The 72089-nt window shown below is 43.4% G+C and overlaps 1 protein-coding gene across 2 annotated transcripts; it reads left to right on the top strand.

Moving 5' to 3' along the window:
* The first annotated feature begins 314 nt into the window (after positions 1 to 314).
* ube2e3 (ubiquitin-conjugating enzyme E2E 3 (UBC4/5 homolog, yeast)) lies at positions 315 to 37700 on the top strand. 2 transcript variants are annotated; one of them, XM_014173635.3, is made up of 6 exons: positions 315 to 581; positions 1594 to 1801; positions 3510 to 3560; positions 20816 to 20948; positions 27757 to 27904; positions 37122 to 37700. In XM_014173635.3, the coding sequence occupies exons 2-6, from the start codon at positions 1605 to 1607 to the stop codon at positions 37217 to 37219; spliced, it is 627 nt and encodes a 208-aa protein (XP_014029110.1). In that variant the 5' UTR covers positions 315 to 581; positions 1594 to 1604; the 3' UTR covers positions 37220 to 37700. The 2 variants fall into 2 exon arrangements, with proteins under 2 accessions (XP_014029110.1, NP_001133070.1); NM_001139598.1 differs by having other exon boundaries at positions 367 to 384.
* Positions 37701 to 72089: the final 34389 nt, after the last annotated feature.

The raw sequence follows: 72089 nt of genomic DNA on the forward strand, positions 1-72089 counted from the left end.
TGTATTCTGTATTCCCCTCCGCTGTTTTGAAGCCCCCAAAACAACAAAATAATAGTCCTACATATGCTCCTTCACTTGAATGAATATCAGAGGACTGCAAGTAGTGACAGCCAGTACATTTCCCGCTGTTTGCTCTATGACCATCGTTTGGAAGTGAGAGTGAAACAGATCCCCTTGTCTCAATCTCAATGGACCCAAAGCAACGATTGACTCACTCGCTACCCAGCGCCACCTGTCTCTTCTAAGCCAGTAATGCAGCGCCTCCTCTCCTTCCGATTCTCCAATGTTCACAGCTTGGCCGGAGCTCGTCGTCTTCCCGGCTACAATTCCACCGGATTTTTAACACTCCTACCCGGCCTAAATCAGGACGAGACCACGCTAAAGGTAAAGAACAAGCTCCAAGGATCCGGGAGAGTCTAGGTTAGGCGGAGAAAGATCGTCCTTTCTTGTTTTTTTCAGCGCTGTCGTGTTAGAGGGAGCTTGCTCGGAACTGACTTCATGCATCAGTTGACTTGGTACACCATGCTGATACTGGAGTCTCCTACCATAACAAACCTTGCCGATCTACAAAGGACTCTAAGGTCGGATTCGAAACATGTACTGTTCCTTAGAATGCGTCAATTGAATTATAGTCGATACGCTCCTATTCGTCGGGTATAGACGTATAATAATCCTCTCCTAAAGTGAGAGAAACATGCTATGTTTTATTTAGCTCGCCTGCCTGTCTTGCGAGCCCCCTTGCTGCAAATAGGTGCAATTATGCTTTCCTTGCAGCTCTTCATTCGTATTCTCCAAACCAATATTTGTGTGATGGTGGCTATGCTGTAGGCTAGCTAGAAGTGTTTTGTATCATTGTTTTCTATTGCTTGGCGTTTGACAGCTAAATCATTCGGGAACTCACCCCAAAACGAGGGTACAGTACCCTAGTCATTAGTCACAAGGTTTGAATCCGAGCCTTCTTTTATTACCGACCACAAGGCTTCAAATAAACTGCGATAATGTAACAATATTTGCACGCGTGTTATGGGTCTATACGGGGATTATTAAAAGCCAATTGAATCGAGCTAATGGAATGATTTGGTGACCCTTATCTAACCATATAGCTTGATATAGGCGTGTGGTGTGACCATTATGGATTATGGAATCATCAAGAACATCGTTTGTCCATCAAAATGACAGTGATTTAAATAAAGTACTCTAATGGATATTATGTTTAAATAGTTTGTAGCTTTTGCTTATAAATAACTTTTGATGAATACTCAGTAATGCTCAACATCCAACCATCAAATTGACAGACAGGACATAGGCCTGAATAGGCCTATTCATGTAGGTTACAAACCACAGACCAGCCCACAAAGGGGTCTACCAGTCCAGTGAATTATGTAAAGTTGAGGAGGTAACCAAATATCTGATGATGAGCAACACCTATCTCTCTCGGCTGGATATCAATAATCACAGCTGCAATAACATCATGCGTAGATTCAATGCAGTTATCGATTAGCTGTAGCCTATGACCATGTTATTATCCAAAGTTATGATGTAGGTATCAGAGTTATTGAAACAGTGCATAACTTTTCTGTTCTTTCTTCATAGGGGGAATCAAAATGTCCAGTGAAAGACAAGGGCGGTCAGATGATGAGAGTCCAAGCACCAGCAGTGGTAGTTCTGATGCGGACCAGCGAGACCCGGCGGTGCCGGAGCCCGAGAGAAAACAGCAGCCCGCCACACCCCCTCAGCAACAGAAGAAACCTACCAAATTATCCAGCAAGACTACCGCCAAGTTGTCCACTAGTGCTAAAAGGTAATGTCTTCATTATCACTGTCTTCTTCCAATTTGGAATAATTCATAATTACTGTAGCCTACATCCTTCTGCTAAACTGAGTAGCCTAATGTAAGAATTATGATTAATTTATAATGCTTTAATCCTTTGAGTCACAAATCCTATTATGATAGGAGCCATTTTTTAAAATCTATTATTCATGTGCCAAATAAGATTATTAAAAACTACAGCCATTGTACTACATTATCATATGTAGTAAAGGCTTTATTATTAAGTTGTTTGATCAAGGTTTTGTGAAGTATTGATAGTGACCTATTCTCCTTATCATGTCACAATATTTAATGATATGTGAGAGGATGATAGTCACTTTAACATACATAAATGTTTAGCAGTTTTCAATCTTATCTGAACTTCAAAAATAAACAGAATGATCTACACAATAGCCCTTAAAGTGTCAATCAGCAGTTGAAACGGCGGCAGGTTGCCTAGTGGTTAGAGCGTTGGACTAGTAACCGAAAGGATCCCCGAGCTGACAAGGTAGAAATCTGTCGTTCAGCCCCTGAACAAGGCAGTTAACCCACTGTTCCTAGGCCGTCATTGAAAATAAGAATTTGTTCTTAACTGACTTGCCTAGTTAAATAAAGGTCAAATAAAAAAATAAAAACACAATAACCAAGCCTTAACCCCGCCCCTGTTTCATTCAAAAGCTGAGGAATGGGGCTGGAGAAATGCAATCACTTTCAAATTCATGGACAGCACTATGGATGCACACGGACTGACCATCCATGATATTGAAATTATAGTTTCAACCATGTTTTAAGGCTATATAGTGTTTGTTTACATTTAAGTTGTTTACAAACAATGGAGTTGTATTCTTCAAGAATCAGTGGGTAAATATCATTAATTTATAAGTCCTAAAATGTATCTAGCAACTGCTGATTTCCCCTTTAATATATGTATCAAATACTAACAGTAGACCAGAATAGAAATGTATTTAAAGGCAAGTATGTCAAAATCCTCCCCTTTTTCTCCCTTACGAACTGTTAATAATGCTTTAGTAACAGCCCCCTACGCAGCTCTTTCTGGTTTAAAGCCCTTGTCATATATACCAGAGGTCCTCCCCCCTCCCTCTCCCTCTTTGCCTCATTTGCATATAAGCTTTAAAAGAAAATCTTTTGTGCTTAATGTGACTGGAATGGGTGGATGAGTGGCGGGGTTGGAGGTTAGGGGAGCTAGCTTTGTGCTGGGGGTGAGAGTGTTGTTTTGGGGTGAACGGATGGGAAGAAACGAAGGAGAGAAAGTTTTGCTGTTTTGGGCTTCGGGTTCTGCCTGGGAGAACAAAGAGGAAGCAGCCATGTTAGCTGTGCTGAGCAGAGAGAGAGAGAGAGAGAGGGAGAGAGAGAGGGAGAGATATAGAGAGAGAGAGAGAGCCGTGCAGTTAGAGCTACATTGGTAGAGGGCAGTGTAAGTCCCTAGTCTACATGGCTACTCTAGTTTAGTGCTGTAAAATCTCTTCTCTTTTCCCCTCTCATTTCTTTCTCTCTCTCTCTGACAGCGAGGTCCACAATAGAAACAAGTCTGTTGACTTTGCTGTGTTTTTATCCTTGATGATTTTTTATGTGTGTATTGTTCATCCCTACAGGGCTGCTCTAGTCTAGTGCTGTTGAGTCTCTTCTCTCACAGCCCTGTTCTCATAGCTTCAACGACTGTTTCATTTATTTCCCACAGAATCCAGAAGGAGCTTGCTGAGATCACTCTGGATCCACCACCTAACTGCAGGTATTGCAAAGATTTCATATTCATTTTTATTCTGTTTGTGCTCTTTTTTGGATGAGACTGAAGGCTGTCAGTTATGTGTTCTGCTGTCACACAAAACTGTTGCAGATATTTATTTGAACATGTTGTATTACTTGTCATATTAAAGTGTTCTAATAGGACATTCATATTATTCCAATGCCTGGCTTCAAAGCAGAGACGAAGAGGATGGTCTGGTTTGATGGTTTTTGATGTGTTAAATCATTGATGTTTAGCTATGGTTTTTGCACTGTCATGTTTTCAATAATGCAACAGATGCTGCATTTATGCGGACTGTCTTTGATTCCATCCTACATGCTGTTGATCTCTGTCCATTTAGATTCCATCTGTTGTAACGAGGTTGACATAGATATGTGTTTATAATGGAGTTGACATAGATATGTGTTTATAATGGAGTTGACATAGATATGTGTTTATAATGGAGTTGACATAGATATGTGTTTATAATGGAGTTGACATAGATATGTGTTTATAATGGAGTTAACATAGATATGTGTTTATAATGGAGTTGACATAGATATGTGTTTATAATGGAGTTGACATAGATATGTGTTTATAATGGAGTTGACATAGATATGTGTTTATAATGGAGTTGACATAGATATGTGTTTATAATGGAGTTAACATAGATATGTGTTTATAATGAAGTTGACATAGATATGTGTTTATAATGGAGTTGACATAGATATGTGTTTATAATGGAGTTGACATAGATATGCCTTTATAACGGAGTTGACACAAATACGCGTTTATGACAGAGTTGACAGTTATGTGTTTATAACAGAGTTGGCATAGATACCGTATGTGTTTATAATAGAGTTGACATAGATACAGTATGTGTTTATAATAGAGTTGGCATAGATATGTGTCTATAACAGAGTTGACCTGGATATGTTTTTATAAAGCAGATGGGATGCTGCAGATTCAGTTTAATTAGAAAATGTATGATTTTATGTTTTTGGATGACCGCTGAAGAATTTTGCATCATACTTTTTAGCTGTTAAACAAGTCTTACTGTTTGCTGTTAAACAACTGTTTGCTGTTAAACAAGTCTTTTGGAGAGAGAAAAAATTGTCTGTTTAGATTCTTGAATGCCCTTTTGTCATCCTTGAGTCTTCTGAAATTCAATTGCAGTCATGCGATTTGATAAACTTACAATACTTTGCTTACTGGGGTGTGCAAATGTTCTTTATCCAAACCACTATTGCACAGATACCGACAGTTGTATTTTCATCATTCTTTTGTTGTTGCATTTTAAATGTCTTCAACCAAGGAGAAATTACAGACAGAGTTTGAGTTATGCCTCTGAAATTGGGTTTCATTCTGTCATTAAGTGTATTAGCTCTAATGACTTTGACCCCAGCCTAGGAATGTCCTTCTAGAACATATTCATGAAGCAGCACTATGACATATGGTCTTTGTTTTGCTCTCTAGACCCAGGACTTAAAGGGGGGTTCTGGCATTCTTCAGACTAGCCCCTTCACCCCTCTATTGGGCTGCAACCATGAATTATTTCCTGTTAAACAAACCTCACCGTGCCCACTGCCTCTTTGAAAGCCCCTCTCTTATATAGAGATGATTCACATTACACCAATATTTCACTGTCATGGATTTTATGTTTAAGTGGACCCCAGTAAGAGTAGCTGCTGCATGTGTGACAGCAAATGTGGATCCTAATAAACTAAACTTAACACTAACCTCCGACATGAATTCCTTTGACTCCAGGTTTGTTGTTTTAGAATAGAATAAGTTACTGTGGTGTCATAGGGGTTGATATAGAGCCCGCTACCTTTAGAGACATTTATAAGAAACGTCTTTGGACAAACATTCCGGGGTGTAATTAGTCCAAAACATTTCGCAATGGAAACGGTTTACTCCAAACGTAAAAAGTTTTGCAACCGAAACAAGAGTTTCTATTGGAAAACTTCAGGTAGGTGCCTCCCTATATCGTTCCGTTTGCTTCTGTTTGCTTCTGTTTGGTTCCAAGTGAATACACCCCTGTTTTCTAAAATGCTGATGTTGCATGTATGCATAGGTTAAGTTAAGACTGCCTCACTGAGATGTAGATTGGATCACTGTGTCCCTGTGAACATGTGGTCGTGGATCATGGACCACAGATCAGCATGATGTGGGTGAATGTGTGGTCCTCCTCTGCCTGTTGTGTTGATGCGGTAGTGGTGAGCTCCAGCCCACACCGTGTGTCTTCTGGATTGAAACGGGGATCGATATCCTGCCCTGGCACAACTAGGGCATTCCCGAGACAACCTTTGATAATGGTAATTGACAGTGCAGGGCCTTTCTCGGTCTAATCCTTCACTCTGTGCTGTGCACTTTGAGTAGGAGTGCTGATATAGGATCAGTTTTTCCTTTTAGATTATAACAAATATGATTAAATGGACAAGGGGGACCTGATCCTAGATCAGCACTGCTGTCATGGTGTGTGCGTGCGTGGCTCATGAATCCCCTTTCAGTCAATTGGACAGTCAGTCTCTGGTTGTGTTCCAAATAGCATGCTGTTCCCTATACAGTGCACACATTTACCTGGAGGCTGCCTGGGACACACATCCCCAGTGGCCAGTGCATTTACCTGGAGGCTGCCTGGGACATTACAGTGGTTTGATGGTAATGTGTCACATTTAGGCTCACTGTGTTGATAGTGCCTTGGCCCACAACTTGGCTCTAATTTCAGTTGGTTTAGATAGCCTAGTTCATTGTTGTTGGTTTTGGTTACAGTATCAACTATCAAATATTTTCCTTGTTCTTTCACCTTAGGCCCTCCTGTACTCCAAATTGACACAATAACACACACACCACACACACACACACACACACACACACACACACACACACACACACACACACACACACACACACACACACACACACACACACACACACACACACACACACACACACACACACACACACACACACACACACTACTTACTACACTAAACCAAGGGCAAGCTCTCCTGCAATTTGATGCTAAGAATTACAGACTTAATGCCATTACTGAATGCCATTCTTAAACAGATGAATTAAAACATTGCCTCTGTGTTGCTGGTCCACATTGGCCAGCGACCCAGTGTACTGATGTTCCCTCTAGGAACCTATTCTAGTCTATTCATATTCAGTAACCTGATCGATGATGGCTTTAATGTTTATGCCGATGCTATTGGATAGTAATGCAGAGAAGCACTGCTATTGATGAAACACCAACGCCACCATGTAGACCTGTCTGACCACACATAAACACACATGTTTATGAGCAAAGGACATATATGGGGATGTATTCTCCTTTAGAAAAGGAAAAACATCTAAATGACTACATGACTGAATGAAATAAAGCTACTATAAAGCACATCAACTGTATAGTCTAGTCTGCTCCGTTTGTAATGTACCTTGACATGCGATCCTTCCCGCGCCTGTCTTCCTGGTATTGGTTTACAACGTGCGCTCTGCTCACTTCTTCTTCGAAAGGACAAAGTGCTAATAGCCATGGAATTTCTAGTGCGAGTGAACACATTGTAGCAAACAACCATCAACAGCACTGGAAAATGGATTGAAGCTTCTGCATCTGCACAGCATATCCAGTCAATCTCAATGTGACTTCCCTTGTTAAATAAAGGATACATAATCATTGAAAATAGTTAGATACAAGATATAATTGTGTATACATTGGAGCTGTTCTTCTTGTTAGCTTGCATTGTGTATTGCTAGTTTATTCTGCATGGCAGGTTAAATTTCACCGTCTGGCCACCCCTACCTCTACTCTTGTTAGAAGACAGTGGGTGGAATTCATCTTTTTCATCATCTGGTTTCTAGAGGGATACTGTTGAATAATCATTTAGACAAATTATGAAAAGGCCTTCTCCATCTTATTTGTCCATGTTCCATTAATTTATTCAAACAATCTCATTTGTATATAATTGGTAGATTAGTTCAGTAATTGGTGATTCTTTTCTGCGTACAGTCTAGTTCAGAAACAGATCAGGAAAGAAGCAATGTTAGTGTGTATCACTATAGAACAGGCTCATCCAGAGAAACTCTACACACACTGTACCCCACAGCTGTATTCTATGTATCTTGTCATGATTACACCTAAAGCAAGCAGTGCATGTAGAATGGGCTATGAAGAAATATAATGCTGATTTCTCTGCCCTGTTCATCCAAGCTGATCTACCTTGAATAAACGTTTAAAGAAAGCTCTACACTCTTAGAAGAAAAGGTGCTATCTTCGGCTGTCCCCATAGGAGAACCCTTAGAAGCACCCTTTTTGGTTCCAGGTAGAACCCTTTTGGGATCCATGTAGAACCTTTTCCAAAGAGGGTTCTACTTGGAACCCAAAATGGTTCTACCTGAAACCAAGAAGGGTTCTCCTTTGGGGACAGCTGAAGAACCCTTTTGGAACCCTTTAGGCTGGAATGTGTCATTAAGGTTTGATGCACAGATTTGATATGAATCAGAGTTAGTTGGTAGTCGCCTGCTGCTGGCAGTCTGTCAGTTACTGCCTGGTCTGTCAGCTGTGGTAGGCGTCTTGGACATTCTACCCTGCATTACTGTGGGGTCACACAGTGGAAGACTGTCCCCACTGCCACGTACACATAGGCCAAAGAGTCACCCCCTCTATCCCCCTTCTCACCCCTTCAATCCCCCCTCCCCGCTTCCCTCCCCCCTGTCTCCCTCACCCCCTCACCCCCAGGACAGTGAAAAGGTTGTTCTATCCTGTCATAGCACGCAGGTTAGCATTTTTCTTGTTCTGGAAGCAACTCTGCAGAGTGATCACTAGTCGGCACAGACAAATTCCTCAAATCTGATTTTAAACCTAACCCTAACCTTAACCACACTGCTAACCCTAATGCCTGACCCAAACTTCAATTTACACCAAAAAGCTCATTTTAGTTTTCATGTATTTTTACAATATAGCCAATTTTGACTTTGCAGATGGCCTATCTAAGAGTTCTGCCCCCAGGACAAGACTCATGACAATAAACGTCAACCTGCTCTCTATACCTGTCATGCTTTGTGTGGCTTTATGTGTTCAATCCCCTCAGGGATCGTATACTCATATTTCAATAGAAGCGGTGTCATGTGTTGTTAGTTTATTATTATCTGTCTGTACCACCAGTCCCTTCTTAAGGTAAAACTGCTGTCCACTCCGTTCTTAAGGTCAAACTGCTGTCCACTCCGTTCTTAAGGTCAAACTGTCCACTCCGTTCTTAAGGTCAAACTGCTGTCCACTCCAGTCCCTTCTTAAGGTCAAACTGCTGTCCACTCCAGTCCCTTCCTAAGGTAAAACTGCTGTCCACTCCAGTCCCTTTGTAATGTAAAACTGCTGTCCACTCCCTTCTTAAGGTAAAACTGCTGTCCACTCCCTTCTTAAGGTAAAACTGCTGTCCACTCCGTTCTTAAGGTCAAACTGCTGTCCACTCCCTTCCTAAGGTACACCTGCTGTCCACTCCCTTCTTAAGGTAAAACTGCTGTCCACTCCGTTCTTAAGGTCAAACTGCTGTCCACTCCCTTCCTAAGGTACACCTGCTGTCCACTCCCTTCTTAAGGTAAAACTGCTGTCCACTCCGTTCTTCAGGTCAAACTGCTGTCCACTCCAGTCCCTTCCTAAGGTAAAACTGCTGTCCACTTCCTTCTTAAGGTAAAACTGCTGTCCACTTCCTTCCTAAGGTAAAACTGCTGTCCAGTTCCTTCCTAAGGTAAAACTGCTGTCCACTTCAGTCCCTTTGTAATGTAAAACTGCTGTCCACTCCAGTCCCTTCCTAAGGTAAAACTGCTGTCCACTCCAGTCCCTTCCTAAGGTAAAACTGCTGTCCACTCCAGTCCCTTCCTAAGGTAAAACTGCTGTCCACTCCAGTCCCTTCTTAAGGTAAAACTGCTGTCCACTCCAGTCCCTTCCTAAGGTAAAACTGCTGTCCACTCCAGTCCCTTCCTAAGGTAAAACTGCTGTCCACTCCAAAATCAAATCAAATGTATTTATATAGCCCTTCGTACATCAGCTGATATCTCAAAGTCCTGTACAGAAACCCAGCCTAAAACCCCAAACAGCAAGCAGAGCATGTGAAAGAAGCACGGTGGCTAGGAAAAACTCCCTAGGAAAAACTCCCTAGAAAGGCCAAAAACCTAGGAAGAAACCTAGAGAGGAACCAGGCTATGAGGGGTGGCCAGTCCTCTTCTGGCTGTGCAGGGTGGATATTATAACAGAACATGGTCAAGATGTTAAAATGTTCATAAATGACCAGCATGGTCAAATAATAATAATCATAGTAGTTGTCGAGGGTGCAACAAGCACGTCCGGTGAACAGATCAGGGTTCCATAGCCGCAGGCAGAACAGTTGAAGCTGGAGCAGCAGCACGGCCAGGTGGACTGGGGACAGCAAGGAGTCATCATACCAGGTAGTCCTGAGGCATGGTCCTAGGGCTCAGGTCCTCCGAGAGAAAGACAGAAAGAGAGAAAGAGAGAATTAGAGAGAGCATATTTAAATGCACACAGGACACCGGATAAGACAAGAGAAATACTCCAGATGTAACAGACTGACCCTAGCCCCCCGACACATAAACTACTGCAGCATAAATACTGGAGGCTGAGACAGGAGGGATCAGAAGACACTGTGGCCCCATCCGATGATACCCCCGGACAGGGCCAAACAGGCAGGATATAACCCCACCCACTTTGCCAAAGCACAGCCCCCACACCACTAGAGGGATGTCTCCAACCACCAACTTACCATCCTAAGACAAGGCCGAGTATAGCCCACAACGATCTCCGCCATGGCACAACCCAAGGGGGGGCGCCAACCCAGACAGGAAGACCACGTCAGTGACTCAACCCACTCAAGTGACGCACCCCTCCCATGGACGGCATGGAAGAACACCAGTAAGCCAGTGACTCAGCCCCTGTAAAAGGGTTAGAGGCAGAGAATCCCAGTGGAAAGAGGGGAACCGGCAAGGCAGAGACAGCAAGGGCGGTTCGTTGCTCCAGCCTTTCCGTTCACCTTCACACTCCTGGGCCAGACTATACTTAATTATAGGACCTACTGAAGAGATAAGTCTTCAGTAAAGACTTAAAGGTTGAGACTGAGTCTGCGTCTCTCACATTGGTAGGCAGACCATTCCATAAAAATGGAGCTCTATAGGAGAAAGCCCTACCTCCAGCCGTTTGCTTAGAAATTCTAGGGACAATTAGGAGGCCTGCGTCTTGTGACCGTAGCGTACGTGTAGGTATGTACGGCAGGACCAAATCGGAAAGATAGGTAGGAGCGAGCCCATGTAATGCTTTGTAGGTTAGCAGTAAAACCTTGAAATCAGCCCTTGCCTTAACAGGAATCCAGTGTAGGGAGGCTAGCACTGGAGTAATATGATCACATTTTTTGGTTCTAGTCAGGATTCTAGCAGCCGTATTTAGCACTAACTGAAGTTTGTTTAGTGCTTTATCCGGGTAGCCGGAAAGTAGAGCATTGCCGTAGTCCAGCCTAGAAGTAACAAAAGCAAGGTAAAACTGCTGTCCCCTCCAGTCCCTTCCTAAGGTAAAACTGCTGTCCACTCCCTTCTTAAGGTAAAACTGCTGTCCACTTCAGTCCCTTTGTAATGTAAAACTGCTGTCCACTCCAGTCCCTTCCTAAGGTAAAACTGCTGTCCACTCCAGTCCCTTCCTAAGGTAAAACTGCTGTCCTCTTCAGTCCCTTCCTAAGGTAAAACTGCTGTCCACTCCAGTCCCTTCCTAAGGTAAAACTGCTGTCCTCTTCAGTCCCTTTATAATGTAAAATTGCTGTCCTCTCCAGTCCCTTCCTAAGGTAAAACTGCTGTCCTCTTCAGTCCCTTTATAATGTAAAATTGCTGTCCTCTCCAGTCCCTTCCTAAGGTAATGCTAGTAAAATGAAATGCATGCTCTTCAACAGATCGCTGCCTGCACCCGCCCGCGCGACTAGCTTCACTACTCTGGACGGTTCTGACTTAGAATATGTGGACAACTATAAATACCTAGGTGTCTGGCTAGACTGTAAACGCTCCTTCCAGACTCACATTAAGCATCTCTAATCCAAAGTTAAATCTAGAATCGGCTTCCTATTTCACAACGAAGCCAACTTCACTGCTGCCAAACATACCCTCGTAAAACTGGCTATCCTACCGATCCTTGACTTTGGTGATATCATTTACAAAATAGCCTCCAATACCCTACTCAGCAAATTGGATGCAGTCTATCACAGTGCATCCGTTTTGTCACCAAAGCCCCATATACTACCCACCACTGCGACCTGTATGCTCTCGTTGGCTGGTCCTCGCTACATATTAGTCGCCAAACCCACTGGCTCCAGGTCATCTATAAGTCTTTGTTAGGTATAGCTCCGCCTTATCTCTGCTCACTGGTCACCATAGCAACACCCACCCGTAGCACGCGCTCCAGCAGGTATATTTCACTGGTCACCCCCAAAGCCAACACCTCCTTTGGGCACCTTTCCTTGCAGTTCTGTGCTGCCAATGACTGGAACGAATTGCAAAAATCACTGAAGTTGGAGACTTATATCTCCCTCACTAACTTTAAACGTCAGCTGTCAGAGCAACTTACCGATCGCTGCAACTGTACACAGCCCATCTGTAAATAGCTCATCCAACCAACTACCTACCTCATCCTCATATTTGTTTTTGTTTTTCTGCTCTTTTGCATACCAGTATTTCTACTTGCACATCATCATCTGCACATATATCACTCCAGTGTAAATTGCTAAATTGTAATTACTTTGCCACTATTGGCCTATTTATTGCCAGTCCCTTCCTAAGGTAAAACTCCTGTCCACTCCAGTCCCTTCCTAAGGTAAAACTCCTGTCCACTCCAGTCCCTTCCTAAGGTAAAACTGCTGTCCACTCCAGTCCCTTCCTAAGGTAAAACTGCTGTCCACTCCAGTCCCTTCCTAAGGTAAAACTGCTGTCCACTCCGTTCTTAAGGTCAAACTGCTGTCCACTCCCTTCTTAAGGTAAAACTGCTGGCCACTCCGTTCTTAAGGTCAAACTGCTGTCCACTCCAGTCCTTTTGTAATGCAAAACTGCTGTCCACTCCAGTCCCTTCCTAAGGTAAAACTGCTGTCCACTCCAGTCCCTTCTTAAGGTCAAACTGCTGTCCACTCCAGTCCTTTTGTAATGTAAAACTGCTGTCCACTCCAGTCCCTTCCTAAGGTAAAACTGCTGTCCACTCCAGTCCCTTCCTAAGGTAAAACTGCTGTCCACTCCAGTCCCTTCCTAAGGTAAAACTGCTGTCCACTCCAGTCCCTTCTTAAGGTAAAACTGCTGTCCACTCCAGTCCCTTCCTAAGGTAAAACTGCTGTCCACTCCAGTCCCTTCCTAAGGTAAAACTGCTGTCCACTCCAGTCCCTTCCTAAGGTAAAACTGCTGTCCACTCCAGTCCCTTCCTAAGGTAAAACTGCTGTCCAGTCCCTTCCTAAGGTAAAACTGCTGTCCACTCCAGTCCCGGCTCTTCCTTCCTCTCTGTAGTCTTTCTACATGCTCTGTGCTGGCTGCCTTTCAAACACACATTTACTCCTGAGATGAAGTAATACTATTTATCTGGCTGGACCTGCCCTGGCTGGCTGCTATCAGAGTCCCACTGGGGTTTGCTGTGGAACAAGATTACCCAGCAGAAACACACACACACACCTTGTCTGCCCCTGTGCCCCATCAAACTGCCCTCTGGCCTTCCCACACCTCTCTATAGGACGTTTCTCCACCTCCCCCCATTCATTATCACACACTTGATGTGTTATTGAAGTGTGTTATGTTGTGTTTGTTGCCTCTGTTCTGAGTGATTCATTCAGCGTATTAGCGTCACCTGTGTGAGGCCTTGCTTTGCCTGTAATTCATTATTTGTGAATTAATTACCCTTAGCTTGTCCCACAGGGGGACAAGGGTGTTTTAGATTACAGTCTGACCTTCTGGCGAATGTCCTGTAGTCTGGGCCTGACTGTGAATGGACACTGGACGGGACTACAAGCTGGATCCCTATTATCCACACCTTCTGAAGTGGGCACCTACACACTTCCTCTCATTGACTTACAAATGGTGGAAACTCCTTCCAGCCAATACTTACACCAATCCTATGCTTTTAAATCGATGATGGGGAGGGAGTGTGCAACTGCACACTTCAGGGGAAGGGTGTAGTATGAGGACCTAGCCTGGGTCAGTCACTTGCAGTAGCTCACCAACCTCTATCTCTCTTGTTCGTGTTACTGGATGACATCATCCTGTTTTAAAGGCTTACAAAAAGAGACTATCTAACCTGCATAATATAAATGAGTGAATCCTGATTGCTGTTTGGGGAATGTAATATGAAAGCCGGGGTTTTTCTTAAAGATAGATTCTTACTACTGCCTTGGATGGTATGTGAAGCCGGTCCTGCTTTAGTTCCCCCAGACATGGTAAATATAGATAATGATTCTTTATCTCTATCATGCTTGTGCTCCCCCGCCCTTTAATCCCAATGGAGTATATCCCTAATGTCATTTGCTAGGCTGCTGGCCCCTTGCTCTGTCTGAATCCAGTGTCTCAGGAGTAGGCTTTCGGCTGGCTGTTCCTGGCTGCTCCTCTCCCCCCTCCCTTCCCACCCCCTCTACAGGGTCTCCTGAGTGAGCTGGCTGTCCCAGTATGATTCCCTCCCCCCCTCCTCTGCTCAGAGCCCATTACTCTGATAAAACACGGAATAGAAGCCTTGTCATGCTACGGCCGTTTGGCCTAGACCTCACACACACACACACACACACACACACACACACCACACACACACACACACACACACACACACACACACACACACACACACACACACACACACACACACACACACACACACACACACACACACCACAGCGCCCCTTCATGTCACAATGCTACTATGTGAGGGATAGGAAGGATAAAATGCTCATCAGTTTGATCACAGCTGTTTTCTCCCACCTTCACCTACTTGTGGCGTGTCTCATTTTCATTTAAAGGGACTATTAAGGCAAAACATTGTGTTCCTTTTATAATCACTCTCCACCCTCTCGGCTGCTAACCTTGTTAGCCTATTAGTTTGGGTTTAGAGGTCAGGCCACACAGCACTTGGTAATGTTCTGTTGTTGATTTGTGGTAAAATGTTTCACTCACTGGTATTTTTCTTCTGTAATCAGGGTCCGTATTCACACAGCATATCAGAGTAGGAGGGCTGATTAGTTTTGTCTTTCAGATCATAATAAATATGATTAAATAAACATGGAGGACCTGATCCTAGATCAGCATTCATACTCTGAGACGCTTTATGAATATGGGCTCAGATCTGCTTTATACTTCTACTGACTGTGTTGCTGTGCTCTGATAAGGCTCAGGCTGTCAGAGAGTGCACGCTATGTCTGCCTGACGAATCCACCTGTTTTGAGTCCCAAATGGCTCCCTATTTCCTATATAATGCACTACTTTTTACAAGGCCCCACAGTGCTTTGATTGAAAGTAGTGCACTATATAGGGAATAGAAAAGTAGTGCACTACATAGGGAATAGGGTGCCATTTGGGATACAGCCCTGGTGTCCGGTCACTAGCTCCTCACTGTAACATAGAGCACAAATCCACACCACTCACTTTCACGCTAGTATTGGAGAGAATAGGAAGCCAAGGGTTCTAGAGGGAGTCTCGTCTCACTACATCGCCAGAACATAAGACACCAGACCCTACAGACCCTTAAGCCACCTGCCCTTCTACTACACACACACACACACACACACACACACACACACACACACACACACACACACACACACACACACACACACACAAAGGGAAGACCAGCAACACAACGCGCCAATCCAATTTGGTTAACTGTTTTTTTTACTGCCTCGGTCCCTTTGAACCAGACAAAAGAGTCCTCATCCTGTCATCAAAGTGGCCTGTCAACAAGCTACTCTCCACATCAGGCACTTGTTTTTGTCAGAAAAGCCTGTCCGTTTCCTAGATTTGCATTTCTCTTCTGAATGCGTCCCAAATAGCACCCTATTCCCCATGTAGTGCACAACTTTTGACCTGGGCCCATTTGGGACGCAGCCTCCTCCCTCTCTGCCCCTGGCCCAGGAGATGCTGAGCTAGCTGACTCTAATCACAGACCCCCAGTAGGGATGCAGGCCTGTGGGCCGCGTCTGTCTCATCACAGTGTACCCGTCAATAGACCTGGGATGTGGTGGTGTTGTGTGTATTTTAATCAGCAGTGGTTTGTCTTGTATGACATGCGCTCTGTGCTGTGCCCAACAGACAGAGCTTCTGTTTATCTGTCATTCCTGTTGTTTGCAAACACTGGTTTGGATACTCACCCCCTCCTTGTGTTCATGAGCTGTATCTTCTCTGTGCTGTTTTCCTGTTTAGAGTGCATGAGACATGTTATTCTAGCAATAGCTCATGAGTCAGCAATGACCTTGTCTTACAGAAAAGCATCTCATTCACAACAGATACAGTATTCTGTGTAAAGTTTTCTGTTCATGTTATTGTGTCTATTTTGGATGAAGAGCAGGGCCAGGTTTGAAAAAGGACTTGGCATCTGTCAGAAACGAAATGTCACAGCCTGCTTACTGATTTTAAAATGTTTTCATGCGAGTTGTAACAAGTAGAAATTACGTTTTCCTCCTGAAATAAATCTTCATAGATGGTGGAGAGGAGAGAAGAGCTGTTACAGGATACATTGTGGGTTGTCCTCCACCTTCTTTGTTGAAATCAGAGTTTAATTAGGACTTTATAAACACAACACCACAAGAAGCGTTTCATTTGTGTAAACATCCATGTCAGGCCTCAAACAGAACAGTGTTTTGAAGTGCTGCGTCTCTCCACTTTGTAGTATCATTGTCTTTCTCTCTCTCTCGTTGTATCATAGACAGAGGAGATGAATAGGGCTGCTCTCTTTCATGACTGTCTGCCTTGTCATAATCCACAATTAAATGTCTTGGCAGATCCCTTAGCAACAGGTCTTACCAGAGAGAGAGAGAGAGAAAGAGCAGCTTTGTAGCCCAGCTGCACACATGCATGCACACACACACAAACACACACACAAAGGCAATAACTCGTCAGGGATGATTCATCTCTCAGTTGGTCTCCTCCGCTCCTCCGCAGAGCCCACCTTCTCAGTCCTCTCCTGGGACATATATTATAGAAGCACTTCTATCCTAGTCTTCAATGTCCTGGTTGCCTAGTGGTTAAAAGCGTTGGGCCAGTAACCAAAAGGTTGCTGGTTTGAATCCTGGAGCCGGCTAGGCAAAAATCTGCCGGTGTGCCCTTGAGCAAGGCACTTAACCTTAATTGCTCCTGTAAGTCACTCTGGATAAGTGCGTTAGCTAAAATGTAAATGTTATGGTGTGATTTGATTGTGTGTTGGTTTATCTTGTAGTAGTGGTTGTATGACAAATCCTAATCATGAATGTATTACTCTCCCAGGGCTTTTTAAAAAGGGTTCATGTTTGCTTAAAAGCATGAAACTGTGTTGTGCTTGTTGACTAGTGTGTGATTGTACTGTATTGTGTTGTTCTGGGCTGGCATGATGCTCTCAGCATAACTTAAAGCTCTACTATAATACACCACAGACAATGCTTATTTCTCTCTCTCTGCACTAAATACTCTGTCACTGCAGAGAGACAGCCACCTCAGAAACCACTTCCTGCTTTGTGTTTCAGAATAGCACTAGACAGTGTTGCTCATTCACCATGTTTGTAACTGGAAGGATCTGGGTTGTAGAGCAAAGTGTTAAGAGGTAATAACAGAGATTTTGCACCATGTTTTGTAAGAATGACTATGCTTGAAGAATTCCCCTATGACCCAATTCAGAATTTACACCTTTCCTACGCACTTCTCAGTAGTTAGTACTCAGACTTACCTTATGATGGTGCATAACAGACTTTGCAGGCTGAATACATTTATTTCAACCGCATAAAACCCTCCAACGTGCTGGCCAACAGATTTTCAATAGAGTTTTCAGTACATGTAACTTTAATTAGATCCCCGCAGGTTCAGAATATAGGGTTCACTGAAAGAAAGCCATCTCTGTTTCAGTACCAACTGGTAGATTTAAAATATTCTCTCATTTTGTAGATTATTTAGGCACATTTTAGGGTTAGGAAAGTATGTATGAATCATAAAAAAACAGGCTTGGAGAGCCTTTACGTATGAAATATATTGATGTATCAATAATCATGACCAGTCCAGTCGTTATGAAGCATGCGCCAGGCGAGAGAGAGAGAGAGAGAGAGAGAGAGAGAGAGAGAGAGAGAGAGAGAGAGAGAGAGAGAGAGAGAGAGAGAGAGAGAGAGAGAGAGAGAGAGAGAGAGAGAGAGAGAGAGAGAGAGAGAGAGAGAGAGAGAGAGATACCTACACCTACCTCGGCCTAAACTTCAACACCACAGGTTGTGTCCTTTATGGTTGTGAGGTCTGGGGTCCACTCACCAACCAAGAATTCACAAAATGGGACAAACACCAAATAACGCACGCAGAGCAGAATTAGGCAGATTCTCGCTAATTATCAAAATCCAGAAAAGATGTCTGTCGTAGGTCAGTTAGGATCACCACTTTATTTTAAGATTGTGAAATATCAGAATAATAGTAGAGAGAATGATTTATTTCAGCTTTTATTTCTTTCATCACATTCCCAGTGGGTCAGAAGTTTACATACACTCAATTAGTATTTGGAAGCATTGCCTTTAAATTGTTTAACTTGGGTCCAGTGTTTCGGGTAGCCTTCCACAAGCTTCCCACAATAAGTTGGGTGAATTTTGGCCCATTCCTGCTGACAGAGCTGATGTAACTGAGTCAGGTTTGTAGGCCTGACTTGACTTGTGTCATGTTCAAAGTAGATGTCCTAACCGACTTGCCAAAACTACAGTTTGTTAACAAAAAATGTGTGGAGTGGTTGAAAAACGAGTTTTAATGACTCCAACCTAAGTGTATGTAAACTTTCGACTTCGATTGTATATCTATATATCTCAAGGCTACTGTCAGACATGTTGGTGGAGTGTGTGTGTGCATGTGTACGTGAGAGCGTGCTCGTGTGTGATGTCTTTTTATCACATGGTAATGGAGCTGAGGGTGAGGAGTGAGGACAGTGTAGATAAGTGTCTGTCAGCTCAAGGCAGCATCCACTAGGGCTGTGGTGGTCATGAAATTTTGTCAGCCGGTGATTGTCAAGCAAATAACTCACAGTCTCACGGTAATTGCCTGTTAATTAACACAAACACATTTAGCATCTCCTGGCTTCCACACACAGCCTACAAGCCACTGATGCAGACCTTTGGAGCATCTACATTTTAAAAAGTATAATAAATCCATGTAATATAGCCTACACCTTCACAATAAATCCATTATTTATTTTCGACAGGTCTGAAGAAACATGATATGAAGAAAATGTGTTGAGCTATTTCAGAAGGACAGAATAGTTGTCCTTATGTTAAGCCCTGTTCTGGCAATGCCATATGGTTGTGGGCTACACTAGTTCATTTAGCAGACAAGATTTGCTTAGAATTCTGTGGCATTATTTTATATTATGAAGAATACAATTGAATATAGCTGAATAAAATAGAAAGGATATTTTCTCCAAACGATTTGAGGGAGTGCGGACATGCTGTTATTCTGTGTTGAGCGATTAACAGAGAAACAGGTCCTCCTATAGAGCTAGTTATGCAACTTTAGTTGTGATACAAATGTCGGGCTATTTGTTTTGATTTTTCATACATTCTAAGGCTTCTTGTCGAATTCCGAGGCGCATATTGAAGACGTTGCCACATATTGAAGAACTGTCCAGATTTACTTTTCATCAGCCAACAAGATGAGCAGGCCTAATGAACAGCAAAAGCACTAGCCTATGTCCATCTACTATTCCCCATGGTAAAAAAGTTGGCCCATTCTATTCTGTGCGAGGAACACATATTTCAAACATAGTCTGGGATAGTTGTGGGATGCGATAGATCCCAAATCAATACATCCACTAGAGTCCTTTTTTTTTTAAAGCAATGAGGCTGACGCAACAGATCAGAACGTTTAGCTTAAAATGTTGATAAACTATTATGCTATTTCTTCACATTATAACCGCAGCAATGCGCACATGGTAGTAGCCTATAAGCGCAAATGTTCCAAAATGCAATCAATTAGCGGGAAACACCATCATCAAAAGTGACCGCAAATGCAGTTATGCATGTAATGCTTTTATTATAAAGGTGCATTTTTATGGTGAAAATTATCTTCCCCAAACTTGAAACTCACACGCTGCTTATGTATGCCAGTTAGGCTCTACACCCCTTGTAAAGCACATTAATGTGCTTAATCTTAAGAAGTTATTTGGCCACTTTAGTTGTGATACAAACCTTATCAAAACGTATAGGCCTATGGACTAGGCAACATGAGGTGTGCGACAATGATTTGAAAAAGTCGCAAAAGAAGCCATGCGCTGTTTCTTGCCTTACTGCACACAAGCTGGGCATCATTCACAAGTGATAATATATACATCACAAGTGATAGGCTAATATTGTCACCCATCAGACTATTCTTGATTTAATCTTGTCTTTACATATACAAAATCTGTATATGTGAAATTAGTTTTGATTTAGAATTGACAATTATCATGCACCTGTCTCGAAACGGGCTGGGGAAAAAATTACATGTCATCTACTGTATGCACTTAAATAGAGAATGGAGGACGTTTGTCCCATGGTTCATTTTTATGCCAGCCAGGTAGGCTGTACTCCTGTTGGAAATATAAGCAATGTGCTTAATATTAGGAACTTTGAGAAATAAATATAGCAGGCCTAGCCTATAGAAAACTGATGGGATCCTCCTCTTTTTAATAGACTGCCTTCGTGACTCTTGAACGCCAGTGTGGTGGTAATACAGTCACCGTAACAGCCCTGGACTCCACCCCCTCATTCACCTGGGTGCTACATTAACACATAGCGATCTCTCCTGCTTCTACAGCCTATTCAGGAAGAGCCTTGAACCTCTTACTCTCCCCTTTATATGTATTTAAAATGGCCTGGAGGAGGGATGGGGTCTCTAACTGAGGAACTGAGGTGTAATAGGTAGCAACAGGGTACATAAAGTCAAGTTATGAAAAAAAGGTACCTGCACACTATTGAATGATTCCAAAGTTTTATTGAGTGCAACGTTTATACCCGAAAGTCAAAAATAATAAAGTGTTTCACTCACTCTGTGCTGTTGACTTTGTGTGTCTGCAGCGCGGGACCCAAGGGAGACAACATCTATGAATGGAGATCCACCATCCTGGGACCACCAGGCTCGGTGTACGAGGGAGGGGTCTTCTTCCTAGATATCACCTTCTCATCCGACTACCCCTTCAAGCCACCAAAGGTACTGTATGCTTTAATCACTTGCTTTATAGGTTTAGAGGCCGGAGTATTAACGGTTAACAGCTCAGTAACATGGCCCACATGGCTCTTTTCAAAAGTAGTGCACTAAGTAGGGAATAGGGTGTAATTTGGTATGCAGACTCTGTCTGCAGCTAGTCCTCTATCGTTCTTCATGGAGGTAGAGCAGTTTGCTGAGGTCATCAGTTGAAACCTTGAGGCTGATAAACATGATGTCTTGTCTTGTGTTTGTTGACTAACTGTGGCGGCGCCCGGCCATCATCTCCTTGAGGCTATTATGCACTACACAGTAGCAGTAACACTACAGCACTCTGCTCTACTGTCATATGACTGTGGAGACCAGGGGACCAGAATAACCCTGAACCATTTAACACAATGCTGTTATTGAGAGAGAGACAGGCAGCAGTGGTGGTTTCAGTCTCGGTCAGACGTGGCTTTGTGGCTGTGTGATACTGGGCACTAAGGGAGAAGGCCAGCAAAGTTTGAATGGGTCCCCCAAATGGAACCCTATTTTCTACATAGTACACTACTTTTGACCAGAGCCCATAGGGCTCAGGTCAAAAGTAGTGTACTATTTAGGGAATAGGGTGCCGTTTGGGATGTAGACTCTGTGTTATAGGCACTGCAGGGGCTCCTCTTTTTTAGAGCCATTTACTGAGTTTACAGCATATATTCTCATTAACCTTTTCACATGTGAGTTATTTTATGCGTGTAATGTCAGAATGCACTCAATGTTCCAAAATGTGATTGTTACGCAACAGGACAGTTAACCCGCGCTGCCCTCAAACCAAGGCATGTTGCCTGCTAATTATCTATAGGCTATGTTTCAATTTGTCAATTTCTAATTATTTTCTAACAAGTTTTATTTTCTAATAACAGTTTGAATTAAGATGTGTTCTGCCTCCTCATTAATTCCTATAAAATGTAGCCCATTTCACTGTTGTGGACAATTTATGTTTGAGGCTCTACTGAGCCAGACAAACTTCCTTCTTTGACAAGAGCCCAAGCACTACCCCAGATCATGTATGAAGACATTGCGCATCTCTAGTCAGAACAGGCCTTGCGCAAACCCTTCCCCCCCTGGCCTTCATTGATGTTTTCCTTACAAATAATAACTTTGGACATGTGTGCGCTCCTATCAAAGTAAGTGCCTTATTTTCTGTATATAGTGTTGTTTCTACTGTAGCACACCATATATGGAGCATAATGTATTTACTGTTTTATTCGCATGTTTTCAAGTACTGGTGACAAACCATGTATTCCTATTCTTGCATATATTGTAATGGACACATATGATATGTGTAAAATACCTTTTTGAAGGTTGTACTGATTATGATGAGAAAATACTAGGCTATTTGCCAGCTATGTGTAGCGCCATGTTTGTTGACATCATACAATGCATTCTGGTTGTCTAGTAAGCGTCTGTCAGACCTAGGATGTTATAACAAAGGGAGGTGAAGGGATACCCGACTGACTCACATGCTGACCAGACCGCATACGCGCGCGCCATCGCGTGCATGTAGATTTTGTCCACCCATCAAAATAAACTCTGAACCAACTGTATTCATTTGAGGACAGCTCAAAATGCATTAAACATTCATGGAAATTTAGCTAGCTAGCTTTCTGTTGCTAGCTAATTTGTCCTGGTATATAAACATTGGGATGCTAGTTCACCTGAAATGCACAAGGTCCTCTACTCTGACAATTAATCCACAGATAAAACGGTAAACCAAGTTAGATCCTAGTAATCTCTCCTCCTTCAGGCTTCTTCTTTGGACTTTATATAGTGGTAGGCAACAAACTTTAAGCTGCATTACCACTACCAATTGGACTGGAGTGTGGACCTCAGTTCATCTTTCAATCACCCACGTGGGTATATGCTCCTAAAAACCAATAAGGAGATGGAAGAGGCAGGACTTGTAGCTCGTCAAGTGTCACAAATAGAACCAAGTTCTATTTTAGCGCCTGACTACACAGACGCTTGCGAGCAGTGTGGGTGCAGGGATTGAATAACATATATGTGTACATTTATTTTGCAATGCTTGCGAACGTGACGCGAGCATGCTTTCAAGACAACTGGGAACTCTGAAAAATACGAGGTCAAATCATGACGTCAGTGATCTTTAGGTCGGAAATTCGGAGCTCTAGAAAGAGGCCCAAGTTCCCGAGTTGGAGGATGTTTTTCAGTCTAAGCTCGTTTTTTTCGGAGTTCTCAGTTGTCTTGAACGCACTGAAGTCGGAAGTTGGAGATGTTAGGTTGCTAACATATGTTTTGTTTTTTGTCAGCGCAACCTGTTTTTTAGACTGGTTTATGGAATGAGTTGTTGCTACTTGTTGCTACTGTTCCAATCAAATATTTGCGATGGCTCGCTGCAGGTTCCACATACATGTCAAGGGTTAATACAGACTTCTAACAGAAGGCTATACTGTCTATTATGTTTCTGAACAAACTTTACAGGAGCTGGATTTAATCTGGATCATAATTGCTTTCTGGGAGTGGAGGGGAACTAGCTACTATGGTTATTTCTACCCCATTTCACATAAAAACAAACAGACAAAAACATTTAGGAGAAATTATCCACGGAACTTAATGTTTTACCACTCTACACTGGTCATGATATGTTTGCTCTGTCCAGCAGTTATAGTACTAAACACAAATCCCCAGTGATGGGATTAGCCTTTACAGTGGTTATGGGAATAAAATACATTCTCTATTAACATGTCATATAGATGGCACAAACAGTTTAGAGAGAGAGAGAGAGAGAGAGAGAGAGAGAGAGAGAGAGAGAGAGAGAGAGAGAGAGAGAGAGAGAGAGAGAGAGAGAGAGAGAGAGAGAGAGAGAGAGAGAGAGAGAGAGAGAGAGAGAGAGAGAGAGAGAGAGAGAGAGAGAGAGAGAGAGAGAGAGAGACTGATTACCCTTAGTGGTGTGTCTGACTCCCTCCTCTCTACCTCTGTCTTTCAATTCAATTTAAGGGGCTTTATTGGCATGGGAAAGATATGTTTACCTTGCCAAAGCAAGTGAAATAGATAATAAATAAAAGTGAAATAAACAATACAAAATTCACAGTAAACGTGGCACTCACAAAGTTCCAAAAGAATGAAGACATTCGATTTGTTTTCAAATTCTTTGTGGGTCTGTGTAATCTCAGGGAAATATGTGTCTCTAATATCATCATACATTTGGCAGGAGGTTAGGAAGTGCAGCTCAGTTTCCACCTCATTTTGTGGGCCGTGTGCACATAGCCTGTCTTCTCTTGAGAGCCAGGTCTGCCTTCAGCGGCCTTTCTCAATAGCAAGGCTATGCTCACTGAGTCTGTACATAGTCAAAGATTTCCTTAATTTTGGGTCAGTCACAGTAGTCAGGTATTCTGCCACAGTGTACTTTCTGTTTAGGGCCAAATAGCGTTCTAGGTTTTTTGTAAATTATTTTCAATGTGTCAAGTAATTATCTTTTTGTTTTCTCATGATTTGGTTGGGTCTCAGAGCCCCAGGACCAGCTTGCTTAGGGTGCTCTTCTCCAGGTTAATTTTTCTGTAGGCTGATGGCTTTGTTATGGAAGGTTTGGGAATCGCTTCCTTTTAGGGTGGTTGTAGAATTTAACGGCTCTTTTCTAGAATTTGCAGGTATCGGCCTAATTTGCTCTGCATGCATTATTTGGTGTTTTACGTTATACACTGAGGATATTTTTTCAGAATTCTGCATGCAGAGTCTCAATTTGTTGTTTGTCCCATTTTGTGAATTCTTGGTTGGTGAGCGAACCCCAGACCTCGCAACCTTTGAAGGGCAATGGGTTCTATCACTCAAGTATTTTTAGCCAGATCCTAATTGGTATGTCAAATTTTATGCCCCTTTTGATGGCATAGAATGCCCTTCTTGCCTGGTCTCCCAGATCGTTGATAGCTTTGTGGAATTTACCTGTGGCGCTGATGTTTAGGCCGAGGTATGTATGTTTTTTTTGTGTGCTCTAGGGCAACGGTGTGTAGATGGAATTTGTATTCGTGGTCCTGGCAACTGGACCTTTTTTGGAACACCATTATTTTTGTCTTACTGAGATTTATTGTCAGGGCCCAGGTCTGACAGAATCTGTGCAGAATATCTAGGTGCTACTGTAGGCCCTCCTTGGTTGGGAACAGAAGCACCAGATCCTCAGCAAACAGTAGACATTTAACTTCAGATTTTAGGAGGGTGAGGCCGGGTGCTGCAGACTGTTGTAGTGCCCTCGACAATTTGTTGATTATGTTGAAGAGGGTGGGGCTTAAGCTGCATCCCTGTCTCACCCCCCAGCCCTGTGGAAAGAGATTGGTGTGTTCTTTTGCCAATTTTAACTGCACACTTGTTGTTTGTGTACATGGATTTTATAATGTATTTCCCCTAACACCGCTTTCCATCAATTTGTATAGCAGGCCCTCATGCCAAATTGAGTCTAAACCTTTTTTGAAATCATGAAAGCATGAGAAGACTTTTTGTTGTTTGTTTAGAGTTTTCCAATTTTCCCAGAGGTGGTTAGATTCTATGGATTCTTCAATTACATTGAGCTGATTTCTGACTTGCTGTTCCTTCTTTTTCCGTGTATTTCTGTATTGTTTTAGTGATTCTGGCTCAGGTTTTCTGGGTCTCTATGTTTTTGGTTGGATAGGTTTCTAAAAAAAATTACCATTTGTCATTGTTGTTAGTTTTTTTAGGTTGTCTGCTTGAAATTTGTAGATTTGATAGGAAGCTGAAAGGTCAAATATATTGTTTAGGTTTTCTACTGCTAAGTTTACACCTTCACTATTACAGTGAAACATTTTGTCCAGGAAATTGTCTAGAAGGGATTGAATTTGTTGTTGCCTAATAGTGTTTTGGTAGATTTCAGCACTACATTCCTTCCATCTATACCATTTCTTAATATCATTCAGTTCCTTTGGCTTTGATGCCTCATGATTGAGCATAGCTTTGTTTAAGTAGAGTGTGATTTTGCTGTGATCTGTGGACTGACTTTGAACGCTCTAAGAGACTCTGGGTTGAGGTTAGCGATAAAGTAGTCTACATTACTACTGCCAAGAGATGAGTTATAAGTGTACCTTCCGTAGGAGTCCCCTTGAAGCCTACCATTGACTATGTACATACCCAGCGTCCAACAGAGCTGCAGGAGTTGTGACCCATTTTTGTTGGTTATGTTGTCGTAGTTGTGTCTAGGGGGGCATATGGGGGAGGGAATGCTGTCACCTCCAACTAGATGTTTGTCCCCCGGTGTGCAAAGACTAGTACATGTCCCTGGGCCTGGAAATTGTTGATCTCTAGGATGGAGAAGCTGTCATTATTAAAGTATGGGGATTCTATTGGGGGGATATATGTAGCACACATGAGGACATTTTTCTCTGTTGAGATCATTTCTATATTAATTTCAGGCCATATGTAAAATGTTGCTGTTTTGACTAATTAAATAGAGTGGGTTAGGTCTGCTCTATACCAAGTTAGCATACCCCCTGAGTCTCTTCCCTGTTTCACACCTGGTAGTTTGGTGGATGGGACTACCAGCTCTCTGTAACCTAGAGGGCAACCAGTGGGTCTATCTCCTTTATACCATGTTTCTTGTAGGATGACAATGGCTGTATTTCCAATTTCTTTGGTGAGGTCTGGGTTCCTGCTCTTTAGGCCAAAGGAAGATGACTTCAGACCTTGTATATTCTCTCTCTCTCTCTCTCTCTCTCTCTCTCTCTCTCTCTCTCTCTCCTCCCTTTCTGTCCCTCTCTGTCCCTCTAATGTCAAAGGCATAAAAAGCCAGTGGTATCATTAAGATCATCCTCCGTGCCTGGTCTAATTGGTTTTCCTTGCATTAAGGACTTTGTCCCAAATGGCACCCTATTCCCTATATAACACACTACTATTGACAAGTTGTGCACTATATAGGGAATAGGGTGCTATTTTATTTGGGACGCAGACAAGGTCTGCTCAGAGGGAGAAGTCCTCAATGGGATGTTAAGAGTCCAAGCTTAAGCATATGTCACCGACCATGGCCCTACTTGGGATTGGATGGAAAGGTCAATAGATGTTCACACACCATTTGCTCCTGGCCTGGGGTCTCCCTGTCTCTCATCTATGTTGTCTTAATTATATTTTTCTGTTTTATAAGGGCAAATGTTGGGACATGGTGATAGGTTAAGGATGTGTGGTTTAGCTTTGTGAGGTTTAGGTGAGTATAGTATCTGTATCACAACCGGCTGTGATTGGAAGTCCCATAGGGCTGCGCACAATTGGCCCAGCGTCATTCGGGTAGGGTTTGGCCGGGGTAGGCCATCATTGTAAATAAGAATTTGTTCTTAACTGACTTGCCTAGTTAAATAAAGGTTAAATAAAACATCTGCAGACTGGGAGGTGTGGATTGGGAATGTTCTAGCTCCTTTGACACAATGCTTCTTGTCGACTGGAAACAGTTAAAGGTTTTGCTGGTGAATTACAGTAACCGTAATCCTTGCATGCTTTATCGTTGACCCCATTGTTAACACTATAGATTACTTTATCTGCCTGGCTGATTGATAAGGCCTGAAGGTGTTTCATGATTTCTTCCTTTTCCACAGGTCAATTTCCATTCGAGGATTTACAACAGTAAAACACCAATCAGGGAGTACTGAGCTGTTTGTCTGGGTTGTTTCCTAGCCAGGATCTACTTCCTGTGGTCTCTTAGGTTACGGCCCACGCTAGGATCTACGACTATAGCATCAACAGTCGGGGTGATCTGTCTATGATCTTGATCTACTTTGTGTTGTTTCCTAGGTGATGTTAGATCTACTTTTTGCATTTTTCCCAGGTGACGTTCCGCACCAGGATCTACCACTGTAACATCAACAGCCAGGGGGTGATCTGCCTGGATATCCTGAAAGACAACTGGAGCCCCGCCCTCACCATCTCCAAGGTGCTGCTGTCCATCTGCTCCCTGCTCACAGACTGCAACCCTGGTGAGTGACGCAACGGTCAACCAATCAGACATACAGTAGATATACTGTACACATGTTAGACTGTAACCCTGGTGAGTGACGCAACGGTCAACCAATCAGACATACAGTAGATATACTGTACACATGTTAGACTGTAACCCTGGTGAGTGACGCAACGGTCAACCAATCAGACATACAGTAGATATACTGTATACATGTTAGACTGTAACCCTGGTGAGTGACGCAACGGTCAACCAATCAGACATACAGTAGATATACTGTACACATGTTAGACTGTAACCCTGGTGAGTGACACGGGTTCTCTATGGCAGGGATTCAAACCAAATACATTACACTGCAATTTACTTGTAGAATGTTTGTGCTGTGTCAGACGTGGACAGCCATAAAATTGTATTCTACCTTGATGCATGCTTTAATTTCTACTTGAATGAAGTCGTTTATAAACATTTTAAAACGAAGTAATCCTGTTTGCCTGCCTTGAAAGACTTGGTTATCGAAGGTCACCCTCTTATTGTACACCTGTAACTAGTGCTGTACACCTGTAACTAGTGCGCTGAGAGTCGGGAAGCAAGTTCAGGGAGTGAGTGTTTTAATAAATAAACGTAACATAATACAAAACAAAAAACCACGAACAACGCACAGACATGACACAGAAACAGAAACAATGACGCCTGGGGAAGGAACCAAAGGGAGTGACATACATAGGGCAGGTAATCAAGGAAGTGATAGAGTCCAGGTTACAAAGTTTTAGAGTCCATGGCCAATTTTCAGCTTAGAACTTTTTTTAACTTCTCATTCTATTCTTAATGAGCACCAATCAGGTTTAAGACCAGGACATAGCACTGCACCAGTCTGGTTTAAGACCTGGACATAGCACTGCACCAGTCTGGTTTTAGACCTGGACATAGCACTGCACCAGTCTGGTTTAAGACCTGGACATAACACTGCACCAGTCTGGTTATAGACCTGGACATAGCACTGCACCAGTCTGGTTTAAGACCTGGACATAGCACTGCACCAGTCTGGTTTAAGACCTGGACATAGCACTGCACCAGTCTGGTTTAAGACCTGGACATAGCACTGCACCAGTCTGGTTATAGACCTGGACATAGCACTGCACCAGTCTGGTTTAAGACCTGGACATAGCACTGCACCAGTCTGGTTTAAGACCTGGACATAGCACTGCACCAGTCTGGTTTTAGACCTGGACATAGCACTGCACCAGTCTGGTTTTAGACCTGGACATAGCACTGCACCAGTCTGGTTTAAGACCTGGACATAGCACTGCACCAGTCTGGTTTAAGACCTGGACATAGCACTGCACCAGTCTGGTTTAAGACCTGGACATAGCACTGCACCAGTCTGGTTTTAGACCTGGACATAGCACTGCACCAGTCTGGTTATAGACCTGGACATATCACTGTACCAGTCTGGTTTAAGACCTGGACATAGCACTGCACCAGTCTGGTTTTAGACCAGGACATAGCACTGCACCAGTCTGGTTTTAGACCTGGACATAGCACTGCACCAGTCTGGTTTTAGACCTGGACATAGCACTGCACCAGTCTGGTTTAAGACCTGGACATAGCACTGCACCAGTCTGGTTTTAGACCTGGACATAGCACTGCACCAGTCTGGTTTAAGACCTGGACATAGCACTGCACCACTGGTTTAACGTTTACATTTACATTTACGTCATTTAGCAGATGCTCTTATCCAGAGCGACTTACAAGATCTGGACATAGCACTGCACCAGTCTGGTTTAAGACCTGGACATAGCACTGCACCAGTCTGGTTTTAGACCTGGACATAGCACTGCACCACTGGTTTAACGTTTACATTTACATTTACGTCATTTAGCAGACGCTCTTATCCAGAGCGACTTACAAGATCTGGACATAGCACTGCACCAGTCTGGTTTAAGACCTGGACATAGCACTGCACCAGTCTGGTTTAAGACCTGGACATAGCACTGCACCGGTCTGGTTTTAGACCTGGACATAGCACTGCACCAGTCTGGTTTTAGACCTGGACATAGCACTGCACCAGTCTGGTTTAAGACCTGGACATAGCACTGTTTCAGCGGCTACACTTGTCTTAGATGATGTGTTATGTTGTTTAGAACAGTGGTTCCCAAACTTTTTATAGTCCCGTACCCGTTCAAACATTCAACCTCCAGCTGCGTACCCCCTCTAGCACCAGGGTCAGCACACTCTCAATTGTTGTTTTTTGCCATTATTGTAAGCCTGCCACACACACACACACACACACACACACACACACACACTGTACGATGCATTTATTAGACATAAGAATGAGTGTGAGTTTTTGTCACAACTTGGCTCGTGCGAAGTGACAAAGAGCTCTTATAGGACCAGGGCACAAATAGTAATATAATAATAATCAATACATTTGCTCTTTATTTAGCCATCTTACATATAAAACCTTATTTGTTCATCAAAAATGAGAAGGGTATGCTTGAAAGGATGCACATAACTCTGCAATGTTGGGTTGTATTGGAGAGAGTCTCAGTCTTAAATCATTTTCCACACACAGTCTGTGGCTGTATTTAGTTTTCGTGCTAGTGAGGGCCGAGAATCCACTCTCAAATAGGTATGTGGTTGCAAAGGGCATCAGTGTCTTAACAGCGCGATTTGCCAAGGCAAGAAACTCTGAGCGCAGCCCAATCCAGAAATCTTGTTCAGATACTGGTAAGTTGACTGGAGGCAGGGCATGAAAGGGATAACGAATCCAGTTGTTTGTGTCGTCTGTTTTGGGAAAGTATTTACATTTACATTTACATTTAAGTCATTTAGCAGACGCTCTTATCCAGAGCGACTTACAAAATGGTGCATTCACCTTATGATATCCAGTGGAACAACCACTTTACAATAGTGCATCTAAATCTTTTTATTGGGGGGGGTTAGAAGGATTACTTTATCCTATCCTAGGTATTCCTTAAAGAGGTGGGGTTTCAGGTGTCTCCGGAAGGTGGTGATTGACTCCGCTGTCCTGGCGTCGTGAGGGAGCTTGTTCCACCATTGGGGTGCCAGAGCAGCGAACAGTTTTGACTGGGCTGAGCGGGAACTGTGCTTCCTCAGAGGTAGGGGGGCCAGCAGGCCAGTGGTGGATGAACGCAGTGCCCTTGTTTGGGTGTAGGGCCTGATCAGAGCCTGAAGGTATGGAGGTGCCGTTCCCTTCACAGCTCCGTAGGCAATCACCATGGTCTTGTAGCGGATGCGAGCTTCAACTGGAAGCCAGTGGAGAGAGCGGAGGAGCGGGGTGACGTGAGAGAACTTGGGAAGGTTGAACACCAGACGGGCTGCGGCGTTCTGGATGAGTTGTAGGGGTTTAATGGCACAGGCAGGGAGCCCAGCCAACAGCGAGTTGCAGTAATCCAGACGGGAGATGACAAGTGCCTGGATTAGGACCTGCGCCGCTTCCTGTGTGAGGCAGGGTCGTACTCTGCGAATGTTGTAGAGCATGAACCTACAGGATCGGGTCACCGCCTTGATGTTAGTGGAGAACGACAGGGTGTTGTCCAGGATCACGCCAAGGTTCTTAGCACTCTGGGAGGAGGACACAAGGGAGTTGTCAACCGTGATGGCGAGATCATGGAAGGGGCAGTCCTTCCCCGGGAGGAAGAGCAGCTCCGTCTTGCCGAGGTTCAGCTTGAGCTGGTGATCCGTCATCCACACTGATATGTCTGACAGACATGCAGAGATGCGATTCGCCGCCTGGTTATCAGAAGGGGGAAAGGAGAAGATTAATTGTGTGTCGTCTGCATAGCAATGATAGGAGAGACCATGTGAGGATATGACAGAGCCAAGTGACTTGGTGTATAGCGAGAATAGGAGAGGGCCTAGAACAGAGCCCTGGGGGACACCAGTGGTGAGAGCGCATGGTGCGGAGACAGATTCTCGCCACGCCACCTGGTAGGAGCGACCTGTCAGGTAGGATGCAATCCAAGCGTGGGCCGCGCCAGAGATGCCCAACTCGGAGAGGGTGGAGAGGAGGATCTGATGGTTCACAGTATCAAAGGCAGCAGATAGGTCTAGAAGGATGAGAGCAGAGGAGAGAGAGTTAGCTTTAGCAGTGCGGAGAGCCTCCGTGACACAGAGAAGAGCAGTCTCAGTTGAATGCCCAGTCTTGAAACCTGACTGATTATGATCAAGAAGGTAATTCTGAGAGAGATAGCAGGAGAGCTGGCCAAGGACGGCACGTTCAAGAGTTTTGGAGAGAAAAGAAAGAAGGGATACTGGTCTGTAGTTGTTGACATCGGAGGGATCGAGTGTAGGTTTTTTCAGAAGGGGTGCAACTCTCGCTCTCTTGAAGACGGAAGGGACGTAGCCAGCGGTCAAGGATGAGTTGATGAGCGAGGTGAGGAAGGGGAGAAGGTCTCCGGAAATGGTCTGGAGAAGAGAGGAGGGGATAGGGTCAAGTGGGCAGGTTGTTGGGCGGCCGGCCGTCACAAGACGCAAGATTTCATCTGGAGAGAGAGGGGAGAAAGAGGTCAAAGCACAGGGTAGGGCAGTGTGAGCAGGACCAGCGGTGTCGTTTGACTTAGCAAACGAGGATCGGATATCGTCAACCTTCTTTTCAAAATGGTTGACGAAGTCATCCGCAGAGAGGGAGGAGGGGGGGGGGAGGGGGAGGAGGATTCAGGAGGGAGGAGAAGGTAGCAAAGAGCTTCCTAGGGTTAGAGGCAGATGCCTGGAATTTAGAGTGGTAGAAAGTGGCTTTAGCAGCAGAGACAGAAGAGGAGAATGTAGAGAGGAGTGAGTGAAAGGATGCCAGGTCCGCAGGGAGGCGAGTTTTCCTCCATTTCCGCTCGGCTGCCCGGAGCCTTGTTCTGTGAGCTCGTAGTGAGTCGTCGAGCCACGGAGCAGGAGGGGAGGACCGAGCCGGCCTGGAGGATAGGGGACAGAGAAAATCAAAGGATGCAGAAAGGGAGGAGAGGAGGGTTGAGGAGGCAGAATCAGGAGATAGGTTGGAGAAGGTTTGAGCAGAGGGAAGAGATGATAGGATGGAAGAGGAGAGAGTAGCGGGAGAGAGAGAGCGAAGGTTGGGACGGCGCAATACCATCCGAGTAGGGGCAGAGTGAGAAGTGTTGGATGAGAGCAAGAGGGAAAAGGATACAAGGTAGTGGTCGGAGATTTGGAGGGGAGTTGCAATGAGATTAGTGGAAGAACAGCATCTAGTAAAGATGAGGTCAAGCATATTGCCTGCCTTGTGAGTAGGGGGGGAAGGTGAGAGGGTGAGGTCAAAAGAGGAGAGGAGTGGAAAGAAGGAGGCAGAGAGGAATGAGTCAAAGGTAGACGTGGGGAGGTTAAAGTCACCCAGAACTGTGAGAGGTGAGCCATCCTCAGGAAAGGAACTTATCAAGGCGTCAAGCTCATTGATGAACTCTCCAAGGGAACCTGGAGGGCGATAAATGATAAGGATGTTAAGCTTGAAAGGGCTGGTAACTGTGACAGCATGGAATTCAAATGAGGAGATAGACAGATGGGTCAGGGGAGAAAGAGAGAATGTCCACTTGGGAGAGATGAGGATTCCAGTGCCACCACCCCGCTGGCTCGATGCTCTAGGGGTATGCGAGAACACGTGGGCAGACGAAGAGAGAGCAGTAGGAGTAGCAGTGTTATCTGTGGTAATCCATGTTTCCGTCAGCGCCAGGAAGTCTAGGGACTGGAGGGTAGCATAGGCTGAGATGAACTCAGCCTTGTTGGCTGCAGACCGGCAGTTCCAGAGGCTGCCGGAGACCTGGAACTCCACGTGGGTCGTGCGCGCTGGGACCACCAGGTTAGAGTGGCAACGGCCACGCGGTGTGAAGCGTTTGTATGGCCTGTGCAGAGAGGAGAGAACAGGGATAGACAGACACATAGTTGACAAGCTACAGAAGTGTTGTTTCTTGTATTATTGTCTCCTGTGTCTTTAGAGAACTGTTTCACTTTGATATCCTTTTTCTTCTGTCCTGATTTTCTCTTTCTTTTCTTCTGTTAACTAGATATTCTTTGTTGTTCTTCGTTAGCTAGCTAGCTTCTTCCAAAAGAGTCCCTAGCAACTGCTTAGCAACTGGTAAACAATTCAGCTTGCTAAGATAACTACAATTTTATGAAAAATAGTTATTTTCAAAAGCCTATCTTCTTTGTTTGTTGCTTGTTTTTTCTCCTATTCTCCTATAAAGTACCTGCGTAATTGCGCCCCCAACACACTCAGGTGCTTCTCTATATCACATTTGACATTGTCCGTAAGCTTGAGTTAATTTGCACACAAAAAATCATACAATGATGGAAAGACCTGTGTGTTGTCCTTGTTAATGCAGACAGTAAAGAGCTCCGTCTTCTTAATCATAGCCTCAATTTTGTCCCGCACATTGAATATAGTTGCGGAGAGTCCCTGTAATCCTAGATTCAGATCATTCAGGCGAGAAAAAACATCACCTAGATAGGCCAGTCATATGAGAAACTCGTCATCATGCAGGCAGTCAGATAAGTGAAAATTATGGTCAGTAAAGAAAACTTTAAGCTCGTCTCGCAATAAAAAAAATAACGCGTCAATACTTTGCCCCTTGTTAACCAGCGCACTTCTGTATGTGGTAAAAGCGTTACCTGGTCGCTGCCCATATTGCATAATGCAAAAAATACACGATAGAATAGAATAGAAATGCATAATAGAAAAATACACTAGAGTTCAGGGGCCTTGCTTTAACAAAGTTAACCATTTTCACTGTAGTGTCCAAAACGTCTTTCAAGCTGTCAGGCATTCCCTTGGCAGCAAGAGCCTCTCGGTGGATGCTGCAGTGCACCCAAGTGGCGTCGGGAGCAACTGCTTACATGCGCGTTACCACTCCACTATGTCTCCCTCTCATGGCTTTTACGCCGTCAGTACAGATACCAACATGAGCAGCAGCTATGTTTGGCTACAAATGGAACATTAGTGGAATTCCCACGAGAGAGTAACGCTTAATGTGATTGGATGTTAATTATTTGACTAGGCTACCTGTATTTGACATTGTGTTGTTATTTCGCTGAACACTAAATGGTTTAATTTTATTTTTGGCAGTGAAACGAGGCTTTTCAGGCGAGAAAAAAAACTCACCCAAGTGTATAACCTGTTGGAAAATATAAATGGACTGTTTGAAAATGTGAAGAAAAAAATACGTACAAAAATATGTTTTTTAAAATGTGAATCACATTTTTGTTTGGCGTACCCCCGACGGGATTGTGCGTGTTTGGGAATACCTGGGTTAGACCATAAAAATCATTGTGCTTCCTTATTTATTGACCTGTTGAAGGCATTTGATATGGTTGACCATTTCTTACTTTCAAGAACTACCTAACAGACAGGACCCAATGTCTGCTTGCTGACAGTATCAAATCTAGTTTCCTCAATATTACGAAAGGTGTGCCACAGAGGACGATTTTGGGCCATGTTCTCTTCACTATTTATATAAATAATATTGGTCTGTCTGTTAAAACCCGTAACATTGATATCTTTACTCAGATGATACAGTTGTTTACTCCTGTGCCCTCTCAGTACAGCAGGCCATTCGTGACCTTCAGCATGGTTTTGAATCAGTTCAAAAATCGCTTACTGATCTTAAACTAGTCCTAAATGCTAATAAAATGAAGTTTATGTTGTTTTCTAGGCCTCGTAATATTGACCCTAAGGACCTGCATATTTGCACATTGAAGGGAGGCCAAATTGAGCAAGTTCTTGGTTTCTTTTATAGAAATAAATCCTGCCTCACTTTGGAATGTTGAAGTAAGATTGTTCAAGCAACACATCTCCCCAGTGGCGGATTTAGGTATAGGCGTCATGGGCAGCCGCCCAGGGTGGCATCTTGCCGGGTGTGGCACGGGGCGCCCGCACAAAAAAATTCGGAATGGTGACATTTTCACGATCGGTTTTCTATCGCTCATTTGCACATCATGTCAATGATATCACGTCACCGTGTGGGACTGTAGGTCAATTAACCTTGTCAGAGTGGGCACCCTGATTCTAGTTTGTGAGCTAGGCAGGCTACGGCCTGGGAAGGTCTCCCACTCAGAAGTACAAGATGGGGAGGGGGCGGATGTAGGTTGACCCCAGGTCTTCCCACTGGAAGCCCGACGTAGGGGGAGCGGGGGAATCTATCAAATAGCGCACCTCTAACTTTGTACAGTACTAATGCAATTAGAAAAATCTGTCATACTTTGAAATGCTACCAAATAAACCACAATTCAATCAGAATACTGTGAATTTATAGTTTCACAGACATATTGTTGCATTTTTTTCTGGTTTGTGCGAAATCATTAAGAATAATATAAAACCAGTCTGCACACCACCAAGGTAAATTGGTTTAGTCTTGACTCTTGGTTGACAGTGTTGGGGGATGGGTAATGTATTGATGCTCGAGTGCCAAGTGAACACACATTTGTTTCTATTTGTCTTTGTTACTTCTTTTTGATATTTATGAGTCTTATTTTTGTATATATTTTATATTTATATAGTTTTAAATGTTATGATTAGTTATTTGTGTTGTTCCAAATGTGTGTGGGGGGGGGGGGGGGGGGGGAGCTGAAGGGGGGGGTCCGCCAAGGCAGGGAGCCATACAAGCTAGAACCGCCACTGCTTATACTATCTGCTTTAAAACCTTTAGATTCAGTTTACCACTCAGCACTGCTTTTTTATCACTGGGGACAATTTTCGTAAACATCACTGCATTTTGTATAGTTCTGTTGGCTGGATGTCTCTGACTACCAGAAGGGCCCAGCATTGGCAAATGTTTGTATATAAAGCGGTTCTTTAGAGACTCCCCCACTACCTCAGCTCACGTATTAACTGGAGATCCAGACATTTTCAGACCCCTTCTCTGGCCTGGCTGGTTCTGGAGGACCCGCTGGTCTCCACTGACCTGGGGAAAAATGTTTTTATTTTTAATGCCCCCAGCTCATGGAATAGCCTTCAGGCCACCATTGGACAGTTTAGATCATGTTTTAAGGAGGTGATATGTGAGAGTTGTGTTTGTTTCGATCTTGTTGTATTTTTTGTATTGGTATCATTTATTGTATGTTCATGTTCACAGGGCTCCCTTGCAAATGAGACCCTGGTCTCAATGGTGACCCACCCTGTATAAATAAAAGTTCAATAAAATAAAATGTTAGACTTAGGCAGCCCTCTTACTAATGCATTGCTCATCTCTCTTCCTGTCTTCTCCCTCTCCTCTCTTCAGCGGACCCTCTGGTTGGTAGCATTGCCACTCAGTACCTGACCAACAGAGCCGAGCATGACAGGATAGCCCGACAGTGGACCAAGAGATACGCCACATAGAGGTCACGACTCCCGACCCCGTCCTGTCTGACCCCCCGTTCCCCCAGCCCCTCTGCCTGCAGTGTGAAGGTCCCGGAGGCGACGTCACATTGTGCAACAAATCTTTATAGCCTTTACAATATGGACTTCTGTGTATCTGTCTGATTACTGATTCTACTCCTCCACATTTGACCCTGCTATGAGGACTGGGTCTGAAGAGAGACAGAGAGATAAGCAGACCCCAGCAGGCATTGTCTCACGTCAGATAGCGCAGCTGCGTCTCTGTCTGCACTGGTAGTTCATGGCAACACAGAGCGTTAGAATGACGCCATCTGTCGGAAGACAATGCCCAATAACAGGTAAATGTATATTGGAGTAGAATTTTGTAGCTGTAGATTTTAGCTATGTTTAAATGCCTCTACTTGCAAGTCTTGCTTCTTTGGGATATTAAAAAATAAAATGTATTTTGTGATGTAATAAAGGAAACTATTCCTCAACCAAATATTATGGTGCATTTTAGCCTTGTCCATTATCTGTATGAAGTTGAAGAAGAAACAACTAGCTGATGTAGATTATTAGAGAAGATGATGTCATTTATATGAAAGCCAGACACTCATTTCCACTTATGTAGTTACATTATACTGTTGTGACTGTTTTACCTTTGTCAATTTGTAATGAAAACGAGATTTCATTTAAACCTTTTTGTAGTGCAGCAAAAGATGAGCCACCACTGTAACATCCCCAAAACACAATAAACTTGTCCCAAGGGTTGAGTTGTACAGTGTAAACTATTGGATGATCGACATTGGCGGCTGGCATTCAATAACCTGGGGTGCATCCAGAATGGCACCATATTCCCTATATAGTGCACTTCTTTTGACCAAAGCCCTATGTGCACTGGTAAAAAAATAAGTGAACTACATAAGGGAAAAGGGTGTCATTTGGGATGCAGACAAAAGCTCAATTTGTTCAGGCCCAGTATGCATAATGAGAGGAATGAGAGGACACGTTCCCCGGGAAACGAACAGGACATTGTCATTATGTTGCATAGAGATACAGTAGTCACTCAGAACTACTGATATGCAAACTGCCGTACTGTTATCTCTTGGGATGTATAATGTCATACTGATTCTACTTCTTTTACCCTACGAGGACTGATGTCTGTAGGAAAAGACAGTGCTCAAATCGACCTAGACTTAAAGTGCAGCTAAAATGGCAGATTCACATCGGGGGGGAACAGACGCAGCTCTCTCTCTTGAAGTTCAATCCTATGAGGATACAAAAGAAATACATTTAGGGCTGGAAAGAGAGAGAAACTGATAAATGCTATTGAAGTAGAAGTTAGTAGCTATACTAGATTTAGTATGTAAACTGTAGATATACTGTTATCTGTATATTAGCTATCAGTCTCTTCACTCTATACACAAAGACACAGGTTTCTGGTTTATTTATGTGTGTTTTTTCTGTATTCTCTCTCGATCTCAGACTTCTTTGATGTGTGGTTTGAGAGTTGGTCTTTGAAGAGTAGCTGCTGTCAGTGTTCAGGCAAATGTTTCTCTTTTCACGGTCTAACCTCAACAGTGCAGTGAGAGATCGATGTCCTCTGGCCTGGATTATAATGTGTCAGATTGATATTCTGGAGATGGATGGAAGAATTCCTGGAATGGGTGCTGTAGGAGTAAGGCCAAGTTAACCCTAGATGCTGGTCTGGGGTCAGTTGTATGTTTTGCCGCAATGGTTGAGGTTAGGATGTGGGTAGGGCAAGCTGATCCTAGATCTGTATCGAGAGGCAGCTTCACCCCACGGCGGTGCTTTACCCCTCTCAAAGTTAGACCGCCCCTTGTGGTTGTTTCTTTGAACTACACACACAGTGCCTTTGGAAAGTATTCTGACCCCTTTACTTTTTCCACATTTTGTTACATTACAGCCTTATTCTACATTTTTTTTTTTTTTTGAATCCTCAGCAATCTACACACAATACCCCATAATGACAAAGCGAAATACAAAAAAACAGAAATACCTTATTTACGTACAGTGAAGGAAAAAAGTATTTGATCCCCTGCTGATTTTGTACGTTTGCCCACTGACAAAGAAATGATCAGTCTATAATTTTAATGGTAGGTTTATTTGAACAGTGAGAGACAGAATAACAACAACAAAAAATCCAGAAAAACGCATGTCAAAAATGTTATAAAATGATTTGCATTTAAATAAGTATATACAACTTGATTAGAGTCCACCTGTGGTAAATTAAATTGGTTGGGCATGATATGGAAAGGCACACACCTGTCTATATAAGGTCCCACAGTTGACAGTGCATGTCAGAGCAAAAACCAAGCAATGAGGTCGAAGGAATTGACCATAGAGCTCCGAGACAGGATTGTGTCGAGGCACAGATCTGGGGAAGGGTACCAAAACATTTCTGCAGCAATGAAGGTCCCCAAGAACACAGTGGCCTCCATCATTCTTAAATGGAAGAATTACAGCGTTATTACAGAATAAGGCTGTAACCTAACAAAATGTGGAAAAAGTCAAGGGGTCTAAATACTTTTCGAAGGCACTGTATCTAGAAGAGACCAATACTGTATTATAATACTGTATCATATAATGGTCTTGTCTTATATTGAGTACCCTCTATGATCATATATCTATGGTATGTTGCTGGTTTAATGAAGAGGTGTTGATATGATGCTCTGAGAAACTTACTGATTTCTTGCTGTGTGATTGTCTACTGTATCAAATATGACACAAAATGTTTTTATATTTTGTAGATAATTGCTCAAATTGTTTGTATGACTGCGTCTGTATGACTAATCTGCAGATTATGTCTGACTTTCTATGGGAAAATATGCTTATCAGATTAATGGCTAGTTGAAAATCTTAACTAGTTATCACATTGTGTATCACAATTAATTACGCTGTGTATTTCAGGAATTATGACTGGAATAACCACACAAGGGAGACAGTAACATAAATGTGAATCCTGAGAAGAGAGTAAATCATTCTATTTGCAAAGATTTAAAGGATGGAGGAACACCTGCTCTTTCCATGACATAGACTGACCAGGTGAATCCATGTAAAAGCTATGATCCCTTATTGATGTCACTTGTTAAATCCACATCAACCAGTGTAAATGAAGGGGAGGAGACATGTTAAAGAAGTATTTTTAAGCCTTGAGACGATTGAGACAGGGATTGTGCCATTCAGAGGGTGAATGGGCAAGACAAAAGATGTAAGTGCCTTTGAACGGGGTATGGTAGTAGGTGCCAGGCGGACCAGTTTAAGTGTGTTAAGAACTACAACACTGCTGGGCTTTTCACACTCCACAGTTTCCCTTGTGTATCAAGAATGGTCCACCACCCAAAGGACATCCAAATTGACACAACTGTGGGAAGCATTGGAGCCAAAATTAGCCTAATTGAGGCTGTTCTGAGGGCAAAGGCGGGTGCAACTCAATATTCAGAAGGTGTTCCAAATGTTTTGTACACTCAGTGTATATTAGTTACACACACATGAATACACACACAGACTGAAGGAATCTATATGGCTGGTAGGCAGCAGAGGGCAGGGCATGCCATTATGCTCGGCAGTGAGGCATCAGTCCTGCTCTCTCAGAGGAATTCAATGGAGAGTGTGGCCTTTCCCACCTCTGTCTGTGTGTGTGTGAGTGTGTGGTATGCGCGTGTGCGTGCCTACAAGCGAGCGTGCATGTCTGTATGTATTCAGCGGAGAGAGAGTGAGGGCTTTTGCCGGAGAATATACCCTTCAGAGCTCATAGGCAGACCAGTGATTAATGTAGATGTGGGAAATACTGGATGGTCTGTCAGCGTGATAGATGAGAGCTGGACAAACTGTTCCAATCTAGTGCTGAAGTCCAGACAGTTGTATTACTGACTATCCGTAAGGGATCATGATGGACATCTGAATCTCACCTAGTTGTTTTATGTGTTAAGGCATTAATATCAGAGATAAGGTTCATGTTTTGTGCTGTATTTATTCAATTAATTGACACATTAGAACAATTTCAAATGATTATTTACATTAAATGGAGCATATTTCTAATCCTAACTCCAGACTGCGAGAGTAGATATAGGTGTGTTGAGAACAGACTCCAGTGGGCAGGGGCACCTTCCCTCCTTTCTTGTGGTGATGGAGCCCAGTGGGCAGGGATACAGCAGAACAGACCCCTCTCTGTCAGCATGATCACACCTGACCCCTCTCTGTCAGCATGATCACACCTGACCCCTCTCTGTCAGCATGATCACACCCGACCCCTCTGTCAGCATGATCACACCCGACCCCTCTCTGTCAGCATGATCACACCCGACCCCTCTGTCAGCATGATCACACCTGACCCCTCTCTGTCAGCATGATCACACCCGACCCCTCTCTGTCAGCATGATCACACCCAACCCCTCTGTCAGCATGATCACACCCGACCCCTCTCTGTCAGCATGATCACACCTGACCCCTCTCTGTCAGCATGATCACACCCGACCCCTCTGTCAGCATGATCACACCCAACCTCTCTGTCAGCATGATCACACCCAACCCCTCTGTCGACATGATCACATCTGACCCCTCTCTGTCAGCATGATCACCCCCGACCCCTCTCTGTCAGCATGATCACACCTGACCCCTCTCTGTCAGCATGATCACACCTGACCTCTCTCTGTCGGCATGATCACATCTGACCCCTCTCTGTCAGCATGATCACACCTGACCCCTCTCTGTCAGCATGATCACACCTGACCCCTCTCTGGCAGCATGATCACACCTGACCCCGCTCTGTCAGCATGATCACACCTGACCCTTCTCTGTCGACATGATCACATCTGACCCCTCTCTGTCAGCATGATCACACCTGACCCCTCTCTGTCAGCATGATCACACCTGACCTCTCTCTGTCGGCATGATCACATCTGACCCCTCTCTGTCAGCATGATCACACCTGACCCCTCTCTGTCAGCATGATCACACCTGACCCCTCTCTGGCAGCATGATCACACCTGACCCCGCTCTGTCAGCATGATCACACCTGACCCTTCTCTGTCAGCATGATCACACCCGACCCCTCTGTCAGCATGATCACACCTGACCCCTCTCTGTCAGCATGATCACACCTGACCCCTCTCTGTCAGCATGATCACATCTGACCCCTTTCTGTCAGCATGATCACACCTGACCCCTCTGTCAGCATGATCACACCTGACCCCTCTCTGTCAGCATGATCACACCTGACCCCTCTCTCCTCTCCCGTGGGGCTAGAGCCATTACAAGTGGCAGACACAATGAGTTAATTGTGATGAAGTGATCCGTGGTCTGCTGTGCTCTCTGTGCTGCGATCACAGCTCTCCTAAATGCCATAAGCCTAAACCACAATAGAAGCCCTCTGATGGGGTGTGTGTGTGTGTGTGTGTGTGTGTGTGTGTGTGTGTGTGTGTGTGTGTGTGTGTGTGTGTGTGTGTGTGTGTGTGTGTGTGTGTGTGTGTGTGTGTGTGTGTGTGTGTGTACATGAGTGTGTGCTCAAGCCTTCCTGGTTGTTTCTCAAGGACTATGTGTTTTCAATAGCAGGCAGTTTAACCTCTCCTTTCAGCTGAAACCCTTTCACTAGGCCGGCATGGTCATAATGAAATCACACAAACTTATCACATTTTCATTTGATAGAAAAATTGCATGGATTCTCTTTTTGAGATGTTTTTTTCTTCTTTGTAAAGAATGTAGTGTTGAAGTTATCACTCAAGGACACACTTTCCAAGCACGTACTATATTGTATCACATTCACTCAGAGATTCTTCCCATGAATAATGGCTATCTCCATTTAATTCAATCTAGCAAACCTAGTCTCCAAATGGAAGTTTTTATTTTCACCTCTAGTATTCAACTCAGGGCATAGTACTGTATGTGTGCTAGTGTATGTGACCAACAGATGGCGTTGTAGCCACACTTTCATTTCTGGCTGTGCTGCATCCAGCCAGCGACACAGAGATGGGAGTTGCTTTGTCTTCATGGTGGATCTGAGAAGAGTGGCTAAGTATGTCCTCTGGGATTTTGTTGTGATGGCAGCTTAGCAGTCAGCCAGCTAGCCAGCCAGCCAGCCAATCAGTCTCCAACATCAGATGCTCTCCTCTCACAAACCACAGCTGCTGCTGCTGCTGCTACTGCTGCTGCCTGGATCATTGGCCCCTTACCATGTCACTGTGGAGAAGAGGGGAGAGTACGTTACCTAGTTCCTCTTTTTGAGGTCCACCGTTTCTTCATTTTCACCTCTTGGTGCTGCTCAAGATTCAAGAAGCTGTGTGGGCATTCGGTTTATCAGCCGGTGTTCTGATAGGCTATCATTCATGACCTATTTTGGGGGATTTCCGATTAGGTTAAATGGGTTGAATTTAGATCATTTGAGTGAACTGCAGCAACCCAGAGTACTATGAACCTGTCTGGATTAAGATTTTTAGGATTTTTATCCTTGGTCAGTTTTGATCTTGACGACATCCTCTTTCACCATTTCCTGTATACAGCTTGGGATATTTACATGAAGTGTTCTTTATGTCAAACATGTTTGGGCGTCACTAGTGCCACAGTCAGTGTTACAGACAGGAAGGTTACGATACTTTCAGATTACATTCACACTGTAAGTAACCCTGTGAGAGGAGGAAATGGGTGGGGTGCTAATCAAAGAATACACACACAAACCACCCACCTGCAAATCTGTCAATCCTGTTTGAACAAAAAGGACAAGTAAAGCTGACGGCAGTCTCAGCCAGTACAGAGGTGCATGTGAAAGACAGTACAGTGACTATATTAAATAAACTATGTGTGGTTCAAGCCTCCTGTAGTCCATGTTGACAAGTGTATGTTTTGAATTAGTTATAGTGGATTTGAGGGGTAACTCAAACAATGACTCCTTGTAAGTAGTCAGAGAATTTGAAATGTCTCATCTGATCTACACACACACACATGCACACACACGCACGCACACACACACACACACACACACACACACACACACACACACACACACACACACACACACACACACACACACACACACACACACACACACACACACACACACACACACACACACACACACACACACACACACACACACACACACACACACACAGTAAAGTGGGGACTGGTCGTTGTGTACTAGTCAGCAGATGGTGACTCTCGTGATTATTTTCGAATTCAAAACAAGAGACTAGTCTTCAGAAATATCCCTGTGTTTGTGTGTTTTATTGCATGCAGTAAGAGGACCACTTCTGGGTGTCTGCTCCTGCTACAGGGCTCAGGACTAGACCGTGTGTACAAAACCCATCTTCAGTTCTCCTTCAAACTCAAAGCTGCAACCAGGGACATCTGAGTACTGTAGAGTTTATTTTACACCGTTTTTTACACGTATTCCCTTTAGTGCTCTGGTTAAAACGAAGTAGTGCACTACAAAGGTAATAGGGTGCCATTTGGGATGCAAACTGTGTTTACTCTCCTTGGTGATATTGCTTCAGTACTGACTTAGCTACTTCTTGATTGAACAAAACACTGCATCTCCATTGAACCCTGTTCTGGGTTTACAGGACTAGCCTGTGTGTTTATTCTCCATGGTGATCTCCTAAACACAAGGTCTTACATGACGCAACAAAGTGGGTATGCGTCCCAAATGGCACCCTATTCCCTATATAGACCCCTAACCTGGCCTCCACTTTGCTCCGCTCCACTGCGGAGTCTGTCAGTACCTCCAGCCAGCTCCAGCACCTGGGCTGATTCTTTTCCCTTAAAAAGTTATGATTACGATCACTCCTACTCTATTTTAGGCTTGTTTGATTCATACAGCTCTCCCGTATGGGGCTTGAGTGAATCCAGCATCCCTGTCTGTCAGTTTATAGGAGATAAGTTAGGAACGTGGGCAGTGTGTTTCTGGAGAAGACATAAGCTGGAGAACATGAAGAAGACGTCAGAAATCTCATAAGATGTCATGTTTATAAACGTCTTGTAACGTGTCTTTAAAACCAAGGTGTTTCACAGGTCATCAAACAGAACCCTGTTGTCCCAGGAACTGTCTGATAGTTTAGATAGAACAGTTGGATTAATGTTCCAAAGAACAGGTTTTTACATGGACATGAATGTCATATTTGAAGAAGAACAGAGACAAGTTAAGAAGGCTGTTGCGAAGGCTTTTTTACATGACCAGGTTTGGGCTTTAGCAGCCCTGAGCTACTCCCAAGGTCCTCAGGTTTCTACCCCACTGAACACCTCCTATTCTCAGACAACATTCCAGCTCCTGATCAGCTGAATACTGAATACAAACCCCTTGTCCTTCCCATCCAGCAGTGCTGGATATAAGGGAAAGCCTCCCTACCCACGCGTCTAGCTGCCTGCCAGGCAAAAGCCACCCGAGAGTTGTCTGTCATAGTCATTCTCAGTGAGATCAGCTCTGTGACCACGCTGATTAGCCCCCACAGTGAGCTCAGAGCTGAGTTGTGTGTGTGTGCGTGCGTGCGTGCGTGTGTCTCCATATGTGTGTGTGTGCGTCCATGTGTGTGTGTGTGTGTGTGTGTGTGTGTGTGTGTGTGTGTGTGTGTGTGTGTGTGTGTGTGTGTGTGTGTGTGTGTGCGTCCGTGTGTCCGTGTGTGTGTGTGTGTGTGTGTGTGTGTGTGGTGTGTGTGTGTGTGTGTGTGTGTGTGTGTGCGTCCGTGTGTCCGTGTGTGTGTGTGTGTGTGTGTGTGTGTGTGTGTGTGTGTGTGTGTGTGTGTGTGCGTCCACGTGTGTGTGTGTGTGTCTGAGCAGAGGTTATGTGTGTGGAACTCTGAGACGTCTTATTCATTCACACAGACAGGGAAACACAGGAATAGGGTTTGTCCACAGGCCCAAATAAGGTCACAATGTGTGACTGTTCTGTTTCCCACTTCTTCTTGTGTGCTGAAGAGTATAATGTGGTTTGGGCAGCAGGCAGTATACTCAGTCATCTCTGGTTGTACCCCAAATAGCACCCTATTCCCAGTGCACTATATAGGGACTATGGTGCCATTTGAGACGCAACCTCTTTTGTCTTCTCAAGTCAAAGACATAAAACTGATGGGAACAAGCAGTTAGTCAGCCTTGGATATAAACTTCAGTTAGTCAGCTTTGGATAATGAATATAAACTTCCTTCCATGATGCTAACTGAACAGCTTTTCATCAACATGTGTTTTCTGTTAACTAGCTAAACGTGACACTGTTCACTGACATGATCGGCATTTTTATTGGGAATCGTTGAGAAACGAAATTGTGGTTTTCTAATCAGTCTGGAGTGTTTGGGATTTATTGAAGGGGTCAATAGGCATGTATGACTCACTGAGTGAACCACTGTACATCTAGAAAACGCCAGAACAGAACATAAAGTGGAAATTGGAAAAGGATGCTGACTATGAGATGTAAAGTTATTTTTAAAACACTCACAATTGATTTGTTCTGACTGAGGGACATAACTATGACTATTAAAAGAAAGCATAGTTTCCTCAGAAAATAATTTTGTACTGTCAAGTCGAGAATTTAACATGATGTTTAGCAGGCTCTCAGTTCAATTCGAGATTTCACAATATAGCCTCTTGACTTGAAGGTATTTCTCCCCCGCACTGTTTATACCAACATGATCTCACAAGAGAACTAGCAAGTTCCTACTCTTGAATACTTGAGGCATGCTTGCCTGTCCATTCAATAGTAAGTGTCTCATAAACCCTATTAAGAGCAAGGCATAGGACAGACAGCTGAAAGCTGTGTAGATCAGATCAGTGTGTAGATAGCAGCAGACCTGGGTTCAAATACTATTCGAAATCGTTCAAATACTTTGAGCATTTGCTTTACTCTGCTTTTCCGTTTTGGGACTATTCTATTGGTTCCATTGTCCCAGACAAGCTCAATCAAGCCCAGCTAAAGTATTTTAAATGATTTCAAATAGTATTTGACCCAGGTCTGGTAGATAGTCATGTGAACAGGGACGGGTCGTAAACAACATTTCCTTATACAATGAAAAGACCCTGTATGCACCGATGATGTGGAGAGGAAACGAGAACAATTGTGAAGTAAATGAGTGAACAGGCCACCGGTACAACCAGGATGACAGAACAACATTCCTTCCTAAACTCCATCTCCATCCTGATTGCTGCTGTGTGGACTTGGTTAATTGCATATATTCAGTCAGTAAACATCTTGTTTAAAGACACAATCCTTAATTTATTTATTTTTTGCCAAATGGCAGCCCTGCCTGTTTGCTATAAGCCGAGGGATGGGGCTGGATAAGCCGCTGTAAATATTTGTGATTTTATCTTTAATTGCACATACTGATACAGGCTAGAGAGGGGGTGTTTCCTGATCATTGTGAATCACCAACCCATAGTCAAATGACAGAGACAACTCTCCTTTGTAGACTTATATTTAAGGTGAAACCTTTTGGTTATTTTATTCCAAAGGAGAGGTTTCATGACTGGGTTGGAATATAATCCTGCTCCATAGGGAACCATAGGCAACCCCAGCAGGACAGATTCACTTAACATTTATGCCATTCAAATGAGCCACAGCCTGGAATAACAAACACATTTAGAGACTACCTGAGATGTGGATTATGCTGCATTAACCAAGCCAGTAATAAGAGGAAGGTACCATACTGCATATAATTGCAGATATACAAAAATAGGATTTAAAGGCTAGAATGGAGCAGGAAAAGCCAATGTTACCCAGGATAGAGAAATTAGGTCTGAAAACCTGACCCCTTGGTTTCAACGATGAGCTAGAAAGATGCAGAAACCTGCTGCGCTGACAACAATCCTTTATTATCCTGTCTGTTCTTTATACATGTGTACCGCAGGGACAGAACAAAACAATGCAAGCACGTACAGTAACCATGGTGCTCTCGCGACATTGTTGAGTGCACTAACAGAACAATAATCCAAATGTAATATCTGTAATACCCCTGTGTGGGTTTGTATCCAAAGCTCATAAATCATTCCACTCAAACACGAGAACCCAGACGTTAGATCCCTCATACTGTCATACACACAGCGGTGCTCTCCTCTCCGCTTACAATACAGTACAAGCTGGTTGATGACAGGTATAATGAGTTTGTTTAGTTGAACAAGGGCACACATCGAGGGCACACTTCTACCTCCTTATTAATGAGTGTCTGTGTGTGAGATAGATGAGTAAGCTAAAAGAAAGTTGTTAGTTTCATCCAAAATAAAGAGAAGAGGCCTAATTCAAAACAGTTGTATGAGAAGAGGACTTGTGTAGCATGTAATTCATCAGCTGTGGGGATGGGATGAGTGTGTGGAGGAGGGAGGGTGGGTGGAGGGATAGAGGGAGAGAAGGGGAGGGATGAGGGAGGGAAGGGGGATGTGTGGTTGTTGGGGAGTGAATCCCCCTTCACTAATTGGTCCTGTACAAATCACAGCTGGGGTATCTCTTCTCCTCGCCTGAAAACAATGGTATGTTGTAAACTGATACATCACAACACACTGGTTGTGTAATAAATTGCACCCTATTCCCTATGTAGTGCAACACTTTTGACCAGGGCCCATAGGTCTCTGGTGAAAAGTACTGCACTATATAGAAAATAGGGTGTTATTTGGGAGAAATTGGAAAACAACTTTGGTCTACACGGCCTGGTTTAGATCTTATCTGTCGGAAATATATCCTTTTGTCTCTGTGGATGGTTTGTCCTCTGACAAATCAATTGTATGTTTTGGTGTTCCTCAAGGTTCCGTTTTAGGACCACTATTGTTTTCACTATATATTTTACCTCTTGGTGATGTCATTCGGAAACATAATATTAACTTTCCCCGCTATGTGGACGATACACAGCTGTACATTTTAACGAAACATGGTGAAGCCCCAAAATTGCCCTCCCTAGAAGCCTGTGTTTCAGACATAAGTGGATGGCGGCAATTTTTTTAACTTTTAAACTCGGACAAAACAGAGATGCTAGTTCTAGGTCCCAAGAAACAAAGAGATCTTCTGTTGGATCTGACAATTAATCTTGATGATTCTACAGTCGTCTCAAATAAAACTGTGAAGGGCCTTGGCGTTACTCTGGACCCAGATCTCTCTTTTGATGAACATGTCAAGACTATTTCAAGGACAGCTTTTTTCCATCTACATAACATTGCAAAAATCTGAAACGTTCTGTCATAAAATGATGCAGAAAAGTGATGCAGAAAAGCTAATCCATGCCTTTGTCACTTCTAGATTAGACTACTGCAATGCAGTCTACTTTCCGGCTACCTGGATAAAGCACTAAATAAACTTAATTTAGTGCTTAACACGGCTGCAATAATCTTGACTAGAACTGGCTTCCTGTTAAGGCTAGGGCTGATTTCAAGGTTTTACTGTTAACCTACAAAGCATTACATGGGCTTGCTCCTACCTATCTCTCCGATTTGGTCCTGCCGTACATACCTACACATACGCTACGGTCACAAGATGCAGGCCTCCTTATTGTTCCTAGAATTTCTAAGCAAACAGCTGGAGGCAGGGCTTTCTCCTATAGAGCTCAATTTTTATGGAATGGTCTGCCTATCCATGTGAGAGACGCAGACTCGGTCTCAACCTTTAAGTATTTATTGAAGACTCATCTCTTCAGTAGGTTCTATGATTGAGTGTAGTCTGGCTCAGGGGTGTCAAGGTGAACGGAAAGGTACTGGTGCGACGAACCGCCCTTGTTGTCTCTGCCTGGCCGGTTCCCCTCTCTCCACTGGGATTCTCTGCCTCTAACCCTATTACTGTGGCTGGCTTACTTGCTTACTGGTGCTCTTCCATGCTGTCCCTAGGAGGGGTGTGTCACTTGAGTGGGTTGAGTCACTGACGTGAACTTCCTTTCCAGGTTGACGCCCCCCTAGGGTTCGTGCCTTGGGGGAGATCTTCGTGGGCTATACTTAGCCTTGTCTCAAGGTAGTAAGTTGGTGGTTGAAGATATCTCTCTAGTGGTGTGGGGGCTGTTCTTTGGCAAAGTGGATGGGGTTATATCCTGCCTGGTTGGCCCTGTCCGGGGGTATCGTTGGACGAGGCCACAGTGTCTCCCAACCCCTCCTGTCTCACCCTCCAGTATTTATGCTGCAATGGTTTATTTGTCAGGGGGCTAGGGTCAGTCTGTTATATCTGGAGTATTTCTCCTGTCTTATCTGGTGTCCTGTGTGAATTTAAGTGCGCTCCCTCTAATTCTCTCTCCCTCTCCCTCCCCTCCCAGAGGACCTGAGCCCTGGGACCATGCCTCAGGACTATCTGGCCTGATGATTCCTTGCTATCCCCAGTCCACCGGTCATGCTGCTGCTCCAGTTTCAACTGTTCTGCCTGCGTCTAAGAACCCTGACCTGTTCACCGGATGTGCTGTTGCACCCTCTACAACCACTGTGATTATTATTATTTTACCCTGCTGGTCATCTATGAACTTTGAACATCTTGGCCATGTACTGTTATAATCTACACCCAGCACAGCCAGAAGAGGACTGGCCACCCCTCAGAGCCTGGTTCTTCTCTAGGTTTCTTCCTAGGTTCCTGCCTTTCTAGGGAGTTTTTCCTAGCCACCGTGCTTCTATATCTGCATTGCTTGTTGTTTGGGGTTTTAGGTTGGGTTTCTGTATAGCCCTTTGTGACATTGGCTGATGTAAAAAGGGCTTTATAAATACATTTGATTGATTGATTGACACAACACTGCCTCAATACTTGCTGTAGGTTCCCAGGGATGATGTTCAATCTGGAGGCTATATTCTGCCTGCCTTGAAGTGAGGCATTTTTAACAGGCCCCCTACACTTCTGTGAATGTGTGTGCACCAATGACAGCTTAATTTGAGACTCAAATGTAAGCACTATACTTTGTCTTCCCCTTCTTATCTGAGAAACAGAGCCCAGAGCTATAAATTACAGGACACTTTTGGGCCTGGGGCCCTCCCTGGAAATCAGTGAAAACTCCAAGTAAGTAGCCCATTCTTTCAAATCTCACACAAATAAAATCAGTACTATTACAATACGTGGAAAGAATAGCAAGAAAATTGTGACATGATGTGACATATGAGTTTCCTGTACAGTCAGTGTGCACCCCAAATGGCACCCTATTCCCATATAGTGCACTACTTTGACTACTTTTGAGTCCTATGGGTCAAAAGCAGTGTACTATATAGGAAAAAGGGTGACATTTGGGAAACATCAAGAGAGTGTGTAGATGTTTATGACATGGCTTTTAAAAGGAAGGAACCTTTATTTAGACTCTCAGCCCCTTGACTTCCTGTTACATTCCTACTGTCTCCTTCCAGCAAGACAAACTTTCTCATTGGCCCGCATTCCTGGGTTCAAATACTATTTCAAATGATTTCAATGACTTTATCTGTGCGGGATTAAGCTTGCCTGGCTTCATGGACCAATAGAATAGTTCCAAAACGGCAAACTCCATCCATTTGTCACTCCAGGCAGGATAGAACAAACGCTCAAAGTATTTGAAAGATTTAAAATAGTGTTTGAACCCAGGTCTTTTGGCTCCCACAACCAATCCTTAACCAACCAGTTTCTGCCGGACCAGACCCCATTTTCACAAGGGGAGCACTGAACACTTAATTTAATCGAAAGGTTAAAGGTACTACGCCTAGAAGTTATTTATAGTTGCACTTAAACATTCAATCATCCAATAACACAGAGAGGCATCATTGGAACTCTGATATCTTTACAACCAAGGAAATAAATAAAAGCACATCCAATTCACGGAATGTGACATCACTTCACCTTGCTCCAGTCAAAGTGAGTGTGTGATAAGAACCTCTTGACCTTTGGCTGCAGTTAAGAATGAAATAAGTAAATATGTTGGTACCTAAACGGGTGATTCTGCAAGACGTCCAGAGACATCTGGAACTTATAAAGTGTTGCACTGATTTACACTGCATAAAAATAGGGATTTACACTTCTGATGTTCTTGGAAAATATGCTACATTTGCATAGATTTTGCTTGCGTGTCAACCACACAAGGTAACATGGGTCCTGTAAAATACCTGGAAACCACATTGATTGACAAATGATTTAAAGAGCAGAAAATGAACAAAAATCTCCCTGTAAAACTTAAATATACAACTGATCTCCCTTAAACATTTCACTGGTATATTTCTTCAACAGTTACATTGCGGTTATGAAGCGATTGTAAATAGTTGTAAGACTTGACTAGTTGTACTTTTACAGCTTTAGACTGTGTAAACATTAGTGCTTCTCTTCTTTAGTAGCTCACATTAGCATACTGTACCCTTTATGGTGACTGAGACAACCCTGGGGGTGCTCTGTTGTTTCCAGGACCCTGATACACTCCTGCCAGGAGAAAGTCTGGCTCAGGGCATCAGATCTGCTGTTGTTATTATTACACTGTGTGTATCTGAAATGGCACCTGATTCCCTACAGATGTCGGATCTTAATTTGAACCAGTTTTCTACAGCAGGAAAATAAGCCTGCTGCAACAGGACATATAAATTATTATGTGGATTGTAATTAATGGACATTTTTGCAGGGGTTGATACATTTTTCTTAAAGGAAAATCAAGTGTGAAATGTCAAAGTGGAAATTCCAAACTTCTGTCACCTTCTTAAACCTCAAAAACACTACAGGTTTTAAATGTCCTGCATTGCAGGAATGTTCTCTTGCAACAGGGGGATTAAATTGAGATCCTGCATCTGTATGTAGTGCTACATTAATACGCTGTGTCTAATTGACTGAGGTGGTAAAGGGAAGCACACTGTGGAGAGAGAAGAAGTAGTCACAATGGGGAGGGTGTATGGCTAGAGAAGGTTTTTCTCAGACCATGAACCCTATTGGTTTCAGCCGTTGAAAGTGTATGTGGTGTGGAGAGGCAGTAATAGTCGCAACAGGGTGTAAATAAGGTGTATGGAGTGAAAAGGTGAATGGAGTGAGGTGTGGTTCTCATATTTTCTATCACTATGACCCTATTGGTATAAGGTCTTTATCGTGCCTGTGGTGTAGCAAGCTCAGACTTTTTGATGCCTCTGGTGTGGGAAGGCTATTTGATGCCATTGTGGTGTTTGGCTAGAGAAGGTGTGGATCTTATGTTTTCTCAGACCATGACCCCTGTTGGTTTTAGCCCTTCAAAGTGCCTCTGGTGTTGATGCTTGGTGTGGGGAGGCTCTCTATCTGAGGGCTCTGGGTCACCAGGCATGAACTCTGACTTCTGCTGCTTACTGCTTGGCCCAGGCCCAGCGGTGAAGAATGTGGGAGAGAGAGAGTCAGGACTGGGACATGGCTGGGATAGACAGGGTCAAGGTTGGGATAGGGCTGGGAGAGAGAGTCAAGGTTGGGATGGGGCTGGGAGAGACAGGGTCAAGGTTGGGATAGGGCTGGGAGAGAGAGTCAAGGTTGAGATGGGGCTGGGAGAGACAGGGTCAAGGTTGGGATAGGGCTGGGAGAGAGAGTCAAGTTTGGGATAGGGCTGAGAGAGCAGTTGCAATTTTAGCATGCAAATCTTGGTGGGGCAAAAAATAATAAAACGTGGGATGCATGCCAGCAACAATACATTAATTGTTCTATAATGGTGACAAACGGTGCCCACAAACTATTAGGGCCTACATAAAGCTGTTCCAACAGCAGTCCCAACATCTTACTACTGCTACACCTGGATATCAGTGGAGCCTTGTCTGGCAGCAAAACAGTTCATTCAGCCTCATTTACTGCCTTTTAAAAAACATAGCTGATATGGCTGACTTGCTTAAACAATTGAGATGTACAAACTATGGCATAAGAGGACGACAAGCGGATTAGAGGCAATCTGTGGTTTTGATTAAGACATTAATGAGCGAGCTAGGACGGACATAGTCAACAGAACTATTTGTTTAACACTTTTGAAATGTACAGCGACAGAATTCAGAACATGGGCCATTCTTACAGTGTTCTCCCTGTAAACCAAGTTAGAACTGTAGGATAAATAAAGGGGGCATATAAACAGACAATGAAAGCTCTTAAACATTCGATGATTACAATTCTCTAAAACAGGTTATAGGCTACATGTGCACCACCAAGTCAGAACAGTAGGTGAAATTAAGAAAGGTAAATAGACCACATTTTTAGGGTGAAGCACATGGGCTACTAACGGCTTACTACACAACATACACTTAGTATTACTTTCTTATCTACAGTATACATATCTCCCTGGCATTTTACATCATTTATGCAGCAGCATACAATACATTTTTGGACTCACCTTGTTGTGCTGTGCTCACTTGTACAGGAAGGTGGCACGGTGGTCCTTTGTGGGCAAGTTTCTGGGTTTATGGTGCTTTCAAGTGAACTCTGAAAAAAACAAGGTTGAATCAGGATGACGTCCTTGATCTTCAGCTTCGCAGTTCCGAGTTAACAGTTGTTTTGAGTGCGGCACAAACCATGCTTCATTGACAGCATGGCCAATGTTGAATGTTTATCATTTTAAACTTGGAAAAGAGACACAATCCCAGATTTAGGACCACAGATTTGGGACCACTAGTGATTGCTTTGCAATGCTTGCAGTTAGCCACTGTTACTGATTCCTACCAAACCACTCATTGTTGAATTTGCAATTTCCAACTTGTTGTGTAATGTTTATGTCCAATGGCCGATGAGCACCGATACATTTTATCCATAATTTCTCTTCATATGACAAGGATTAAAAAGGATTGTCGACTTGATTCATGATGATGACTGCTTGCTAAGATTTTGAAAGTATGATTTTGACATCAGTCCAATCAAAGCTACTGTAGATACAGTATAACATGATTTGACATAATTTTATCTTTGGCCAATGATCTTGAGCCTTATTGGATGGGCACTTCTAATGTAACTCTATGGCAGCACCCAAGGGGCTTGAATTTTCGAAGTCTACCCTTAGACTTGGAATTGTAAGTCGGGAATTCGTACTGTCCACATGAGTGACAGAACACTGAGCTAATCATGGTGCAACTAGAGAACATTACCAACACATACGCTCCATAATTTCCACTGGTTGCCCCACCACCACAGAAAGCACTGAGCTAGGCTGAAACACCTGCATTTTGGAGCTGCCTTACTCAAGAAAGCAAAAAAGAGACCATGTTTGCATGAAGCTTTATTAACTGATATGTGACACATTTTAATGGCAAAATAACATAACATAACATAACACATTTTTTGGGGCTAAAAATGTGGGGCTCAAAATAGGTGGGGCTCTGCCCCACCTGCCCTGAATGACGGGTCGCCAATTTGGGAGAGACAGTACACAGTCCCAGGCAACGCTGAAAAATTTGAGCGTGAGAGAGAGGGAGAGAGAGAAAGCTAGAGAGAGAGAAAGCGAGAGTGAGAGAGAGAGAAAGAGAGAGAGAGAGAGAGAGAGAGAGAGAGATGTTGCTAGCACAGACTGGAATATGTTCCAGGATTCATCCAATAACATGAGGTGTTACCACGTCAATCACCGACTTCATTAATAAGTGCATCAGCTATGTCGTTCCCCCAGTGACCATACGTACATATCCCAGAAGCCATAGATTACAGGCAACATCTGTACTGAACTGAAGGTTAGAGCTGACACTTTCAAGGAATGGGACACTAATCCAGACACTTACAAGAAAACCCACTACGATCTCAGACGAGCCATCAAAAGAGCAAAGCGTCAGTACAGGACTAAGATCGAATTCTACTACGCTAGCTCTGACTCTCGTCGGATGTGGCAGGGCTTGCAATATATCACAGATTACAAAGGGAAATCCAGCCGCGAGCTGCCCAGTGACGCGAGCCTACCAGCCAAGCTAAATGTCTTCTATGCTCGCTTCGAGGCAAGCAACACTGAACCATGCACGAGAGCATCAGCTGTTCCGGACGACTGTGTGATCTCGCTATCCGTTGCCAATGTGAGTAAGACTTTTAAACAGGTTAACTTTCAAAAGGCTGTGAGGCCAGATGAATTACCAGGACGAGTACTCAGAGCATGTGCTGTCCAGCTGGCAAGTGTCTACATTGACAATTTCAACCTCTCTCTGACCCAGTCTGTAAAACATACATGTTTCAATCAGACCACCATAGTCCCTGTGCCCAAGAATGCCAATGTAACCTGTCTAAATGACTATCATGCCGTAGCACTGAAATGCTTTGAAAGGCTGGTCATGGCTCACATCAACACCATTATTCCAGACACCCTGGACCCACTCCAAATCGCATACTGCCCCAACAGATCCACAGATGACGCAATCTCTATTGCATTCCACATTCCCTCTCCCACCTGGACAATGTACTAACCAAAAAAGTGTTAAACAAATCAAAATATATTTTAGATTTTTCAAAGTAAACACCCTTTGCCTTGATGACAGCTTTGCACACTCTTGGCATTCTCTCGACCAGCTTCATGAGGTAGTCACCTGGAATGCATTTCAATTAACAGGTGTGGCTTGCTAAAAGTATATTTGTGGTATTTCTTTGTTTTTAATGCATTTGAGCCAATCAGTTGTGTTGTGACAAGTTAGGGGTGGTATACAGACGATAGCCCTATTTGGTAAAATACCAAGTCCATATTATGGCAAGAACAGCTCAAATAAACAAAGAGAAATGACAGTCCATCATTACTTTAAGATATGAAGGCCAGTCAATCAGGAACATTTCAAGAGCTTTGAACGTTTCTTCAAGTGCAGTCGCAAAAACCATCAAGCTCTATGATGAAACTGTCTCTCATGTAGACCGCCACAGGAAAGGAAGACCCAGAGTCTTCCTGCTGCAGAGGATAAGTTCATTAGAGTTACCAGCCTCAGAAAATGCAGCACAAATAAATGCTACAGAGTTCAAGTAACAGACACATCTCATCATCAACTGTTCAGAGGAGACTATGTGAATCAGGCCTTCATGGTCAAATTTCTGCAAAGTAACCACTACTAAAGGACACAAATAAGAAGAAGAGACCTGCTGGGCCAAGAAACACAAGCAATGGACATTAGACCGGTGGAACTCTGTCCTTTGGTCTTATGAGTCCAAATTTGAGATTTTTGGTTCCAACCGCCGTGTCTTTGTGAGACGCAGAGTAGGTGAACAGATGATCTCCGCATGTGTAGCTCCCACCATGAAGCATGGAGGAGGAAGTGTGATGGTGTGGGGGATCTTTCTGGAGACACTGTCAGCGATTTATATAGAATTCAAGGCACAGTTAACCAGCATGGCTACCACAGCATTCTGCAGCGATTCGCCATCTGTCACGTCCTGACCAGCAGAGGGAGCAATTGTATTAGTTTTGGTCAGGACGTGGCAGAGATTTTGTGTTACTTGTGAGTTGATTGTTGGACTCCCAATTGAAGGCAGGTGTGTTGAGTTGCCTTTGATTAGGAGTCCTATATAGTAGTGTGTGTTTTTCCTTGGGGTTGTGGGTAATTGTTTCTGTTCAGTGTGTAAGCTGTCAGTACTGTTTAGCTGTCGGTTGTTTCTTGTTTTGTAGTTATATAGTGTTCTTTCTGAATTAAATTATGAACACTAACTCCGCTGCACCTTGGTCTTCTTCCGACGACAGACGTTACACCATCCCATCTGGTTTGCGCTTAGTGGGACTGTCATTTATTTTTCAGAAGGACAATGACCCAACACACCTCCAGGCTGTGTAAGGGCTATTTGACCAAGAAGGAGAGTGATGGAGTGCTGCATCAGATGACCTGGCCTCCACAATCACCTGACCTCAACCCAATTGAGATGGTTTGGGATGAGTTGGACCACAGAGTGAAGGAAAAGCATCCAATAAGTGCTCAGCATATGTGGGAACTCCAACAGACTGTTGGAAAAGCATTCCAGGTGAAGCTGGTTGAATGCCAAGAGTGTGCAAATCTGTCATAAAGGCAAAGGGTGGCGTCTTAGAAAAATGTAAAATCTAAAACACTTTTTTGGTTACTACATGATTCCACGTGTTATTTCATAGTTTTGATATCTTCACCATTATTCTACAATGTAGAAAGTAGTCAAAATTCATAAACACCCTTGAATGAGTAGGTGTCTCCCAACTTTTGACTGGTACTGTATATGAGAATGTTGTTCATTGACTACAGTTTAGCGTTTAACACCATATTGCCCGCCAAGGTCATCACTCAACTCAGGACCCTGGGACTGAACAACTCCCTCTGCAACTGGATCCTTCACTTCCTGACTAGCCACCCCCAGGTTGTGAGGATAGACAACATCCACCACGCTGACCCTCAACACGGGGGCCCCTTAGGGGTGTGTGCTTAGTCCCCTCCTGTACTCCTTGTTCACCCACAACTGTGTGGCCACGTACGACTCCAACACCATCATCAAGTTTGCTGACGACACGACAGTGGTAAGCCTGATCACCGACGACGATCCTACAGGAAACGCATGCCCCCATCCACATCGACGGGGATGTAGTAGAGCGGATCGAGTGCTTTAAGTTCCTCGGTATCCACATCACTAAGGAATTAACATGGTCCACACACACCAACACAGTTGTGAAGAAGGCACGACAACACCTCCTCCTCCTCAGGAGGCTGAAAAGCATCAAGTCTCTAACCATCAGGACCTAAACAGTGTCTACCCCCAAGCCATAAGACTGCTAAATAGTTAACCAAATAGCTACTTGGACTATCTGTATTTACCCTTTTTGGACTAACTTTTCACTCTATGCATGCACACTGGATTCTACCCATACACTCACACATACTTACACTGACACTCCAACACATACAGTTGAGTCGGAAAATTACATACACTTAGGTTGGAGTGATAAAAACTAGTTTTTCAACCAATTCACCAATTTCTTGTTAACAAGCTATAGTTTTGCCAAGTTGTTTAGGACATCTACCTTGTGAATGACACTATTGTTTACAGACAGATTATTTCACTTATAATTCACTGTATCACAATTCCAGTGAGTCAGAATTTTAAATGCACTAAGTTGACTGTGCCTTTAAACAGCTTGGAAAATTCAAGAAAATTATGTCATGGCTTTGGAAGCTTCTGATAGGCTACTTGAGTCAATTGGAGGTGTACCTGTGGATGTATTTCAAGGCCTACCTTCAAATTCAGTGCCTCTTTGCTTGACATCATGGGAAAATCAAAAGAAATCAGCCTAGACCTTAGAAAATTGTAGACCTCAAAAAGTCTGGTTTATCCTTGGGAGCAATTTCCAAATGCCTGAAGGTACCACGTTCATCTATACAAACAGTAGTACGCAAGTATAAACAGCATGGGACCACACAACCGTCATACCACTCAGGAAGGAGACGCGTTCTGTCTCCTAGAGAAGAATGTACTTTGGTGCGAAAGGTGCAAATCAATCCCAGAACAACAGCAAAGGACCTTGTGAAGATGCTGGAGGAAACAGGTACAAAAGTATCTATATCCACAGTAAAATGAGTCCTATATCGACATAACCTGAAAGGCCGCTCAGCAAGGAAGAAGCCACTGCTCCAAAGCCGCCATGAAAAAGCCAGACTACGGTTTCCAACTGCACATGGGGACAAAGATGGTACTTTTTGGAGAAATGTCCTCTGGTCTGATGAAACAGAAATAGAACTGTTTGGCCATAATGACCATCGTTATGTTTGGAGGAAAAAGGGGGAGGCTTGCAAGCCAAAGAACACCATTCAAACTGTCAAGCACGGGGGTGACAGCATCATGTTGTGGGGGTGCAGGAGGGACCAAGCATAATTCCAAAGTTGTGGCAAAATGGCTTAAGGACAAAAAAGTCAAGGTATTGGAGTGGCCATCACAAAGCCCTGACCTCAATTCTTTTGAAAATGTGTGGGCAGAACTGAAAAAGCGTGTGCGAGCAAGGAGGCCTACAACCTGACTCAGTTACACGAGCTCTGTCAGGAGGAATGGGCCAAAATTCGTTAAACGTTAAACAGTTTAAAGGCAATGCTACCAAATACTAATTGAGTGTATGTAATCTTCTGACCCACTGGGAATGTGATGAAAGAAATAAAAGCTGAAATAAATCCTTCTCTCTACTATTATTCTGACACTTCACATTCTTAAAATAAAGTGGTGATCCTAACTGACTTAGGACAGGCATTTTTACTAGGATTAAATGTCAGGAATTGTGAAAAACTGAGTTTAAATGTATTTGGTTAAGGTGTATGTAAACTTCCTACTTCAACTGTACACACTCACTCACTCATAACAATAATAACACAAGGAATGAACACACAATGAGTAACGGTAACTTGGCTATATACATGGGGTACCAGTACTGAGTCCATGTGCAGGGATGTGAGGTAATTGAGGTAGATATGAACATATAGGTAGGGGTAGAGTGACTAGGCAACAGGATAGATAATAAACAGTAACAGCAGCGTATGTGATGAGTGTGGAGGTGTGGATATGTGTGTGTACAACACAACCATACTGTTGCCACACACACACATCCACACCTCCACACTCATCACATACGCTGCTGCTACTGTTTATTATCTATCTATTATCTATGTATATAGCCAAGTTACCATTACTCCATGTGTGTTCATTCCTTGTGTTATTATTTTTCTATCCTTTTTCCACTTTTCTCTCTGCATTGTTGGGAAGGGACTGTAAGTACGTATTTCACAGTTAGTCTACACCTGTTGTTTACGAAGCATGTGACAAATACAATTTGATCTGTAAGCTTCTTACAACGAGTTTGAGCTGTGATGCTAATCAGACGATGACCGGAAGACCATACTGAGTGTTAATACCCTGAGCATTCTTTGGCTAGAAAAAGTGTTTTCTCTTTTCTTTCTAACTCCTCTAAATGTCAGCAACGATGACAGATGAATGCTAACATGTCTACCGGAGGAAGGTGGCAAGCTTTACACCTCCTGTCACCTCGACTTGTCATTTCGGTGCATTTACACACTTCAGTTCTCTGTTCTAGTGATACTTACTGTTCTCAAGCTCATCACCTTCTCTTCACAGGAAGGTGTAAAGGGTTCCTGCCGATCAAGCCGAGGCTTTGACACGGTTTACCATTAGCTGTGGTTGTCATTAGCTGTGTGTGCGGTGTGATTGCTGTGTGCACGGTGAGATTGCGAGGCAAAGTCTAGTCAGAGGTGGTAATGAATGTACCAGTGAAGTTATTTATACCGTAATGTGCAGACACGCTCTATCAGTCAGTTACTTACCAGACTCAGAGACAGAGAGCAACATACACGCACACACACACGCCCACACACACACACACACACACACACACACACACACACACACACACACACACACACACACACACACACACACACACACACACACACACACACACACACACACACACACACACACACACACACACACACACACAGCATATATCAGCCATTTACCACACTTCCAGCTAGAGTCGTTCTGACACAGAGAAGAACAGCATAAATTGATTCCTATGGCAGAGTGTTCTTTTGTTAATTAACCAAAGGAATGTATGAAAAGTGAAAGAAGGTTCTGGCTCTGATTATTGCACACTGCTTTCTCTAGCAACAGGGGCTAGCATGCTTTGGCATAGCCAAACAAATGTGATATTGAGCAACTATTCTTAAGCAACTTAATGTTAGGAGGACACGATTACAATTATTCTCTGTCTAGTCTGTGTAGCATTAATGTAGTAGAATCTCTCTCTCTCTCTCTCTCTCTGGCTGTCTCTCTCTCTCTCTTTCTCTCTCTCCCTCCCCCTCTCTGTCGTAACAGCAGCTTCTGTCCTGTTGAATGTCTCTGCTGACTGGCCATCAGTACTTATCAGATATTTCTGCCTGTGCTTTCGGAGCCTGGTTGTATTTCACAGACCAATCTCCCTGTCAAACTGAATTAATGAGGGAAGCCACAGGTCCTGGCTCTCCTCTCCTTTGACTGGTCCTACAGGCCCTCTTAGAATAGGAATTTGGGGTGAGGTGTGCGTGTGTGTGCGTGTGTGTGTGTATGTGAGTAGTGTGTGTGTGTGTGTGTGTGTGTGTGTGTGTGTGTGTGTGTGTTTGTGTGTATGTGAGTATGTGTGTGTGTGTGTGTGTTTGTCGCCCTACTGACCCGGCCTCCTTACAAAAGGGATTTGGAGAGTCAGAGAGGACAGAGGTGAGGTCTTTCAAAAGGCCAAGGGTACTGGGGAATACTGTCTCACTTCACCCTAAAGATAGACTGCTTGTCTCTCTGCTACCGAACCAGAGCGCCAACTCTAGGTCCAAGAGGCTTCTAAACAGCTTCTACCCCCAAGCCATAAGACTACTAAACATCTAACCAAATGGCTACCCAGACTATTTGCATTGCCCCCTCCCCCCCTTGTCTACACTGCTGCTACTCTCTGTTATTATCTATGCATAGTCACTTTAATAACTCTACCTACATGTACATATTACCTCAATTGCCTCGACACCGGTGCCCCCCGCACATTGACTCTGTACCCGTACCCCCTGTATATAGCCCCGCTATTGTTATTTTACTGCTGCTCTTTAATTATTTGTTTAATTATTATCTGTTTCTTTTTTTTAGGTATTTTCTTAAAATGGCATTGTTGATTAAGGGCTTGTAACTAGGCATTTCACTGTAAGGTTGTATTGTTGTATTTGGCGCATGTGAGAAATAAAATTTGATTTGATTTGTTTCTGGTTTAAATGTGGTGTATGATCTAGATTTGATGAAAAGCAGATCAAAGCAGAGAACATTGTTTGTATACGCTGAGAGAACTGGTATCTAACACAATAATCTAACTCAAAGTCACATGTTATCCACGCCACATCAACCTCAAGAGAGCTTTTTGTAACTATGCAACAATCTTACAGCAATAAACACCTGCTGTTTATGCCTGATTTCAAGGCCCGAAGTGACATTGTTGAAATGGAATCAACCCTGGCTATTCTATTACCAATCATGATATGAACTAGCACACATGCTAACCTGCAGATACCTGTCTAAAGCAGACCTAATGTATCTTAGCCAACTTCACACTGCATTACTCCCTATATAGTGCATCACTTTTTCAATGGAGAGTGGTCCATTGACATACAGTATAAGAACAATAGTCAAATGTCACAATTTTTTGACATATTCCAATGAGACCATGTTGATCTAAACAGCTCCATGTCCATGTGAATGAAACACTGGAAGGGTCTCTTCAAAGAGAGTGGTCAATTGATTGCCCACAGGGCCACGTTTAGAGCTGTTAGAGCTGCTCAGAGCCCCGGGAGTCCCAGGCAGTGGGTGGAGTTTATTCAGCCCTCAATGTGAGAGGCTCTACTCTTCAGATATTAGTCCACACTGGAGGCTCTCTCCTCTGGCTCGGGTCTGGCCTTATGACCCCTGGAACATTGTGTGTGTGTGTGTGTGTGTGTGTGTGTGTGTGTGTGTGTGTGTGTGTGTGTGTGTGTGTGTGTGTGTGTGTGTGTGTGTGTGTGTGTGTGTGTGTGTGTGTGTGTGTGTGTGTGTGTGTGTGTGTGTAAGGGAAGAGGAGCAAGCACTGCAGAGGGACACTGACATTTGGTTTGCATTTCCTCATGTAGTAAAAGCTAATGGTTCTCACTTGTTCTCAATCTCATCCTTCTCCAGATGCTGTCAATTTTTGGGAGAACAATGTTTAATCAAAAGTATTTCTGTGACACAGTGAAACAGTAATATATGAAAAAGCTAATTCTTGAATGTTACATTTACAGGTGCTTAAAAATGCTTAATTCTGAAACCATATGGAGTGATGCGGCATGCTAAGGTTTATGGTATTTTCCTGGTTCAATAAAGGAAAATAATACTGTATCTTCCAGTCATGATAAAACTTATTTTTCTTAAGGTAATCCAGGAACGTACAACTTCCTGTTCCAACATGACTGTGAGACTACAGTAGAAATACATGCACATGTTCAAATGTATATTTTTGAGAATGCTTACCAAGAAGTGTCTAAAGCTCAGTTCGCTCAGTTCCTGGGAAGTCCTTAGTGACTGAGACCTGTGAAATCAGCAAGGTAAGGAGTTTAGTTAGGATAATGTTGGTACTGTAAGACCTGTATCCATACTCCTGTAGCTGGACATGGGGGTGCTGCTGTAAAGCCTGAAACACACAGAGAATCTGACTGCCGATAGACTGCCGATAGACTGCCGATAGGTACTTATCACAGTAGGAGTTCCTTCTCTTGCTAGAACAAAAAGACGTACCTGCTGCTTACTGATCTTGTACCGACGAACCTGCCGTTTCAACTTGAAGAATCACAATTCTCGGCAGCTGCCGACAACTTGACTCTAGCCAATCAGAGAGCTACGTGGCACAGCCGACAGGAGTGACAAGAAAAATAAAAAGAAGAGGGATATTTTTACGGTCGAATTCACACCCTTTTCATCAGAACTTTTCTAACTAAAATAATTAAGCATAATACATTGTTTTTTTCTAGATCAAGTCTATACATATTTTACATCTACAGTAAGGGAAAAAAGTATTTGATCCCCTGCTGATTTTGTACGTTTGCCCACCGACAAAGAAATGATCAGTCTATAATTTTAATAGTAGGTTTATTTGAACAGTGAGAGACAGAATAACAACAAAAAAATCTGCAAAACAAAAACGCATCTCAAAATTGTTATAAAATGATTTGCATTTTAATGAGGGAAATAAGTATTTGACCCCTCTGCAAAACATGACTTAGTACTTGGTGGCAAAACCCTTGTTGGCAATCACAGAGGTCAGACGTTTCTTGTAGTTGGCCACCAGGTTTGCACACATCTCAGGAGGGATTTTGTCCCACTCCTCTTTGCAGATCTTCTCAAAGTCATTAAGGTTTCGAGGCTGACGTTTGGCAACTCGAACCTTCAGCTCCCCCCACAGATTTTCTATGGGATTAAGGTCTGGAGACTGGCTAGGCCACTCCAGGACCTTAATGTGCTTCTTCTTGGCCCACTCCTTTGTTGCATTGGCCGTGTGTTTTGGGTCATTGTCATGCTGGAATACCCATCCACGACCCATTTTCAATGCCCTGGCTGAGGGAAGGAGGTTCTCACCCAAGATTTGACGGTACATGGCCCCATCCATCATCCCTTTGATGCGGTGAAGTTGTCCTGTCCCCTTAGCAGATAAACACCCCCAAAGCATAATGTTTCCACCTCCATGTTTGACGGTGGGGATGGGTTTCTTGGGGTCATTGGCAGCATTCCTCCTCCTCCAAACACGGCGAGTTGAGTTGATGCCAAAGAGCTCCATTTTGGTCTCATCTGACCACAACACTTTCACCCAGTTGTCCTCTGAATCATTCAAATGTTCATTGGCAAACTTCAGACGGGCATGTATATGTGCTTTCTTGAGCAGGGGGACCTTGCGGGCGCTGCAGGATTTCAGTCCTTCACGGCGTAGTGTGTTACCAATTGTTTTCTTGGTGACTATGGTCCCAGCTGCCTTGAGGTCATTGACAAGATCCTCCCGTGTAGTTCTGGGCTGATTCCTCACCGTTCTCATGATCATTGCAACTCCACGAGGTGAGATCTTGCATGGAGCCCCAAGCCGAGGGAGATTGACAGTTCTTTTGTGTTTCTTCCATTTGCGAATAATCGCACCAACTGTTGTCACCTTCTCACCAAGCTGCTTGGCGATGGTCTTGTAGCCCATTCCAGCCTTGTGTAGGTCTACAATCTTGTCCCTGACATCCTTGGAGAGCTCTTTGGTCTTGGCCATGGTGGAGAGTTTGGAATCTGATTGATTGATTGCTTCTGTGGACAGGTGTCTTTTACACAGGTAACAAGCTGAGATTAGGAGCACTCCCTTTAAGAGTGTGCTCCTAATCTCAGCTCATTACCTGTATAAAAGACACCTGGGAGCCCGAAATCTTTCTGATTGAGAGGGGGTCACATACTTATTTCCCTCATTAAAATGCAAATCAATTTATAACATTTTTGACATGAGTTTTTCTGGATTTATTTGTTGTTATTCTGTCTCTCACTGTTCAAATAAACCTACCATTAAAATGATAGACTGATCATTTCTTTGACAGTGGGCAAACGACAAAATCAGCAGGGGATCAAATACTTTTTTCCCTCACTGTAGCTAGTTTTGTGCTTGAAGATGGATTTTTTGTTAGATTTGATAAGGTGCTGTAGCTTATTAGTTCGCTTATTGGTTAACAACATCCAGCTGTTGGTACAGTGTGTGTGTGTGTGTGTGTGTGTGTGTGTGTGTGTGTGTGTGTGTGTGTGTGTGTGTGTGTGTGTGTGTGTCTGTGTGAGTTCTATGCTCCTTTCTGCCCTGCTTGCAGGCTTGATGTTTGGCGGCAGCGTCCATATGTTCCTCCTGTCTCTCTCTCTCTCTCTCTCTCTCTCTCTCTCTCACACACACACAAACACATACACATGCACACGTACGTTCGTCCCCCGGCCCTCCCCTCGTTATCGCAGCTGTTACTGACCACTGGGGCTGTGGCATCGTGTGCTCGATTGGCAGCATTTATTGCTCGCCCTGCAGGCTTCATTTGTTTGTGTCATCTCCATATTAGATAGAGAGAAGGGAAGAGGGAGGGAGAGATACACACATATACAGATGAAGTCGGAAGTTTACATACATTTAGGTTGGAGTTATTAAAACTCGTTTTTCAACCACTCCACAAATTACTTGTTAACAAACTATAGTTTTGGAAAATCGGTTAGGACATCTACTTTGTGCATGACACAAGCAATTTTTTCCAACAAATGTTTACAGACAGTGGGTCAGAAGCTTACATACACGAAGTTGACTGTGCCTTTAAACATTTTGGAAAATTCCAGAAAATGATGTCATGGCTTTAGAAGCTTCTGATAGGCTAATTGACATCATTTGAGTCAATTGGAGGTGTACCTGTGGATGTATTTCAAGGCCTACTTTCAAACTCAGTGCCTCTTTGCGTGACATCATGGGAAAATCAAAAGAAATCAGCCAAGACCTAAGAATCTTTTTTTTTAGACCTCCACAAGTCTGGTTCATCTTTGGGAGCAATTTCCAAACGCCTGAAGGTACCACGTTCATCTGTACAAACAAAAATATGCAAGTATAAACACCATGGGACCATGCAGCCGTCATACCGCTCAGGAAGGAGACGCGTTCTGTCTCCTAGAGATGAACGTACTTTGGTGTGAAAAGTGCAAATCAATCCCAGAACAACAGCAAAGGACCTTGTGAAGATGCTGGAGGAAACAGGTACAAAAGTATCTATATCCACAGTAAAACAAGTCCTATATCGAGATAACCTGAAAGGCCGCTCAGCAAGGAAGAAACCACTGCTCCAAAACTGTCATAAAAAAGCCAGACTACGGTTTGCAACTGCACATGGGGACAAAGATGGTACTTTTTGGAGAAATGTCCTCTGGTCTGATGAAACAAAAATAGAACTGTTTGGCCATAATGACCATCGTTATGTTTGGAGGAAAAAGGGGGAGGCTTGCAAGCCAAAGAACACCATTCAAACCGTCAAGCACGGGGGTGGCAGCATCATGTTGTGGGGGTGCTTTGCTGCAGGGGGGACTGGTGCACTTCACAAAATAGATGGCATCATGAGGGAGGAAAATTATGTGGATATATTGAAGAAACATCTCAAGACATCAGTCAGGAAGTTAGCGTGGTCGCAAATGTGTCTTCCAAATGGACAATGGCCCAAGCATACTTCCAAAGTTGTGGCAAAATGGCTTAAGGACAACAAAGTCAAGGTATTGAAGTGGCCATCACAAAGCCCTGACCTCAATTTGTGGGCAGAACTGAAAAAGCGTGTGCGAGCAAGGAGGTCTACAAACCTGATTCAGTTACACCAGCTCTGTCAGGAGGAATGGGCCAAAATTCACCCAACTTATTGTGGGAAGTTTGTGGAAGGCTACCCGAAACGTTTGACCCAAGTTAAACAATTTAAAGGCAATGCTACCAAATACTAATTAACTTCTGACCCACTGGGAATGTGATGAAAGAAATAAAAGCTGAAATAAATAATTCTCTCCCCTATTATTTTGACATTTCACATTCTTAAACTAAAGTGGTGATCCTAACTGACCTAAGACAGGGAATTACTACGATTACTACGATTAAATGTCAAGAATTGTGAAAAAAGGAGTTTAAATGCATTTGGCTAAGGTGTATGTCAACTTCTGACTTCAAGTGTGTATATATATATACACTTTGAGAGAGAGTGAGATTGACAGATCAAATTGTATTTTTCCCAATGTGGATTAAATGAGGTATGAGGTAGTTGAGGTAATTCAAGTGATCTGTTCATGTAGAAAAGTGTTCAGGGGTAAAAGTGACTAGGCAATTGGGATAGGTAATAAACAGAGTAGCAGCAGCGTATGTGAAGAGCAGCCTCGAGCATCGCTGCACAGGTATTTTCAGGTGTCTCCAGAGATGTTTGATCGGGTTCAGGTCCGGGCTCTGGCTGGGCCACTCAAGGACATTCAGAGATTTGTCCCAAAGCCACTCCTGTGTTGTCTTTGTAGTGTGCTTAAGGTCGGAGTAGTATGCTTCACCCCAGTCGGAGGTCCTGAGTTTTCATCAAGGATCTCTCTGTACATTGCTCCATTCATCTTTGCCTCGATCCTGACTAGTCTCCCAGTCCCTGCCGCTGAAAATCATCCCCACAGCATGATGCTGCCACCACCATGCTTCACCGTAGGGATGGTGCCTTGTTTTCCTCCAAACGTGACGCTTGGCATTCAGGCCAAAGAGTTCAATCTTGGTTTCATCAGACCAGAGAATCTTGTTTCTCATTGTCTGAGAGTCTTTAGGTGCCTTTTGTCAAACTCCAAGTGGGCTTTCATGTGCCTTTTACTGAAGAGTGGCTTCCGTCTGGCCACTCTACCATAAAGGCCTGATTGGTGGAGTGCTGCAGAGATGGTTGTCCTTCTGGACGTTTCTCCCATCTCGACAGAAGAACTCTGTCAGAGTGACCATTGGGTTCTTGGTCACCTCCCTGACCAAGGCCCTTCTCCCCCGATTGCTCTGTTTGGCAGGGCACCCAGCTCTAGGAAGAGTCTAGGTGATTCCAAACTTCTTCCATTTAAGAATATTGTGTTGTGTTCACTGTGTTCTTGGAGACTTCAATGCTGCAGAAATTTGTTGGTAACCTTCCCCAGATCTGTGCCTCAACACAATTCTGTCTTGGAGCTGAGTTGTGTCACTAAGATAATCATGAAACCGTGAATAGGCTTCAGAGCTCAGGCTTATCGATGACAATTTATTCAATAAAATATCATGATCAACAGTATCATAAGTTTTTGACAGGTCCACAAACAAAGCAGCACATTTCATTTTAGTGTCTAAAGCATTGACAAGATCGTTAACAACTAAAGTGGTTGCTGTAATAGTGCAATGCCCAGGCCTAAACACTCACTGGTTTACATTCTAAATACATTTACCAAGGATTCAAGAATCTTATCTAGACAAGGGAGCCTTGAAATGGGTCGCTAATTATTAAGATCACTACTATCCCCGACCTTATGGAGGGCACTACAAGAGCTGATTTCCATACTTTTTGAATATTTCCTGATAACAATGTTGAATAAAATAAAAAATGTTGGTTATTGAGCCAATGATGGGTGCTGCACACTTCAGCAGACCTGTGTATTTCTTTCATCCAAGACTTATTTTTCTAAAAGAAAGCTTTGACTCTCCGTTTCCCCTATCAGCATCCAGCCCAGTATCATTGTGAATAGGTGTAGAAGTTATTTAAAAAAGATATCCTGCTTTAATAAAACAGTGATTAAATGCATCAATGATGGCATTTTTTTATTTAATGAGACCAGTGTCTGAATTAATTTGTTGTGGCATAGAGGAGGAAGTAGAACGTTTCAGGGATTTGACAGTTTTCTAGAATTTAGCCAAGCCATGACAATCTGAAAAAGCAGTTATATGATAATTAGATTTAGCCTTTCTGATTTGTCTTACACAGTGTCTTCCTCAGTTGCTTAACCTCTTACTGCAGTTGGCTAAATCAGGGTCACACAGAATAATTCTTGGTAATCTTAAACAAATCTACTTTGAATCAAAAGTATACACCTCACACACATGGTTAGGGGCATAAAAAAAGAAGACACCTGCACCATGTCAGATATAGAGTTGAAATGTATTACATTTTGAGTTTGCGTCCCAATATTACACTTTATATACATCACAGAAAATGTAAATATAACAAAACAGTTTGACATAGAAACACCATATTTTTTGTAGTTAAAAAAAATAAAAAAATAAATTGAAATTATGAAAAATATTGATAACATTCCACCCATGAGGCCAAAGAGTGCGCTTTTGGTCATTGACTGCAGGAAAGGGCGACAAGCTTGCCAGTCTAGGCCTAAGCCTGTGTTCCTGGCTTTGACCCAAGCATTATCTCTTTTATGAAGGACTTCTGATCATTCCGGAGTATACAAGGCATTCAACCTACCTTTAACCCTTCACTTTTTGAAGGGAGCATAATTATCCACAGTAGTATTGAAGGCATCTGAAAAAGGTCTGACAGCTAAATCAGGTTCAGAGATTAAATGCAATCAAGGTCGCAAAAATAATGATCGTGTAAAAAAGCATTTTTGTATTCTGTAAGGAGTGCGTACTGGCGGCAGAGAAGTCAGACGCAGGAGAACAAAAACTGTGTTTCCAAACGGCGCAGTTTAATAACAAAAACCCACCGGAAAACAGAACAATCAAATAATGGGTACATGACCCGCCGCACACCAGGACAGACGTGCACAAGCACTTACAATAAACAATCACTGACAAGGACATGAGGGGGAACAGAGGGTTAAATACACAACATGTAATTGATGGGATTGGAACCAGGTGTGATGGAAGACAAGACAAAACCAAAGGAAAATGAAAAGAGGATCAGCGATGGCTAGAAGGTCGGTGACTTCGACCGCCGAATGCCGCCCGAACAAGGAGAGGGACCAACTTCGGCGGAAGTTGTGACATATTCTCACATCTCTAACACAAACAACTGGGCAATGGTCACTAATATACTGGGCAAAGACACCAGTAGAAACATATTTCTCTGGTGTATTCGTTAAAATAAGATCAATTATAATTGACTTTGAAGGAACTTTAGGGTTGGGCCGTGTAGGCTAAGTCACCAGCTGGGTTAGATTTAGATCATTACACATGTATTTTAGATTGTCTGAATCCTGTATTTCCCAATCATAATTTAGGTCACCCAGGATAATAACTTCTGATTTAGTAAAAGAAGACAACAAACTAGTTAAATCCTTGAGTGCACAAAGGTTAGCTGAGGGAGGATGGTATTGTAGACTCCTATAACAGTTATGGATACATTTTTAGTCATACAAAGGCTTAAAGATAGTAGAACAATTTTCAGTATAAGAATGGCCACTCTACCACCTCTACCCTGTCTGTCAGCTCTGAACACATTATAACAATCAATTTTAATATCAGAAGATCCCCATCGATCCAATTTTCAGTCAATACTAGAATGTCCAGATTCATTTGCATAGCCCAGATCTTGATGTAATCCAGTTTAGGAAGTAAGCTCCTCATGTTCAGATGCATCAACACAAGTACTTTACAATGTTTAAAGTCACAGGGAGTCTCCAACTCAAACAAGCTGTGTTCAATAGGCGCTTGCAGGCCCTGTCTAATGCTTGATAGGGATGTAGTTGGTATGGCTATACAATTTCATAGAACTGCACCATTTGGTCTATCCCTATATGTAATAGGAGAGTAGAAATTGCTTTTTCAAGGTTGGCACTCTCAGAAGAACCAATGATGGAATTTTATAAACTGACTTACATGGGCTTTGGTTGCTATCGTGCAACAGCCCAAGCCCTCTACATTATTTGAAAACCGAGGAGGTATTCAAATTCATGGAATTCACATTTCAACTAATAGTACTGGGTGAGCCTACCACAGTGGGCTTCTCTTTTGAGCTAACAATAGCAGATCTAAGAGTGGAGTTCACATGAATGGGCGCCAGATTACTGATGACATCCCTGGCAGTATAGACAACAGTACGACAA

This window comes from Salmo salar, chromosome 25 (assembly GCF_965601325.2).
Source record: "Salmo salar chromosome 25, fSalSal1, whole genome shotgun sequence".
Classification (NCBI taxonomy): domain Eukaryota; kingdom Metazoa; phylum Chordata; class Actinopteri; order Salmoniformes; family Salmonidae; genus Salmo; species Salmo salar.

Bases quoted from the DNA above. Each gene is read 5' to 3' on its own strand.
- ube2e3 (XM_014173635.3), top strand. From the start codon at position 1,605: ATGTCCAGTGAAAGACAAGGGCGGTCAGATGATGAGAGTCCAAGCACC. The intron at 1,802-3,509 runs GTAATGTCTTCA...TATTTCCCACAG, and splicing joins TTGTCCACTAGTGCTAAAAG to AATCCAGAAGGAGCTTGCTG. The intron at 3,561-20,815 runs GTATTGCAAAGA...GTGTGTCTGCAG, and splicing joins GATCCACCACCTAACTGCAG to CGCGGGACCCAAGGGAGACA.